This window comes from Coenobita brevimanus, chromosome 111 (assembly GCF_032717465.1).
Source record: "Coenobita brevimanus isolate Jiangsu-jjx chromosome 111, ASM3271746v2, whole genome shotgun sequence".
Taxonomy (NCBI): Eukaryota; Metazoa; Arthropoda; class Malacostraca; order Decapoda; family Coenobitidae; genus Coenobita; species Coenobita brevimanus.
In genome coordinates this window covers 10,229,721-10,301,809 of record NC_137064.1, presented here as the reverse complement: position 1 = coordinate 10,301,809, position 72,089 = coordinate 10,229,721, and the positions used below count along the sequence as shown (strand labels likewise).

Sequence of the window (72,089 nt, the reverse complement as noted above, 5' to 3'; positions counted from 1 at the left end):
TGAGAATAATATATTCTCGACCATCGATCTCCTAAACGGCTACTATCAGATTCCGGTATCTAAGGAGTCACGTAAATACACTGCCTTTTCAACAAACAGAGGCCATTATCAATATACAAGAATGCCAATGGGACTGAGGACAGCCCCAGGCACATTCCAGCGTCTTATGAATTACGTATTGTCCGGAATTTTAGGACAAGGAATATTTGTTTATCTTGACGATATTATAATCGCAACGAAGAATATTAAGGATCATCTCAGGAAATTAGACTTACTCTTACAAAAGCTTAGTGATGCTGGATTAAAAATTAAACTTTCTAAATGCAAATTTTGCTTTAAGGAAATAAATTTCTTAGGCCATAAATTAAGTTCTGATGGTATTCACACCACTGATGACAAAATACAGGCAGTGAGAGATTTTTCTGAACCCACTACGACTGACGAAGTTAGACAATTTTTAGGTCTGGCTGGGTACTATAGGTCATTCGTACCACAGTTCTCTCATATAGCCTTTCCTCTATTCCAACTACTCAAAAAAGATGCTGTATTCCAATGGGAAGAAGAACAAAAAAGGGCATTTAACAATCTAAAAATTAAACTAACAAATGCACCTTGTTTAGCATATCCGGATTACACAAAATCATTTCTTATTTGTACAGACGCATCAGTTAAAGGATTAGGGGCTGTACTGATGCAGGAAGATAAAAGAGGAAAGAATCAACCAATTGCATTTGCCAGCAGACAAACATGAGGTGCGGAGAAAAATTATTGCACTACAGACTTAGAGGCACTTGCAGTGGTTTTTGCATTACAAAAGTTTCGAGATTTGGTATATGGTTACGAAATCCACTTATTCACCGACCATAAACCACTGGTGGGTATGTTTAAAGAAAAACTCCTTTCTGGGAGGAGAGCAAGATGGAAGTGTACAGTTGAAAACTACAGTGTACAAATTCATTATATACAAGGTAAAATGAACATAGTAGCTGACGCATTATCTAGGAACCCGAACATAATTCAGGTCGCGGCGTTAGATCTCAAAGGAAATATTCCAAACCACGAGGATATCACAAAGGCACAAAGACTTGACCCAATATGATCTAAAGCAATATACAAGTTAGAAAGTGGAGATGACATACAATTACCCAAACTGCATGTCCCACTTGAACAATTCACAATGGTCAATAATACATTATACAAAATTAACTCTAAACAGAGAGATGGGGTGGAGAGGTATATGAGAGAGGGGGGTGTGAGTTGGGAGCAGGGGAGTGAAATGGCGGGGGACAGGGCGACTTGGAGGCGATTTGTTTGTGGCCACCCCAAACGGGATTGAGGCGTTTGGCAATAGATAGATAGATAGAACTCTAAACAACCAAAACGCCAAAGAAATACTAACCGGTTGGTAGTACCTAATGACATGATACCCCAAGTATTACGATTGATACACGACAGCCCACATGCAGGACATCCTGGAAAGGATAAGACATTCAACCAAGCCCAGCTATTATATTACTGGCCTTCATTACGAAAAGATATAAACAATCATATAGACAGATGCGAATCATGTGCGAAACACAAAGGATACCCAATCACACCTGCACCGATGGGTAATTACCCTGTACCACATCAACCATGGGACGTTGTCGCTGTTGATTTACTCAAGATGCCATTATCATACAATAATAACCTATACTTATTCGTAGCAACGGATCATTTTTCCCGTTATGTCATTTTAGCTCCAATTAAGGATAAGACAGCAGAGACAGTAGCAAAGGCAATAACAGATAATGTAATATGTCGCTTTACTACCCCAAAGGTACTAATAAGTGATAATTGAGGAGAATTTAATTCTGAGATCTTACAAGAAATATGTAAACAATACAACATCAAAAAGGTTAACGTTTTGGCCTATCACCCAGCATCGAATGGGTTGGTAGAGAGACAAAATAAAAAGGTATTAGATGTGCTACGACACATTCTCAGTGAAAATTATGCAAGCTGGGATGATTGGATTCCCAGAGTAGAGGCCTCAATTAATGGGTCTATAAATAAATCCATCGGTGACACACCACATTTCATTATATATGGCACAGATAAAAAATTACCATATGAGCTCCTAGAAGGTGACAGCATGCCTATATACAATTACGATGATTACTCTAAACTCCGTTTACGTGAATTCCAGGACATTCACAAAAGAGTCAAAAAACAATTAACGATGTCCAAGGAAGAAATGACGGAGGCATTTAACAAGAAGGCAAAAGATTCACCTATCAGCTTAGGAGACATTGTTTACGGTGTCATTCATACGAGAGACAATAAATTATCCCCAAAATTTGAGGGCCCATACAGAGTAATTAACATAAAAGCAAACAAAGTTTTAATTAAGTCACTTTCAAGTGGCGAGGAGAAACAAGTTCATATTGACCATTTAAAACGAGTTTCAAGGGAATTATCACATAATTATTCAGCCTCGGATACAACCGAACAGGTGAACGTACCTCAAGAAACCAAGCAAGAACACAACAATGATTACAAAAAGAAATTAAGGTCATATACCAAACAATCGAACATAGGTGCAACTGTTCCAATCAAATCTCCAGTACATCATTTACGAGAATTAAATATCGATTTAAACTCCTATAAATGAAATAACAATCAACCGTAACGCACATCATCACTATCATCGACCACAGCATTATAGGAAATTAATAGATTTTTTTTTTTTCGGTAGGTTACGATGAAGGGACTTATGGATTCTCCTCTACATAGCAAGAGGATATGCGCACTTAGACCCCAAACATATAGTACGACAAGGATGCCTCAGCTCCAACGGCCACGACTACAATCGTTAAGGATGTCATGAGTACTGAAATAAGTCTAGATTACTTGTATGACTTACCTACTTATCTAGACAGACTTGCGACGCCGATGCGAACTCTGGACTTCATGATAGGAAATTATGTTTCACAAGCACATAACACCAAGGAAGTGAATGAAATGGTAAAGTTAGCGAAATGGAAACTAGAACAGGCGAAGTCAACTATGCTTGTCATGATCCAAGATCTCCCATCTTATGGAACGGAGGTACTAAGCGACAGGAACAACATCACCCGTACTCGCCAAAAGCGCGGTTTGTTCGACCTGGGCGGCGCAGTTCTTGGGAACATCTTTGGATTGGCTACAGAGGATGACCTTAAAGAAATAAACAACAAATTAAATAAGATAGCTCAGGTACTAACATACCAAGATAAATTCATCACAGGACAGAACTCAGCAATGAAGACAATTGTGAAAAATCTGAAACAAGCAGAAAACGTAGCTCTCGAGAGTGTAGATAAAATAAATGAATTAGAGGGAAACGTTACTCTTTTCCAGCACTTCTCCATCATCACAGAACATATTGACACGATTCTACTACAATTAGAGAACACTAGAGATCGTTTCAGGGCACTTATGCAAGGAATTTCGAATGCTGGTGATGGCAAGATCACAATTGACTTACTCCCAGTTCATGAGCTACGTCAGATAGTTAGTCAAGGCATACATAAACATAAATTGAAGCCGTTGTTCCGCAGTAGGGAATTTATGCAATACTACCCGTATTTAGAAGCAACACTAACACCAACATCAGTGGTAGTTCATGTACCATTCATCACTGAAGACCTGTTCACAGTATACCAAATACACCCCTTCCCCTATAAAAATAACAACACTTTGGTCATCATCAACATCAACACAGACACCGAACTCATCATGGTATCCAAGAGACGGGACACTGTCACTTTCGCAAGTGAATCAACGATTGAACGAAAGTGCCGCACATCCTTACATGCTGTTCATCTTTGTCCTGCGTACATTTTCACGTTTCAGCCTACTGATACAGTCCCTTGTGAAATGGCTATCATCAGAAATGACAATATTCATCATCATTGCAACTTCACTTTTGCTCCAGATAAACTTGTACACCATCAACGCATTGGACACTCACAGTTTTTTTTATTTCCCTCATAACACATCAGTTTACATAGTCTGTCCAGATATACCACCATCTCATACATCAGCATCAGGATTATACATAGCACCAAACTACTGTGCGGTATTTACACCAGCCATGTCTACTTTATCCACCATCAATCACTACGCCATTCTCAATCATACACACAAACATTTCCACCCACTGCCTGATATGAACTTAAACATGAGCACAAGTATTAAGCTGACTTCACCTAAGTCTGAAACTATGCAGCTGATCAATGAAACAATGAAGCCCTGGGAAGATTTGAGTTTGAGTATGTTCAACCCATATTATGTGTATAGCCCAGCACCTACTGTCTTTATAATCGTCTGCATTGTAGTTGCAGTACTGCTGTTCGCAATGGACAGAATGCATGCAAGAATTGCTAATTTGGAGTCATTATTTAGTGGGGGGAGAGTTAACATCAAAGTTAACCACCCTGAATGAAGTGTATATATTTTGTATATAGTATTAATTTTATATATATTTATATATATATATATATATATATATATATATATATATATATATATATATATATATATATAATAAAGAAGAATGACCCATATATGGCAGACCAGTACCATTATCTTTAAATGAAATAATAACTCTTACCATAATCTTAATTTTAAACTTTTTTTTTTCTTGCATGTATGCATTTCACTATAATAACCCAAGTACATACTGTATTACAGTTAAATAATTTACTTTAATGCATTTATTCAAATATGTATACAACTTGTTTAAAATGTAATATTACTGAATAATCACTATTTACTATGAATATTATATGTATACAATATTCATACAATTATGTTACTTTTACAATATTATGTATTTCGCTTAATTAGCTTATAAGTTCATTATAATGTATATATAATGGGTATTAATATGTTAGAACTATTAACTGTCGATGGTATGCCATTTTCGCGTGACCGAGCAATGTATTGTAGTTCTATCTATCTATCTATTGCCAGATGCCTCAATCCAGTTTGGGGTGGCCACAAACAAATCGCCTCCAAGTCGCCCTGTCCCCCACCATTTCACAGCCCTGCTCCCAACTCACACCCCCCTCTCTCATATACCTCTCCACCCCATCCCTCCATCTCATCCTCGGCCTCCCCCTCCCTCTTCCCCCCTCCACCTCACTCACATACACTCTCTTCGTCAGTCTTTCGCCCTCCATCCTCTCCACATGGCCAAACCACCTCAGTGTGTTCCTCATAACGCTTCCTATCACATCCACATCCACACCACAACGCTCCTTTATATCCTCATTCGTCAGCCTGTCTCTCCACGTGACTCCACAGGCTCCTCTTAAATAACTCATTTCCACTGCTCTCACTCTTGACTTGTGTCCTTCCAACAATGTCCAAGCTTCACTTCCGTACGTTAGAGTTGGTATCACAATACTGTCATGTAGTAACTTTTTCACTTCCATGCTCACTTCCCTGCTTCTTATCACTGCTTTCAAGGAACCAGCAACCTTTCTTCCCTGCTGTATCCTTTCAAGCACTTCACCCTCCAAACCTCCATCCTTACTCATCACACTACCCAAATACTTAAACGTACTCACATTTTCCAATTCCTCACCATCTAACCTCGCTGTACATTCACTAACTTCACCTCTCTCAAAGACCATCACTTTACTCTTCCCTACATTCACCTTTAGGTTCCGTTTCTTACACACTCTCTCAAACTCATCCACCAAGCCTTGCAGCTCCCCTTCGTCTGCACTCAACAACACAGTATCATCTGCAAACAACAGTACAGGGAGTTTCCAAACACTATCCTCTCTCACCAGGGCCACTCCAACATCCACTGCCCTACCTTGTACCTCTTTTATTACCCCATCCATGTACAGATTGAACAACCATGGAGACATGACACATCCTTGTTTCAAACCAACTTTCAAATAGAAAAATTCACTTAGTTCACCATCCACACGCACTGCAGCCTTCGCACCATCGTACATACTCTTCACAGCATTCAACAACTTGCCATCTACTCCATATATTCTTAACACTTTCCACAATCCTTGTCTATCCACCCTGTCATATGCTTTCTCCAAATCCATGAAAGCTGCATACAACTTCTTTCCCTTCTCTAGAAACTTTTCCACTAAAGATCTAAGAATGAATATCTGATCTACACAACCTCTTCCCTTCCTAAAGCCTCCCTGTTCTTCTCCAACTAATTTCTCTGTTCTTTCTCTAACTCTGTCTATAAGTATCCTACCATACACTTTTCCTATTATACTAAGAAGACAAATGCCCCTATGATTACCACACACTTCTTTTTCCCCTTTTCCTTTGTACAAGGGAATAATTATACCTGACTTCCAATCCTCCGGGACTCTACCTTCCTCCCAGGCCAATCTGCACATCTTCCACATCCATTCTACTACTATCTCTCCCCCATGCTTCAGCATTTCACCACACACTCCATCAATTCCTGGGGCTTTCCCCGATTTAACTTTCTTCATTGCTTCCACAACTTCTATCCTACTGATTTCTTCCTGTCTTCTCACCTCCCTCCTTCTCCCAGCCATTCCCCAACCACTTATACTTGCATTACTTCCATCCTCTACGTTCAACAATTCCTTAAATTGTTCTCTCCATCTGCTCACTTTTTCTCCCTTCTCCACTAGTAATCTACCATTTTTATCTTTCACTCCCCTGCTAACTTCACTTAAACCCTGTCTTACTCTTTTCACCTCTTTCCAGAACATTTTCTTACAGTCCCTCCACTTTACACTCAAATTCCTTCCAAATTCCTCATCCACTCTCTTCTTACTCTCTCTTACTAATCTTTTCACCTCTCTCTTCCTTTCCACATATAACTCTCTCTTCCGCCTCTCAACTTCTTCCACGCCCCTATTTCTCACCCATTCATTGTATGCTTTCTTCTTTTGTGCCACAGCCTGTTTCACCTCTTCAGTCCACCACGCTGTTCCTTGTACCCCCCTCCGCCTTCTCTTCCTTCCACACACCACATCACATGCTGCACATATTTCTTCTGTAAATATCTTACACACACCTTCCACGTCTCCCATCTGGTCCAATTCATATTTGCCCAATCGTTCCTCCACTTCTCTCTTATACTCTGCCTTTTTCTCATCCTCTTGTAACCTTTCCACTCTCCTTGCAACTAGTCCTTCCTCTCGTCTTTCCCTTCTTCTATTCCTCCATCTCACTTGCATCCTAATTCTGGCCACCACCAAGTAGTGGTCAGAAAGTCCACTCCCCCAACCTCTATACACTCTTGCATCCTTTACATATCTTCGCATCCTTTCATCCACACACACATAATCAATCATTGCCTTCCTTTCATTCAGTTCACCACCCACCCTTCTCATCACTCGCCATGTATACCTGTGGATCATTTTATGCCTGAAGAGGGTATTGGCTATCACCAACCCCCTCCCAGCACAAATGTCCACTAACGCACTCCCATTCTCATCTATCTCGGCAGGCACACCCCACTCACCAACTATTCCATCCACCTTCACATTACCAACTTTACCATTCATATCACCAATCAAAAACACTCTCTCATTCCTTCCAAACTTTTCCATGCACATTTCCACATTTGTCCAGAACTCTTCTCTCACTCTTCTTACACGATCTTGCGTTGGCGCCGCATACACACACACAATCGCCCACATTTGTATTCCAACTTTCAACTTTACCCACACAATCCTTGACCCAACTGATCCATACTGTCTTATGCTCTTCTTCCATCTTTTACTCACAACTATACACACTCCTTCCTTTGCCCTCTCATTCTCATCTACTCCTGCACATATACCCCATCCATACTCCCATTCTCTCACACTTTCTCCTCTCCTTTTGTTTCAGTTATTCCACATACATCCACTTTCGCACCCTCAAGCACCTGGACAATCTCTCTCTCTTTCACCTCATCATTCGCTCCTCTTACATTCCATGTACTCATTACCAAGTCCTTTGTCCGGTCCTGGGTCGTCATCGTTTGGTCAGTCCTTGTCCGAGGCTTCTTGTTTGTTTTTTTAGTTAGTTGTTTTCCGGGGAGGGGCACTAACCCTCCGCCAACCCTTTTAGTCGCCTTTTACGACAAGCAGGGATACTGGGGGAGTATTCTTGAAAACCCCCCTATGCGAGCCTGGGAAAAGGAAATGAGCTTGCAAATTACACTGAGGAAAGCTGACGACAGTAGCCAGTAAGGAGATGATGCAGTTAGTTGTCAGCAGTCCAACCGTGAACAAAGCGCCTAGTGACCATACACACACATACACACATACTCACACACAGGCTGCTAGAACTTTCCACTCACAAGGAACACACGTGACACACCCCTGCTACACCAGAATTTAGGAAAGAGAGCTCAGAAGGAGACAAGCCATTCAAGAGGCAGGTCGCAGGGAGAAGGGCTTGGCAACTTGAGAGAGAGAGACAGAGAGAGTGAGACAGAGAGATAGCTAGCGGGACTGGACTCTATACTCCGCTCTGTGTGAGAGACTTGTTAATATTTCCAAGACAAATAAAAATAGTCCCATACTATTCTTTACCTCTCCTGTCACTACATGACAAATGGGAAAGAAGATTATCTACTACAAGCTACTCCAAGATATAAAAACCGCTCGTCCACAAGTCTTATATATATATAACTTCTCTACAAGTAACTACAAAGTCTTTTATGACACCAGTCTTCCAGGATATGCACACAGATTTGCATTCACGCCATCACCAGTTCACCATACCCCACCAGTTTCAAGAGGCAGAGGTTTAGTGGTATACAGTAGTGGTGAAGTACTGACCAAAAGTATGTAATATCAAACCCAGTCTGGGTCAGTGAGCGGATTGAGGATTTTGATTTTTTGCATTACGTTATTTATTACGATATAATTACAGTTTAAGTGGTCCCGTTTCCGTTCTTTGTTAGCTGTGAGACTTGGCATGGGACTGACTGTTAGATACAGGTGGAGTCATGGCACTGAGCTCATACGTCAGCATAAGTCAGATGGATGGATATATATATATATATATATATATATATATATATATATATATATATATATATATATATATATATATATATACTGTATATAAAATGAATAAATAAAGGAGGAGCGGGTCCTGAATATTTACACGAGTGAAATGAAAGAAAAGCAGTTTAAGCTAGAATACAAGAAATAAAATTAAATATGAATGTTGTATAGAAAGCTTGGATACAAAGTGCACCTCTTCATGGAAGAAAAAAAAAAAACTTATTTAAGAAATGATGGGTAGGCCTAAATGCAACACAAATATATGGAGAAGAAACAAGAAGCGGTGCTAAGGCACAGCAAAGCCATCCCTGGCAGTCATTTTAGTGCTGACCTATAAACACAACAGGATATCTAGTCAATGATGTCACATATCAAATTTGCAGTAAATCGGATAAGAATTTACAATTTTATGTCCATTTGGAATTTTAGGCCTTACCCACCTGACAATGAACCCCCTACCTCTAATTGGGAGGTGATCCCGTGATGTAATGAGGCATATTATAGGATGCAGGTTTGAAAGATGCACCTGTAGGTTTTGGTTTCATGTCGATATGACGAATTTGAAAGGAGTTATGGCGAAAAAAAAAAATCTTACTTTTTAATTTTTTTGGACCTACGGCCTGATCCTTGGCCCAATTTAGCCCACAATTTAATGAGGTGATCGACGGTCATAGGCCATCATCTCTTTAATTTTAGTCAAAATCGCACCAGTAGTTTTAGCGTAAAGTTGTTAACAGACAGACAGACAAACAGTGAAACAGACAGATAAACAAACAGACAAACCAAGTGAAAACAATGTCCCTCCCCGAGTCCCTCCTAGGCAGGGAAGGGTAATAAGAACACTAGGTACTCTAGGATGCAATAAAATATAAGAACAACTGGTCAACAAAAATGTTTTAAGATTTTATATTAAAGTATGTATTAAAGTATCAAATAATTAAATTATAATATGGAAAGGGAATTAATTGTACTAACATTCTTAAGAAAATAATATAGGTGGTAAGATAACAGAATAAGGGTAGTAAGGTAATGAAATTAAAAAAAAAAAAAAAAAAAAAAAGCTTTGCCAAGCAAACGTTCAGTAAATAATAAAAATTAATGATGCCAGATAGAACAACATAATTATGAAAGAGAAACTTGTATCATACAATTCCCGTATTACATAAGTCACCAAAGTTATATCAGAAATGAATAACCAGAGAGATGGCAAATAACATAACAAAAGAAAAGTCCCTCTCAAAGTATTACACTCGAAGAACACAATTATAGAGCGTAGAATAGCCACAATCAAGTAATAACTCAGAGTCGAGTAGCATCTCGGGTATATTACACATTCAGAAAATAAATATAATTATGGATAGATACATAGACAGTAAGACTGGTGTAATAAATGTCACAGTATCTGCATTAAAATATTAATTCACAAGATCAGGGGTAAAGTCCCGAATACTTTTCCAGTGCTGCGTCTCGTAGAACAATCCCTGTAGCCACACGAACTTCCTGCAGCCTGGCCTCAAAACGACGAACGCAGCACACACACACACACACACACACACACACACACACACACACACACACACACACACACACACACACACAAGCAAACAAACACACACACACACACACACACACACACACACACACACACACACACACACACACACACACACACACACACACACACACACACACACACACACACACACACACACACACACACACACACACCTGCCTGTATCATAATCACCACCAAGGAGTGCAGTCAGGCCCAGAAAAAGGACAGACCATTCAAAACATCCAGCATCCCTCAAAACTAATACAATTACAAAAAAAAAAGAACCTTTTCCACTATACTCCACAAATGTCAGAAAGTTTTTTTTACCCTCAAGCAGGCTGTACAACAGCATCCAGTGGTGGCATATCCATTTTGTACTCTGCCAACATCCCTGAAGACTAATACAATTACAAGAGAAAAAAAGAACCTTTAGCACTATACTCCACAGTGAAAAAAAAGAAAAAAAAAAAGGTTTTATTGCCCTCAGGCAGGCTGTACAACAGCATCCACTGGTGGCATATCCATTTTGTACTCTACCCTTTCGCATCTTCAGGAATGGAAGTGGACACTAGAGACAGAACAAGCAGAGGAAGGGAGCGCATTATTGTTTGTGTCAGTTATAGATTATCAATGCAGAGCACAACTATACAGAATGAAAGAAGATTGTCTCACTGTTTACACAGTCCAGTATTGTAGGTCATAAGTCATCGGGACTCAGTTCAAAGTAATTGCTGACCACCAGTCATTACAGTGGTTAGGACATTCCAAGGCCAATGACATTCCTAGTAAGATGGAGAAATACACTAGAAAGATAATTTACGAATATGATATCAAGCATCAGCCTCTGAGGTTATAAATCAGCTCTGACGACCTCTTCTGCGCACCCATGACCATTATCAAAATGAACGATAACATCTCCGGCTGCTAGACACCCTGGTTCAAAACTGTTTTTTACAGAAATCTCTATCTATCTATATACCTAGGCTGCTTCCCCCAAGGAAAGGGAAATGGCGTCCTAAATTCTTCCACGGCCTCCTAAACTAAAGCAGCAAAGACATGGCCACTGAAGGACAGGTAGTCCTTGGCCGACACTCAGGTAAGCAAAGTCTACATTACGTGCACAGCAAGAACAGTATTCACCTCGACAAGATGACACTCATTCTGACCCTCAAGACCATTTACTGGATGGTAGTCCACCTCACGAATGCCGAAGCCGTCATCACTACCTGGTGCATCTGTGTGCTGAGATAAGAACAGATCATGTCACCTGCCACATCACCTTTACGACAGGCAGTTTTTCATCTGTTGCTTCGTCCCGTGTTTTTTTTTTTTTTTTAATGTGAGGAAGAAGGAACCAAAGGCAATGAGCCCGCAAAACTGTTCCTTCCAAGAGAAAAACAAAATACAAGAGAGAGCCAAATTCAAGATCCATTCATTTCGAGATGCCTGGACACACTGCGTTTGAAAGACTAGAGATCATAGGAAGCAGGAAATACAGACAGAGGGAGACAGTTCCAGAGTTGACCTGTTGCATAAATGAAGGACTGGGAATAACGGTTAACTCTTGCATTAGAGAGTTGGACAGAAAAGGGGTGAGAGTTTGCTGCTAGACGGGTGCTACGCACCCGTCGTAGAAGTGGAGGAATGCATGCAGACAGTTCAGAGGAGCAGTGACCATTGAAGTAGCAGTGGAAAAGAGATAAAGATGCAACATTGCGGCGAAGAGACAGAGGTTGAAGGGAGTCAGTAAGAGGAGGAGAGTTAATGAGATGAAAAGCATTTGACCCTATTGAGAAGAGCTGTATGTGGGGAGCCTCCCCACACATGAGAGTTGTACTCCACACAGGGGCGGATAAAACCCCTGTATAGAGTCAACAATTGTGCAGGGGCAAAGAAGGAACGGAGTCGGCTTAGCACACCCAATCGCTTGGAAGCAGATTGTACAAGAGATGTAATATGATCTTTCCAAGACAAGTCCAGAACAAATGAAACCCCAAGCATGTTCAAGGATGATGCAGGATTAAGTTGAGTATTATCAAACATAAGTGGGTATACCTGTGGAAGATTTTGTTGGGTTGATAGGTGCAAAAACTGAGTCTTTGATGCATTAAAAACAACCAGATTATTTTTACCCCAGTCAGAGATACGAGCCAAGTCAGACATTAGGTGTGCCATAGACTCATCGCTTGCTTATTGAAGTAACTGCTGAGATGGACGTTGTGGGAATCGAATGGAAAGGTGAAGGGTGGAGTCATCAGCGTATGAGTGGATAGGGTTAGATGTACAGCTTTGAAAGTCATTGATGAATAAAAGGAAGAGAGTTGGTGATAGGACAGAGCCCTGAGGAACACCACTGTTAATAGATCTAGGAGAAGAACGATAGCCGTCTACAACAGCGGCTATAGAACGACCAGAAAGGAAGCTAAATATGAAGGCACAGAAAGAAGGATAGAAACCGTAAGAGGGCAGATTGGAAATTAAATATTTATGCCAGACTCGATCGAAAGCCTTTGAGATGTCAAGAGCAATGGCAAAGCTTTCGCCAAAGTCCCGAAAGGAGGATGACCAGGAGTCTGAAAGGTAGGTGAGAAGATCGCCTGTGGAGCGTCCCTGACGGAACCCATACTGACTATCAGAAAGAAGGTTGTGATAGGAAAGATGCTTTAAAATTTTTCTATTAAGAATAGACTCAAAAACTTTTGAGATACAGGATGTTAAAGCAATTGGACGATAGTTAGAGGGTTGGGAATGGTCACCCTTCTTTGGGACTGGCTGAATGAGAGCAAACTTCCAGCAAGAAGGAAAGGTACAAGTTGACAGACAAAGGCAAAAGAGTTTGCTTAGGCAGGGTGTAAGCACAGAAGCACAGTTCTTGAGAACAACAGTAAGGACTCCATCATGCCTCTATGCCTTATTAGTACTGAGGCCAGCAATGACAGAAAAATACATCAGCTGAAGAAATTTTAATGTAAGCCATGAGGAAGTCAGAGGGGGGAAGTGATGGAGGAACAGCACTGGAATCGTCTAAGGTGGAATTGGAGGAGAAAGTCTGAGCGAAGAGATCTGCTTTATCAGTAGAAGAAATAACTACAGAGCCATGAGAGTAGAAAATAGGAGGGAAGGATGATGAGGTAAAGTTGTTAGAAAGGTTTTGGCAAGGTGCCAGAAGGAGCGGAAAGAGTTCGAGTTAGAGAGTTGAGAGCATTTTGTACGGATGAAATTATTTTTAGCAGAGCGAAGAACAGACTTAGCACAATTCCGGGCAGAAATGTATGGAAGATGTGATTCAGGGGTGGGTTGGCTCCGGTACCTTTTATAGGCCCTCTCCTTCTTGCGGACAGCATTAGAACAAGAGTGATTAAACCAAGGTTTTCGTGCATTAGTCAAAGGATATGAGAAAGGAATGTATGCTTCCATGCCCGAGAGAATAACCTCCGTAATGCGCAAGGCACACCCAGATGGCTCCCAGCCATGGAAGCAATAATCATTCCAGGGAAAATCAAAGAAGTACTGCCTGAGAGCCTCCCAATCCGCAGCTCCAAAGTGCCAGAGACGACGTTTTTTTGGAGGGTCCACAGGCCACACCGGAGCGATAGGACAGGTTAAGGTGATAAGGTTGTGATCGGAGGAGCCCAACGGAGAGAAAAGATTAACAGTGTAAGCAGAAGGATTAGTTGTAAGGAAGAGATCAAGTATGTTGGAGCTCTCTCCAAGGCGGTCAGGGATATGGGTAGGGTGCTGTACAAGCTGCTCTAGGTCATTAAGGATAGAAAAGGTGTAGGCTTGTTCACCAGGTGGATCAGTGAAAGGAGAGGAGAGCCAAAGGTGGTGGTGAACATTGAAATCTCCAAGAATGGAAATTTCAGAGAAAGGGGAAATGGATGGAATGTGTTCCATCGCAGAAGTAAGATAGTCAAAGAATTTTTGATAGTCAGTAGAATTAGGAGATAAGTAAACAGCACAGATATATTTAGTCAGAGAATGACAGGAAAGCCGAAGCCAGAGTGTAGAGAATTCAGAAGAATCGAGTTCAGGAACACGAGAGCAAGATAAGTTGTTGCGTACATATACACAACAGCCACCTTTGGCTTTGAAATGAGTATAGAGAAAGTAGGAGGATACAGAAAAGGGTTTGCTGTCAGTTGCCTCAGACAGCTGAGTCTCAGTTAGGAAAAGAAGGTGAGGTTTAGAGAAGGTGAGGTGGTGCTCAACAGAGCGAAAGTTAGAGGAAAGGCCACGAATGTTCCCGAAATGAAGAAGAAGAGAGTCAGACAGTGGTTCCAGGCACCTTGAGTCGTCACCGGGAGAGGGACTGAAGGTGGGGGCATGTATGGTCACCCCCCCCCTGGGGACTCTGAGGCTGTTAATCGACGCCATTTTTTGAAAATTTTGAAAAGGAAGTGTGGTGTGTACTGTGCATGTAGTTTGGTGTTGATAGTTGGAGAAACTTGTATTGGAGAGCATGCTGGTCTACTCTCTGTGTTACTGAGACACTGAAAAAGTTCAGCAAAGGGGGATGTTCGGGACCTAGTCCCGAGGGCTGATGAAACGGGAGCTCCAGCTCTCCCTGTCATCAGCTTTCCGTCCACCTTGGGAGTACTGCTCTGCTCGACTGGTCCATCATATGACACCTCACATGCTTTGAGCCTGTTAGCTTTCCACATGATAAATACTTTGATGTCTACACCTTTCCTTAAAAATAAAACTGACCCTGTTCCCCCACCGTTTTCTTTTTCCTGGGAGAGAACAATCTTGCAGACTTTTATAACCTCTGGTCCCTTCTCTCTTGCATTAAAAAAAGAATTCTGTACAAGAGAAGGAATCAATAACCGAGCCTAAACCGTACCTGACGTACTACTTGAGCAAGAAGAGATTCCCAGGTGCTTGTTGCAACTCTCTGCCTTCAGACAGTATTACTACTTTTCCACAGTGGAAACATTTACACCCAGCAATCACTAGCCACATAACAAAGAAAACAATAAGCCTTGTCCGAAACTCTCGGCCACCCAACTCTGGAGGGAACAAGCCACTCACTGCTCTTGGTTTACGCAGTGCTCACAGGCGCCAAATGCTGAGGGAATAAATATCCCAGTGTTCCAACGAGCTTCATCCAAGTCTTCGTACTCGTCATTCTCATCCTAATCTTCCTTCTCTTAATCATCATCATCATCATCATCAACAACAACAACAGCAACAACAACAACAACAACAACAATATCACCAGCATCGACCTCGGATTCATCCTCGATGTCTGGGGAATCAGAAACTCATTTCTCTCCACCTTGAACCTCCAGGAAAGTCAGGGCACCTCCATATCGTAAAAGGAACCATATCACAGTCCATGGTGAAGGGGGGTGGGATTGCGTTGTTTTTGTCCAGTGAGGCAAACTTGGTGCGTTCTTGACGCTGCAACTACCGTGAAACAACAACTGTACTAGAAAGACATCCTCGGATTGCCCCAAGAACTTTACCCCTTACAGTAGGCCATCGTGTAGGTTAAGAAGCTTTTCTATTACGGAGTCTTTCCTCTGTAACTTACCTTTATTACTTTTGCTGATTACCACTTGCGTGTACGGTAGTTTTCGTCATCTTCGTTCAGTTACATGTAAAACCCTAATGCCCTTCAAGATCTAGTAACTCGCCAAAATTGCCACGAAGTAGAACATGTTTCTGTTCATTAGCTTATGCACACCTTCCTACCGTTTAATTTTGCCTTAACATCATCCATGGGTGCAGTACATAATTTCATGAGTTGTACGTTAAACATTCAACTGTATTCTTTGTTTTAGTTGAACAAATTTCTCTCTCTCTCTCTCTCTCTCTCTCTCTCTCTCTCTCTCTCTCTCTCTCTCTCTCTCTCTCTCTCTCTCTCTCTCTCTCTCTCTCTCTCTCTCTCTCTCTCTGCCTATCAGCCTGTCTGTCGCAAAATGGCAGAGTAAGTTTATAACAAGATGTTAAGGAAACTAAATCTCCACTGTGACATTTTATTTGTGAGTCCTAAGGATTAAAGCAGGATACCCTTTAACATACTGAGTTAACACTAAGTTGGGTAATATGAGTACGAAATTGTGAAGGACACAGTGGGGAAAAAGTGGCTTGTGGAATATTCTGATAAGTGATTAAGTGTGTTGAGGAAAAAGAAGTAAAGAGAAGATTGAGAAAGATGAAGTGAAGTATAGACAGAAGCCACAGGCATCAACAATGGGCTAAAACCAATCAGGCCAGAGAAAATTCAGACTTAGTTTGCTGCTTCTCTCTGGCGGAAGGGACAGCAAGGTGGACGATACTTTGTGCAGTTGTCCACCTCTGCGTCACGTGGTCTTCAGCTGCCTGGGGTGGTGAGTGCTTGAAGAGTCACAGATTCGGTCCTCCTGCAACGCTTGCCTCCGACTAGGTTGTTTGGATGATGTAGCTTGTAGTCCTTTGATCATCGACATTTTTTTTTTTTTTAGAATTGTTTATTAACCAACTTCAGCTGCAAGCGAGACTCTTGGACAATTTATTATCACAGTTTTTAACTTTTAATATGGGTGGTCTGTTACGACGTCATAGGCATAACGGGGCACTGAGACTTTTTTTTTTCTGTCAACTTATTTCTGTAGACGTCACTGATGGTATTTGCTGGATGAGATCACTGCAATGCTGCCATGATGAGGGGGGATTAGGGATTGGGTAGAGTGGAATATTGGTTACAGTTGATGAAGCTGGTGCTTTTTGGTTTTAAAGTGGGAAGAAGTAACTAACCAGTCATCATCTCCATGAACTCTGAAAACAAGAACGGGAATGCGGACTTGAGGAGAAGTGAGGAGAGCGCCTGAATGATCTGAGAGGCGTGTGGTGTGGTGAGTGGTGTTAGGAGGTGTGGCGGTGATGTCAGTGAACTACCAGAGTTAGACGGAGGCTGTACGGGTGAGACGGAGAGAAACATGGTAGTATATGTGAGAGAAATCAGGAAAGATACTTGGTAGTAGTGGGAAAAGGGCGAAGGATTGTGAGGCCAAAATTCAGGTAAATGGGCAAAAAGAGAAAGTATTAGATGAGTGAAGGTTATTAGCCCGCCATCATCGACATGAACTCTGAAATGAAGAGAAGACAGTAGAATAGTAATGTGTGAGTCAGAATCTATTCATAGGCACGCACACACAATAAGCACATTTGGAGAACACAGAAATTAGTGAGGCATCTTAACATGTATAGATACTGCACTAGATTCTCAAGTTATAATAGTGAAATCTCTACACAGCTTGGTGAGAAACCTAGCAAAGGCAGAGATTATTAATGACTTGTAATTAGAACAAATAAATTAGGTGCCATGATCGCTGCCAAAACACAGATCACATTTAATGCACAGAAGTGTACCCGCTGCGTGAGAATTATGTCACACTCTTGTAACAGTAACAGTATCCATTGATTTTTTCCATTCCCTCCTATCCATAATTAAAAGTATTTCATTTGTCTCTTTCTTTATGACGTGTTTACAGCTCACTGACCCCCTGCAAAGAATCTTGGGTACGCTCCTGTACGTACATAGCTGTAAGATGATAGCCGTATACATTGAAAAGATAAAACGTTAAGCACATTCAGAGCATACATAGATTAAGCCATACTGCTTTCGATAAATGCATAGAATGCAGTTTAAGACTTAAGACAAATTCTCCACGTTTACACTACTCCTCAGATACCCATATTCCGCTTAGCCAGAGTTGCAGGACCAGGCATGGAGTAATTGGGCGATGAAAAGGTTACTAGTTTTCCTCTTATTTCCTTGCTTGTGGTTGGAATAAGAGAGGGAATGTGGCTTGAGCAGGAGTGTTAGACAGTGAACATTGGGTGAGTGGAAGACAAGAAGGAATATAAGAGAAATAAATTGTTAAAAACAAGGACTGTATCAGTAGAAGGAAGAGGTCATGGAAGAGGAGGCGATGGGGAAAGGGAAAGAAAAAGATACAGAGAGACAGACAGTGGGAAAGGAGGGAGCAGTAAGCATGAGAAGGAAGGTGCGGGAAACTGGTTACCCCGCCATCATGGTCATGAACTCTGAAATAGAAAAGGAAAGAGAAGATCAGAGAGAAATGACAGCTGAGTTCACAAAGAGCTCTGACGATTTTACAATACTCGTACATCAACACTTACAAACTGTAAGAAGAGGACTTGCTGATGAAGTACACTTATGATCTACAGTTTGCCAAAGAGTTTGTTAAGCTGTACTAAATCTGACTTACGACACTGAAACGCATTCCTGGTGCGAGAACACCAGAAATGTGTTTGGGTGTGTTATGATGTGTCCCACGACATAAAGCCAGAACTAGCCTACATGCAGTATGTTTTGCTTTAAATGTACAACACGAGATCATGTGGTCATGTTCCACCTGTTAGTGACAAAGTACACCTAGACTAGTGAGGGAAAAGGAACATGCTTTTAAGGAGTCCCTGCCCCGCCACCGCCGCAGTGAGAGTGACCCTCCCCCCCCCCCGTAATGTCTTGCCAACACCCAGATCCTTTCATTACACCTCTACAATTTGATAACCCGGCATCTTATTATAGAAAATTCATCAACGATTCTCTGACAGTATAGAATACAATAACTATCTTGCATCAACATTCGTATATATTTTAGGTCGCGTTATCTGAAATAATGACCTTAACATTAGCGTCTATTAAATCCAATGTACTCCATGAAGCTTGTATTAACAGTAGCAGACAACGTTAATAATGTCCTTTACGATTCAGTACAGAATGAAACTGCAGATGCTGAGAGTATTATTGACCCTAAGTTGCAGGTGTGCACACATCAAAGCGTGTTCGAGTGAGCAAGTTTAGGCCTACTGATGTTGTTACTTTAGCCTTCTAACGATGTAGCTTTAATAATTTCCGAGCTTACCTAGTTTCAGTGCTCAGTTTGGCTCCTTTTGGTTTGTACCAGCAATATGGTGGCGATTTTTGAGGAAAGACAATTTTACTTTTCCAAAAGTTTCTCAGCGATGTGTATAGGTCCACTGTAGCTTTTTTTTTTTTTTTCCCACGAGATAACAGTTTTGATGCCAAATTCAGCTTTGTTCGGTGTTTTTCAGTGGTGTTGTGGCGAATTTTGAAAAATGCCACTTAAGTAATGCTTGCTACTTTTTCATAAGCTTTTTGACATTATCTGTGGTCCGCCATAAATTTAATTGTCTCCAAGGTAATTCAGTTTTAGTGTTGTGCATTATAGCCTCCTGTACAGAGGGTAACCCTCCAAGCCGGTTATTAACCACCATCTACATGTAGTCTAGCCTTCTTGCTCGCTTTGCTTGCTCGAACAAGAAAGTTAATACAGTGCGAGTGGTTGGTGTGAATCCTAGCAGACTGAAAGAGTAGTTTGTGCATAAACTCCGATGGCACACAGTTTTGTGAGCAAAAAAGATCACATTTCCAGGAAGTGATCCCAGGAACATTTGATAAGACAAGCCGCTCCCCCGTCACTGTGCTGTGTCACATGATGGATTAGGATTCGATTACAATGAGATATAACTGTGAAACAGCAGGCAGAGTTGTGAAGTTAGAGCTTTTTGCATTAGATTTTGAAATATTCGCATCGATGTAGCTCCAGATGTTATGATTAGATGTGTGGAATCTGAAGTCACTCTAAAGATCATAATTATCAATAGTTCAGCATTTTATATATCTTACAATATCATTTTCAAGCAAAAATATGAAGTCATTTTTTCCTAGCAATTATTTCGTTCTTTATGAAGGGTATATTTAGCAACTGAATCTAGAGTGCTCATTCTGAAAGCAGGGTGTGTGTGTGTGTGTGTGTGTGTGTGTGTGTGTGTGTGTGTGTGTGTGTGTGTGTGTGTGTGTGTGTGTGTGTGTGTGTGTGTGTGTCTTTGGCCGCCTGCACCGCATAAATCGTGTCATCGAGTCATTACAGTAGACTAGAGTCAGAACTGATTATTCCCCTTCACACAGAAGGAGTCAGGAGGAGTCAGGTTTATCAGTGTCCCACCAGAATTTAAACATTATAGACACATAATAACATGCAGAATTTTGTTCAGGATGTCTACTGGTAATATTGCTCTGCTCTGGATATAAATATGATGCTTAATAACTTAGTAAATGCATATGAAATATTTGCCTGTTGCTAAGTATTGGAATCATAGATAATTATCCTATCTTATGTTTTGGCTTGTCGAATCCAGTAGCAACGTCTTTCCATAGTACTGAGATCATGACATTGTCTTGGTGCCTCCCATCGCTAGTACCACACAAGGTTCAGCGTTCGGTAACAAGGTATGTTAACTCCTGAAACTGTATGGTGACGTTCTCAGCACAACCGACTATAACTCAAGAGAACACTAGTCTGGCAGCACTCGCCTCCACTGAACTGTGAGTGATTTGATTTGATTGTCTCCCATGGTCTGAACAGACTCTGTAGAATTATATACAAGTTAATAAGCACGAGAATGGCAAGTAATACAGAGTGAAAATTCTACTTTTGGTACGCCAGCAACCTTAGTGTGGCATTCCCATCATTCGTCACCCTTCCCCTCAACCTCTTGCCACTCTCACTGGGCCGGTCTGCGGGACAACCGTAAAAAGAGGACAAAACTGGACAGTCTTATTGTCAACAGTGGTCTCGACATTAGTGCAACTTGTTGATGTGTTGGTGGTGTCATTCATTTTTTATCCCTTCAGTCCAGTCACGTATTTTGTTCTTTTTTTAGACGATTAAGTTTGCAGCTTAGGAAGGATTTATAGTAGTGAAGGGGCTATATAACTAAGGCTATAGCTAACGTGTCTAGTTCAGAAGGTCTATCTTAATATGAGTAAGTATTTCGTAAGATAGCAAGAATAAACTTTTTAAAAGTCATCGGACTGAAGGGATTAACCTAGTTTGAAAATGTTTAAGACAGGAAGTGTCGGCAACAGGGCACATATGACTGTATTTTGTGTGGTGTATAAGTACGATGATAGATGAGAACAGTGAAGAACATAATTACTTTTCCATCGTTAGCAAGTTAAAATTACATAAGACAACGGTAGGCAAAGTAGCACTTGCAAGGACTTTTTTATTTAATATATTCTGGCATATGTTGGAGTAAACACAGTGATATATGATTTGGTATTGCTTGGAATTATATCTGTTACTCCTGTTCCGTTAAAACTAAATATTGCACACGAAAATGTTCTTCACTGCATTTTCTGTTTTTTTCTTTATGATATGACAATAAAAATGCACATTATAAAAATCTTAACATATAAAAAATATTTTTAAAAATCCCTTCAGAAGATCCGGGTATAGTGGTGGTAGTCCTTCAGACGTGCCTGGTGTGTGTGTGTGTGTGTGTGTGTGTGTGTGTGTGTGTGTGTGTGTGTGTGTTTTCACTGTAGCAATGCATCTATCTACATTAACATTCTTTGACTAATATAAATGCTGTAAACATGAATCATTCAAACTTTATTCAGATATTTAATTGTACTTAATCAAGGATGCAGTGTACGAGTATTCCTGTGTATAAGTAGCTATTTGCTATGCTAGCTTGACCAGGTTTTGATTGGCAGTGTTTACCTTGTTGGATGACCAATCTCGATTTCGATAATTCCCTCTTAAGCGCCCCATTCCTCACCGGTGTGGCCTTTCTGGTGAAGGGTCCCTTTGGCACCACTGGCTTTGATATCTGTTTCCGTAATGTTGTGGTCTATAGCACAACATAAATTATCATCTCCTTTGTGCCCGTCTTATTCTGCATCACATCCACTAAATATCGTCTATGTAGAGCCTTCCCATTGCCCCTGAACACTACTTAGAGATATGTCAGCTAAGAACCAACAAAATGAGCCTATGCTCGAAAAAAAAAAAAAAAAAAAAACTTGCACATGGCAGCAATAGGTTTCTTGCATTGTAGAGTCGTCTGCTAGCATTAAATGGCTGTCCCTCGCCTCTTCAGCGGTCCACTCCCTCCTAAAACTATTACCTATCACCGCCATGCAGGCTAGTACACCCTCCAGGCAAGCTACTCAGTAACAGGAGCCCGTTTCTTTCCTCCACTTCTATCCTCTTACCATCGAAGTCAAGGGTTCCGGAGCCGTCCTCGTCAACTTCCTCAATGATGCCGTCAAGATCCTGCTCGGTCAGTTTGTTGTCCAGTTCCCGTAGGATTTCCCTCAGGGTGCCCGTCGTGATGTACCCATTGCCTGCCGACGGAGGGAGGAAGTAACTATAAGTTCGTCTTGCTCCACTGTGAAAAACAGGTAGTATTTATCATTGCATCACTACTAATAATTTATGATTATGTTGTTTTAAGCATCTACAAAAATTAATAATCTCCATGTACATCAGCTTTCGAATCTACATGGATGTGTACGGACAAATGAGTGCTTTCTAGTTCACACTTGTTCAGATGACATTTTGCTGTTTGCCAAACAATACCGTTTGTTACCTATATACCGTACATATATACCGGTAGCATGATTCAGTTAACGAGAAAATGTAGCCCGAATCGACCTTCACCGCCATCGTTAGGATATATATATATATATATATATATATATATATATATATATATATATATATATATATATATATATATATATATATATATATATATATATAACGGACTCCTATTGACTGTCATGCAACGACTGTTATAAAGAAACTGAAACATTCATATTTTTAGTTCAAAATCTTGGCCTATTCAGCTTCCCTCTCACCTTGTTTGTCGTAAATACGGAACGCCTCTTTTAATTCTGCTTTCAGTGACTCCTCGTCCTCTTCAATAAGGAACTTAGCAGCCAAAGCACAGAACTCTTCGAACTCCAACTCTCCGGAGCCTATATGTGAAAGCGTGGGAATTAGCAAGCTAACAATGGTGAAAACATGCTTCAGATGCTCAGACAAAATTCTACAAACTTTGGGGATATAAATAATCATAATCGACGGGGAATAATATGCTGATAATTTAATGTTATAGAAATCTGTTGTAAATAATGGAACAAAATGGACAGATATACAAAGAAGCTTATACAGACTTATAATCCTCTATAAATAATAATAACTAAAAAGACATGAAATGCTAAAATTTAATATATACATATACGCGTACTTCACTAGGGAAAAACTTGTAAAAACATTTTAGGGAATTAGTTATTACGGCTCTTAAAACATGAGTCTCTGCTCAGAACCTCACCGTCCTCGTCGACCTCAGCGATGATCTCCTGCAGGTTCTTTTCAGACACTCTGACGCCCATCATCCTCAAGATTGTGGAGATGGTGTCGACGTTGATGGCGCCCTTCTTGTCAGTGTCGAATGCGTCAAATGCTTTGCGGAGGCCTGTGAAGGGAATGACGTGAGAGAAGTGGGTAAGACAGCGCTCAAGCTGCACACTTCGAGGTAGCCACTCATCCTGTGATGATCACACTTCTACTTCATGAAAATGCAGCCTCACACTCCTGAACTAGTACTGGACTCATTACTTTTAGTTCTCCCTAATTATATAACCATTTTAGGTATCCCTCGTCTAACAACACTAATGCTACATATCTGACAAGAATTACTAAGAGCCTTTCCTAACGCAAACAGGAACTTTACTAAATAATACAAGCAAAGGGTGTTGGTGAATGAAGTGATAATATCAGCGATGCCATGAACCTTATTGCTCGCATAAAATTACATAGCTACATTTCTGTTATGGGGCAATTATTAAAGTGTCATACAGCCGAAAAGTGTGATTTGATCCAACCATTCTGGTTGCTTGTATCATATCCAGCATGTGATGGTTGCCATCACTACAAGTGTGATTTTCCGATATTGTCCTGATCCTTGGGCAACACCACCACACTTGACACGTCACAGGGCAGGTGTTGGGTTGTGCGACTATAAGGTCTGATAGATCTGTTCAACTGGTAATCTGGCAAAGTAAACTTTGTTTCTATTACAAATCTTTGGTTATTCTGTGGTTAGAGGTAAATTTTCACTATGTAGTGTCAGTTTGGAAAGTTCAAAGTATCGAAAAAAGGCAGACATTTTTATGCGCATAGTTCTACACATGTATTTGCTAAAGTGTACACAAATAGCATGTATTTGCTTTAATCATTCACTCGGACACTACAGAACTAAATATAGGTTCATATGATGGAATCTAAGATATACTGTGTATTCATCCATCGAGATCTACCTACATGTTTTTAACTAGAACATTATTCCCTCTACAATACTGGCATGCAAGAGGAAATTAATTATGCAGGCATTGCTGTCTTTAAAGCGGTAAGAAAAGCTATACGCCTGACATACATCCTGGATTAGAAAACGATAACGTTAAGAAACAACAGTGTCACACAGGGGAATTTATATGATAAAAGATCCCAAGAGGAAAGTTGCAAAAATTGTGAACGTGGATGGTTTGTGGGCGAAGTTGGTGTGTGGGCGTGCAGGTGGTGTGTAGCTTCGTGTGTGCGCCCGTACCTTCGATCTGGGCCTTATCCAGTTCATCCTGCAACAGAAGAAATAGGCTGAGCAGGCGGACAACGTTAGCAAGAACAGCAAATGCAAGGACACTTGAGGCAACTCCAGGGATCACTGGTGAAGGATAAGACGAGGATTTTTTTTTTTTTTAATGCATCTGACTCCGCATACAGGCAACGCCGCATGTCTTCGAAATTTTATTTCGCTACCCACAGAGCAACAAGGTCTCCCCAGTCGCCCACCACCATTTCTGCTGTGATATGCTTGGAATACATTTCCACCATTTCTGCTGTGATATGCTTGGAATACATATTATGTAGAAGTGGTATGATTGTATTACCAACGCTGATGACATATCGATGAGATCTTATCGAAGTACAGTGAAAACTATTTTATTGAAAAGAGATCCTCCGTAATAGCAGCTATTTACCTTACTTCTGAACGGAGTTTAGTCTACTACATTCACTACTTTAAGCAGTCGACAACTTTCCCGATTTTTCTTCATGCAGACACACAACAGCTCCAAAGCCCGCATAATCGTTTCCACAAGTAACTGTGATAAGGAATGACATTAAAGGCGTAGATTTTCATAATTTTAAACCTTATGCTAAAGTTCGGTTCATTCTAGAAAAAATTGAGTTAATAACATTTTATCTGCTTGCCATTTTCTTGTCGGTACTCTTTCTGTTAGTCCCTCTGAAGTTGCCTCTAAGCGCCCATCTGTGACAAACAGCGGAAATGTTAACATGAAGAACTCCTGCCGCTCCTTTGCCATCAGGCCCCCACACAACACTCATTCAAAGCGTAGGCACTGATGATCTTGTACAGCGCAACAGCCTGTGAGCTCAAATGTCTTTTTTTTCTTTCATTATCATAGTATTTCTAACTCTATTTTCCATCAGTCTTTTTGGACGTGAGAAGATTACAAATATATCAAATCACTATTCTTGCCACATTTTATTTAAAGTGAATAAACCTTTATGTTCCTTTAAACAGTATCTTCTCATTCGCTCATGGTATAGAGTACATTCAAGCTCACTGGCTTTGGAGGCAGACTTAATAGACAAGAGCAGGCGAGGCAGCAGCAGCAGCAGCAGAAGCGTATTTGCTTTGTTGCGAGGCTGAGTGCTTGTGTTAGCCGGATACTCTCTGGTGCTCCTTCCCATGCGCTTACCATTGACCTGTTCTTTGTCGAGTCCTTCCTGCAACAAACAGATAAGGATATTAGAATCTTAAATGCAACTCTGTGTCATACTCATGTAATGCTCCTTAACGCTGTGTGTCAGATCTGTTCAGCGTAACTCTTGTAAACTCCAGTCAATTGACTTTTGGGTGAATTATGTGAAAAATGCTGTCCTCCTTATCAGACGTAACTCTACTGTACATCTTTCAGGAAATCCTAATGACTTTTAATTAGATTTCTGTACTCACCACGCAGGCACGTGTATACATACTATACATACATACATATAGAAATACACAAAGTATATACAATCAGATAAACGAGAGAGAGACAGAGGGAGAGAGTGTGTGTGTCCCGGGAGGAAAGGGCAAATTAGAGAGAGAGAGTGTGTGTGTGTGTAATTACCGGGTCGGTCAGGATCACTTGATGGTCGTGATCGTCAGCATTTTGCCCTCCCGGAAGGGAGCTGAGAGCTCATATAGTCCGATCAAAGGGCAAGGCTGTGACCTTCACACACCCACACACCCGTCCTCTTGCTCAAGGGGGACAGTAACCACCCACTTCGTCAGTGAAACTTTTCGCAACCTGAGCGAGGCTCGAACTCCCGTCTACCAGATGGCAAGCGAGAACGTTACCACTGCGCCAGCGAGCGGTGTGTGTGTGTGTGTGTGTGTGTGTGTGTCCCAGGAGGAAAGGGCATAATTTTGGGAAATGATAGATGAGGAAATTCTAAGCAAAAAATGTTATAAATTATGAACATTGATCCAAATATCAACCGTTCCGCAGCTACAGTTACTGATGACCTTATGGGGGAAAATGGTCTCCTTCATAGTTTGCCCATAAGGTCATCAGTAACTGTGGCTTCGTAATGGCTGAGATTTGGACACATGTTCATATAACATGTATTACTTAGAATTCCCTCATCTGTCAATTCCCAAAATTATGCCCATTCCTCCCGGGACACCCAGTATATATATATATATATATATATATATATATATATATATATATATATATATATATATATATCTTTTCTTTCTTTGTGACTCACCACACATCCTCCTCACCCCCAGCCAAACGTCGCACTGTGGACTCTCGTTTTATAGCTCAGTAAATAAACCGAACCTAGAATAGTCTGCACCGTCCCTCATCATGTCCACTTGATTTGTATACTGTATGTGACAGCTGATGACTGACATGAGTGAGGCTTTGTTAGTAACTGCCTTCAAACCCATCTTGCCTTGTCTAGATGTTCTACTCACTTCCTCCCTTTCCCTTCCAGTATGTTGTCACTCTCATAAAAAACTGCTTAAGTCATTTTTCGTTTATTTCTGGATTTTTGCCTAAATCAATTCTTCATTATGTGGCGCACCTATTGGTACAGCTGCCGTTATCAGGTCTAGGGTGTGAGTGGATAAAAATTGAATTAATATGAAAGTTAACATTTTTTTTTTTTTAGATTTTCCTAAAAGTAGCAAAAATGACTTAGGTAGTTTTTTTTTATGAAGGTGACGCTGTTCTGCCTCGTGCAACTCCTCTTTTATTTAGGGCTGTTCCTTCTATCTCACTCTTGTCCACTGCTTCCATACCAGAGCTTCACAATGTCCATTATAGTTTCCCCTTACCTGGATCCAACATCAAAGTATTTTCACATAAATCAAAGTTAGGATATTACTTTATGCACACGATTCAATTGTCTTAAAATTTTAAAAAATCATAATAAATTGTTTCCATTCCAGCCAAAGGCTTGTTTTTAGAAGGTTAAATAAACACACCTTATAACTTTTGAAAAAACTTATGGTGCTGGCTAGAGTGATGGACAACCGTCATAATATAAATGTAATGAAAATATGGAACGTACTCGTACTATAACTGAGCTGGTGTCCAAGCAGATATATTCCATTTTCCATCACCAGTTCCCACTTGTCCCGTCCAGTCCCCCACCCATTCCCACCATGACCCTGCCCATCCCTACCATAATACACTAACACCCCGGTCACACTGCAGGTACGACTTGTCGCAAACCTGAAAATTGTGAAACCAGTCCCCGACCACGGAGGTCTCCGAGCAGTCGTGCCACCGATCGGCTACCGGTGGTCGTCCAGTGTCTGTCCAGCGTCCGTCCAGAGGGCAGCCGAATGGCGACCATGGCCAGGTACACACAGGTCAAGACACCGACAAGTGGCCGGCCGGTCGTTGGCAGGCTCCCGACAAACGGCAGCCGGTCCACGTCCTGTCGCAGTTTAGACTGGGATGACTAGACTAACATCGGCCGTGGATTGGCCGGTGGCTGGTCTCGGTCCAGCCCACCACCTGTCGCTCGACCAATTGCCGGCTGGACGGCAGCTGGACTTCAACCACCACCCTGGACAGGAGGCTTGTGAACAGCGGCCGCCGCAGTCCAGTCGTCGCCTTGGAGTGCGGACGGCCACCGTACAAAGCGGGCGGCAACCAGCTTCCGTCTGGATGGCAACCACTGCTTAAAAATCACGTGTCGCCGACCAGTCGCAGTCTGTAAGCAGGCCAGATGCAGTCCAGCCGCCCACCGGGCAGCTTCCGTGCCACAACATTGGTGGTCACGGGGAGGTTTTTTGTGCAGCACGAAAAACCTCACGACGATTTTTTGGTCGCCATGGTGGCCTGCGGCTAGACCGAGACATATAAAGACCGGTCATAAACCTCACCAAAACCACCCACGACTTGCAGGTCACGGGTGGTTTGCGATACGTCGTACCTGCAGTGTGACTGGGGCCTAAACCATCCCCACCTCGACACCCCACCCATCTCTATCATGACACCCCACCAATACACCCCACCCATCTCTATCATGACACCCCACCAATACACCCCACCATGACACCCCACCCATCCCCACCATGACACCCCACTTATCTCCACTATGACACCCCACCAATACACCCCACCATGACACCCTACCCATCTCCACCATGACACCCCACCAATACACCCCACCATGACACCCCACCCATCCCCACCATGACCGCCCCACACAGCTCTAGCCTCTCTCCAGCCACCATTACACCCACCACATACACCCTCCCACCACAGTCTCGCCTACCCACTATATTTATCCTCCGCCACCAAACCATAAATAATCCAGATGGAACAGTTTTCCCCTTCACCTGCTGTGCTTCTCTCCTCTACTTGTTTTTCCATTTTTATTTCCGTATTTAGAACAGTATTCCTAGTGGCATGAGGTGATTAATAGGACCTCCTCCTTGGCGGTTTATTATGGCTGTTACATCCTAATATTCTCCCATATCTTTCTGGGGGGAAGCAGCCTAGGTATATAGATAGATAGATTGATTTTTTCGTTTTGATTTGGACTTAAAGGAGTAACTGGATTTCAGAAATCGTGAATAAGCTTGCAAGTGTGAAATGAAAAGTTAGAACATCACACACACACACACACACACACACACACACACGCGCGCACACACACACACACACACACACACACACACACACACACACACACACACACACACACACACACACACATTGGGGGAGGCAGTGGCTCAGTCGGTAGAGAGGTGGCCTGCAGTCCTAACGGACCCAGGTTCAGATCCCCGCAGGGGCAGGGAACAGTTTAAAGATTTGAATTTCATTAAATCAGGGTTTACTGATCTACCAGAAGATCCCCGACATGTCGTTAAAAATACCTCCGCTAATACCAATACACCAGTCCTGTATGAGACAGCCCTAGCATGTATTGAATATGGACGGTGGGTGTTAGCGCCGAAGTGGTGACATAGAGAGGTGTATGGTATGTAGGAGGACTGCTGGGCCTTGATAGCAGGCTGTGAAGCCTGTGCCCAGAGTCGGACACATAAACACACACACACACACACACACACACACACACACACACACACACACACACACATCTTTAAGCTCTTGCGTCATGGGCTGGTATTTTCATTGGCTTAGGATATTTTCTAGCACCATTTTCCCAGTTACTTTTCCTGAATATTATGTCACTCATTATCGTTTATGTTATTCGTATAGTATCAATACCGAAATCAGTTGCATTAGCAACGTGCAAGAGACTGTACCGCTTCATTCCGATTACATCTTTTTCCTTCTCCACAGACTGGGTGAGGCACAGTATTTCTCCAGGACAGATGAGGAAGAAGAGACGGTGGTTCTCAGATAATGCGTTTTCTGGTTTCCGGGAGTGTCTGGAAGCTCTGTCTATCTATCCATCTATAGGCCTATACCTAGGCTGCTGCTGCTGCTGCTGTGTGTGTGTGTGTGTGTGTGTGTGTGTGTGTGTGTGTGTGTGTGTGTGTGTGTGTGTGTGTGTGTGTGTGTGTGTGTGTGTGTGTGTGTGATATTCTAACTTTTCATTTCACACTTGCAAAGCTTATTCAAGATTAATGTCTGGAAGCGCCTAAGAAAAAGAAATTTTGCATAGTGGTAGACCCCCACCAGGACCACGTTGTAGGCAGAGTGGGATCCCATCCTACAGAGGGGCCCCCCACTGGGGTCCAGGTCAACGCTGATATGCACAGGTATAGTTTTTTTTACCTAGGAAAACAAAATTTAGTACATTGGTATACCACAAATAAGATAAGGTCATAAGCAGGGTGGGACTCCTCCCTCCCCCCTTCCCCACGACAATCTTTTATCTAAGAACACAGTATTTTGCACAGTAGTACATCTTCACACAGATAAGTTTTTAGGTAGAGTGCGACCCCCTGATGGCTGCTTCCAAGGTCTCGGTCTGAAGAGTGGGGTTTAACAGTTTTGCTGCACTTGTTAGTTTTATTACTACTACCAACTAACGTTCATACAGAGCCTTGGTTTGGGGAACTTTTCATACTGGAGGAGTATAATGGAGATCGTTCCCAGCCCCGTCACTGCGAAAGGTTTCTCAAAGTTAAATACAATCGACTGAAGATGGCAAAACTAAAACATAAAGCAATGTATGCCAGCGAACTGAATGGGTTAACGTGTCACATGCAAAAATCAGCAGGTAAGGAGATGCTAAGCTGACAGGAATAGGACGCAAGGTGGTGTCGGCGGTGTGTTATGCCATGTCAGGTGCGGGGGTGTGGGCGTGTTGGTGTGGGCGAGAGTGGCTGTCACGGCAGGTGGGAGGGAGTAAAGGGTGAGGAGAAGGCAGGTGAGCGGTTAGGGGCGAATGGAGGGGGTGAGGGCAAGGAAGGAAACTGGTTGAGAGGATGGTAGAAGAATGGAGAAAGGAGAGAGTGGGAGAAGGGAAAGGAGGAAACTGGGTGAAAGCACGGGGGACGCAATGTTTTGAATACTTGAAGTAAATCTCCTTGTAACCTCCGTTGTTAGGGTAAAGAGATTCGGTACTTCTAAACGTTCCTCACATGGTTTATTCTCAATCAAGGTATTCTCTCTGTCATCCATGGCTGTACTTTTTCGAGTTTCTCCATATCCTTTTTATAATACGGTGACCAAAACTAAACGCAATACTCCAAGTGCGGGCGTACTAAGAAATTATACAAAGTGAGGACGATATTATCATATTTATATTAAAATACTCTACCTAAGAATCCAATCAATTTATTGACTTCTTTCACAGCTTCTGTACATTGTTTTCTTGGTTTCAGATCGTTTGTTATTATAACTCCTTAGTCTGTTTCATGGTTTACCCTATCAAGTTGGACATTGTTCATGTTGCAGCTAACTCTTACATTTTTGCTATCAATGTTTAGCACTAGGAGAAGGAAAGGGATATGACTGAGGGCAGAGAAACGAGGAGACTGAGACAAGGGAAGGGAAAAGGTGGAGATGAGGAGTGAAGGCAGGGCTGATGGAGGAATGGCCAGGAAGAGAGGCGAATGGAGGGTTGAGAGATAATGTAGAATGAAAAGGGGAAAAGATACTGGGAAGGAATAAGACAGGGGAAGGCGTGATGAAAAGGAATGAGAAAAGATGAGGCAGTGTGAAGAAAGTGAGAATAATGAAACATTAGGCTATATATGAAGATGAGGGGGAGGCAGGGTTTGAGGAAAGAGGAGGGATGAGGCAGAGTGTGGGAATAAGAAGAGGGGATAAGGCAGGGTGTGAGGAAAGAAGAGGGAATTGGGCAGGGTGTGAGGAAAGAAGAGGGAACTGGGCAGGGTGTGAGGAAAGAAGAGGGAATTGGGCAGGGTGTGGGGAAAGAAGAGGGAATTGGGCAGGGTGTGAAGAAAGAAGAAAGAATGGGGCAGGGTGTGAGGAGAGAAGAGAGAATGGGCAGGGTTTGGGGGTACGAGGAGAGAAGAATGAGGCAGGGTGTGAGGATACGGATAAGGCAAGATAGGACGATGATGATGGGAAAGAGAAAGGAAGATTAGTCGGGAAAAAGGGATGAGAAGAAAGGAATGGGAATTGAGGGGTGAGGGGAAGAAAAAAGAAGGATGAAGCAGGGAAAAGAGATAGGATGGTGGGAAAGGAGGAAGAGATGGGAAAGGGGTTAAGAGTGAGATGAATGAATGAGCGCTGAGGGGTCTTGAGAATAATCCTCATCTAAACACTTCCGGAGCTGGAGATATTTTAGGGGACACAAACACCACCAGCACCCTCCCCCATCACCAGCCTTTCCTTCCTGATCACCTCCCTCACCCTCTTAATCAGGGGTTGTCTTTCAAGAATTCACCGACACGTCTCTTTACTCTGCTGTGCTAAAAAACAAAAATGTTCAAATGCACAGTCAGTATTAAAAGTTAATGTTTCTGAGTATCCTGGAAAAGAAAAACGGCGAAAACAATTGGCGTTTATGTATTGGTTGGGTCGGTATGTCTGACCAAAGTCAGTTACGAGATTCGTATACTGAATGGAGGTTATATTTATGTACTCGAAAATGATCTGGTATGAGCTGGATAGCTAAGCGCATATTTTATGGGCACATGACTCATGAACCTTATAATATTAATTATTATACTGTACCATACGTTGTTTTACACTAGTTTTACACTGATTTCCTAACTATATCATTATGCGACCAGAACAGCCCACACAGCGTCTGTTTCACCATACGAGTACACATGATGTATCAGAACCAGTTTTCTTTTTCTTATTAAGCAAGCACGTGTCTGCAGCACGAATCAGCAGTAGGCCTACAGTACTGTGACAATGATGTGTATAGACAGACAGACGGATAGGCAGGCTGATTAGAGACTGACTGAAACAGATATCTTTAGTGTACCAAGTTTATGTTGAGTTACATATATGTGGATGGTGCTATACGATAAGCTGAGACTAATATGTGAACTTATAAACACCAAGCAGTCACATATCTTCATTGATCATTAACGTATAAATTTGTCTCCGGCTAAACTCAGTCGGTGTAACACCAACCAACCTCATTACCAGAAGCCTGCTCCAGCAATGACAAATATTCCCTATAAACCTATTCTCTCCCTTGGACTTATTTTCCTCCATGGCCCTACTTACCGTGGACCTATTTTTGCTCAGGGAGATATTGTAAAAATGGACATACTTTCTCCCTGGACCTCTTCTTCCCCATCCTGTTCTTTGCTTGTCCACCCCAACCACCCATGCAACTACGCGCACCCGCTCAGTCACCTATCCACCCAGCCACCAACCCTCAGAAGTAGGATGACTTGTAAGCACATACACACACACACACACACACACACACACACACACACACACACACACACACACACACACACACACACACACACACACACACACACACACACACACACACACACACACACACACACACACACACACACACACACACACACACACACACACACACACACACACACACACACACACACACACACACACACACACACACACACACACACACACACACACACACACACACACACACACACACACACACACACACACACACACACACACACACACACACACACACACACACACACACACACACACACACACACACACACACACACACACACACACACACACACACACACACACACACACACACACACACACACACACACACACACACACACACACACACACACACACACACACACACACACACACACACACACACACACACACACACACACACACACACACACACACACACACACACACACACACACACACACACACACACACACACACACACACACACACACACACACACACACACACACACACACACACACACACACACACACACACACACACACACACACACACACACACACACACACACACACACACACACACACACACACACACACACACACACACACACACACACACACACACACACACACACACACACACACACACACACACACACACACACACACACACACACACACACACACACACACACACACACACACACACACACACACACACACACACACACACACACACACACACACACACACAGAGGTCACAACTGCATTTATACTACAGATAAGATATAATGACAGTTTTTTTGAATACGTACCTAGTCATTAACGAGTCATATTGTGTATATTACAGTGTGACCCAACATGTACGAAATTATCAAGAAATCGTATCATGGTAACACTGCCATGCAAATGAAGCAGATCTACTAGTAAATGTCGATAATTACAGGCATATACTGTATGTGTTAACGTTAACGCCACATGTTTCATAATGTATTGGCACCACAGTACGGGTGAGATGCTCTAATGCACAGTCTTAAAGCATTTTCAGAACCAATCTGTAAAAAGAGAGATATGTATGTAAAAGGACTACTAACTACCAGTCTCCGCCCCGGCGGGACTCAGGGACGGGTACTGTTTTCACTCGATTTCTCTCTTTGTTTGCCTGTCTGTCTGCCTGTTTGTTAGTCTGTCTGTTAACAACTTTACGCGAACACTTCTGGTGCGATTTTGACGAATTACAGGGATGGTTTTGGGCCAAATTGGGCCATGGCCCAGGCTGTAGGCCCAAAAAATCGTTAAAAAAAATGTTTTATTGCCATAACTCCTTTCAAATTAGTCATATCGACATGAAACCAAAACCCAAAGCTGCATCTTTCAAATCTGCATCTTCTAATATGCCTCATTACATCAGTGAGGTTACCCCCGAGTTAGTGGTGTGGGGATCAATGTCAGGTGGGTCGGGCCAAAAATTTCAAAGAAGCATAAAATCGCCAATTTTCACCCAATTTAGCCTACTCCAAACTTGTATGTGATATCTTTGACTAGATATCCTGTTGTGTTTATACGTCAGCACTGAAATGACTGCCGGGGACGTGTTTGCTGTGCCTTGGCACCGCTTCTTGTTGTGACTATACTTGCACATGTATTCGTGGAACTGACAATAATATACATTATCTTATGCACGACTCTACTCCTACTAAATTCTATGTGATCCCAGACGAGAGATTAAAGGGATGAGAAAACTGTAGCTCCCATCAGAGCGACTTATCAGGCCGTGTGAGTGTGTGCAAGTGCCGCCAAAACCGCCAAAAAAGCAGGCGTGGGCAAGAAGAGTGTCAAAGAAGGAGAGGTCGTTGCTCCCATTGCTAATAGATGGCGCATCGGACGCTTTGAGGAAGGAGTAATATTTAAATTGGTCACCATTTTGATTTCCCGAAAGAGCTTTTGGAAACATTTAGTTTTAATCGAGGACTGAAAACGAACACATTTCTTTAAGATCTTAATGAGTTTTCTTGCTTGTTTGCATAACCTACTGGGGATTTATGTTTTCACATTGTGAGATTCGGTTCTTTTACATTTCTTTCCGGAAATATGAACTGAATGACGCAGCCAAATTTATAGTATAGTTCGAATGTCAAACTGCATGAAAAATTTAACGATCTTGCCCCACCAGAAATAGTTTTTGTGAGGGAGGACGAATAAACCAAGACCCTTTCAGCTTCCCCGACACCAACCCTTCAGTCACTTGAAAGTTGTGTGAGGAAGTTCTGTGATATTCTCGGCAAGTCGGAATCAGCCAAGAGCAAATAAATGATTTTGAAGCCCCTCTCCTCGCCTGCTCTCTTCCTGGCCGCTGACTCACGCAACAAGGTGAGTCAGGCGGACTTACAGCGTCTGAGTTTACATCTGGGAAGGAAACTTGGGCGTAGTTGCATACATCCTGGGTATGCGTCAGACTGATCACCGTCCGCACCTGGCCTGTACGTTCGACTGACAGATGGCGCTGATGTAGATAACACTGACGCAACCACACCTCTTTCACCCTCTTATGTAAACAACTTTTATTCTAGCAGATCCAATAACGGGGAGAGTGAAGAGAGAAGAGGGATAAGAAAAGTGGGTCTAGGATACAAGCGCAAATGCTAGGAGAGTAGGATGGGAAGGTGGTGAGGGAAGGGAGCGGCAGATGGGAGGAAAAAGCGTTAGAGGCAGCTAAATGGTAAGAGAAAGAGAGGGAAGGCACGTGAAGGGGAAGAAAGATTAATGAATGGAAAGACGGTCAGTTTTAATAAGACCCATCCGCATCTGTGTCTTTACAGCAAGAATGTTCGCCCACACTTGTGTAAGGTCACAAGGCAGAAAGGAAGCATCACTTTTCTTTTGTTTTTACCTCACGTATGGTTAAAGAAGAAAAAAAAAAGAGTTCTTAATCACTGTAACCATAGACACCTTATATCCCTATGGTTGTATTTTTCTTCGGATATGGAGGGTGCCTTGCACCTCTTCCTTACTAATTTATTTCGGCATACGACATGTCTTTATTGTCTTGTATGCTATTTATGATATCTGTGGTGATATTACATGTAAAAAATAGCGTAATAGTTAACGCTGAGGTGAAATAAAAAAAATCAGCTGACAACAAGGAGGTGCCACAAGGTCTTCAAACCCCACAGAATACAGTCCCAGGTAAACAGAGGTAAGGTTGGTGGTAGTTACTGTAGTTGGTGTGGGTGTGTAGTCTAGCCTCCCACACGGCAGGAAGCAGCTACAATCCATTTCCTAACAACTTGGCTGCTCGCACGTACTCACACACCACGCCTACAGTTGTCCGGGAAAATGTTTTACAGTACACTGAGCTGTTTACCATCTAGTTCTATTCTCATTCTTGTGCTCTTTACTAACATTAATTGGTCTCAGCCTCAGTTCTCTCATACCTTCTGTTATCCCAGCTTATTTCCCATAATTACGGTGAATATATTAACAACTTTCTAACGCCATACTTCTATATCTTTAAAGTGTTAGTGGATGGGCACGAAGAGGTTTCGTGTGGCTATATGACCAATACAGTATGCAAAAAATGTTGGGTGTAATGACATGAGGCACATGTTATTAATTATAAAATAGCTGAAAAATAAGAACTGTCTCATGGTTGCGTCAGGCAGAGAAACCGGCGAAGAAACCATCCATTATCCTGTTTCTGCCGTTTTTTCCCCACATGTGCTATTTTTCTCTCACCAGTCACTGTGCTGGGGAGGCGCGAGGGAGGAAAAGGGTAGGAGAGGTTGGAATGGGGGACAGGGGGGCAGGCGAGGGAGACAAACAGAAAGTGGATAGTGAAGGGCGGAAAGGAGGGAGGGGAGGGGAGAGGTGTGACTCAGAGAAGGGGGTGGGAGGGACAGGCCTGGCTGGGTCTTGGCACGACCACACACACACACACACACACACACACACACACACACACACACACACACACACACACACACACACACACAATAAAAACAGATTGCACAGTGGTGTTACTATTAACGTTTTCTTCGGCTTCCCTAACTGACTGGGCTCCAACCTTTGCCAGTTCTACCCTGAGTGTGTGGCAATGAACACAAAAGAATTATGGTGGCATGTCTGATAAGAGGACTGCTAAGGAAGAGTGTGCGACTGAATTTTTGAAAAAAGGTATTATAGACAGATAGATAGATGGATAGGTAGATAGATAAATAGACAGACATATTGTTAGATAGGTAGATATACAGATAGATAGATATAGGTAGATATTGATAAGTAGATAGATAGCAATCATTTTCCCTCTTCCTTCCGCAGACATATAATACAGTATTATAGCTTCTCTGAGTAACTACATCATAACATAATTTTTATATGCAAGGTCATTTCATATGTTAAAGTAAGACGCAGTTACTACACAATTTACATATTCAGTACACAAGTTAAACCTTCAGTACTCCCTCCAATGCTCAGAAATTGAACATCTCTTAGCTGATCCTTTCACCTGCACTTTCCACATAATGAACATGTTTCACCACCACCTTTACGACACAGCCTGACATCCCTACAAAATAGGTGCCCTACAGTCGACCTCATCTTACCCGTGAATGGCTCAACTCCCACTCATATTTTGGTCTTGGCATCTCCGGCTACTGTCTCCAAACGTGACCTTCTTTAGTGTTCCCCTTCCTGTCTACCCACCCACAAGGCCCCACCTGTCAACCGACTAGTAGCCTGGGGTTGATGCTGAGGTCTCAGAGCACCCACGCTTTCCCACGAGTCCCATACTACCCCAGGGAGCCCTGAAACCCTTACCACTATTTAACTTTTCTCATACATCCTGAATGATGACATTGCTCTTACATCTCGTACTTCAGGGGGCAAAATCAGTGTCACTCTGAGTGCCTTTCTGTCAACTGTATGTTAATTTAGTCATTTTGGCAGTCTTATTAAGGTGCCCCCAAGAGCCCAAGACTTAGAAAATGGGGATCTTTGCCATCGACTTCCGCTTTATCTGATAAGAAATACGAGGCAAAGTGTCACGCCTGCACACATACATTAGAGCGAGTGAGTGTGGGAGCTGGTTTGGTGGAGAACTAAAACTGTGTCACAGCTTAATCTCTGCAAAGTTTTCTGGCTGCCTCAGCGCCAGTTCTGGCTTCCTTCATCATTTATGCCACTTACATACGCCAATATTAAATGATCACATGAGAATCTCCACCGCACTCCATCCCTTGATCCTTTAATAGGTACAATTAGAATTATACACACACTCATACATTCAAAGCACAACCAGCCCTCACACACGTCACCTTCATGTCAGGTTCCCCCCAGTACTACAGTACTGTACCTCCACAATTATTGTTTACCTGTTCATCTTGCAAAATGTGGTGGAGAGACAAGAGGGCATGAATATAAGCTGGGGAAAAGCAGATGTTTAAATGAGAATAGAAAAAATATATATAGTTTCCTAGATAGAAGCATAAATACTTGGAATAATTTGGAAGGGAAAGTGGTACAATCAAAGAATATTCGTGTGTTCAGTAATATATATTGGATAAATGTAGATATAGAGACAGGACAGTACAAATCCTGAACGTAACAACTAGGCAAACACAACTACACACACACACACACACACACACACACACACACACACACACACACACACACACACACACACACACACATACGAGGCCGCTCCCACTTCACCCCACCACCAGGAAGCGGTGTAAAACTCCGGGCCTCCCTGGCCAAACTTGCCCTCCGCGAAAGAGGCTATACAACCCCCGCCTCACACAGCCAACGCCAGCCATTCTCAGGTCTGGTTGCCTTGTTGCTCGCGCTAAAAGATCATTTTGGTCGCTTTACTGTGGATTACAAGAGCGGCGGCAGCAGCAGCAGCAGCAGCAGCGGCAGGTGTGACCCGCCAAGGAATGTTTTCATCGCCACGTTACCCCCCTGCACTGCCACGCCCCCGCCACCCTTCTCGTACTCTGTTACACTCCTATTTGCTCTCACATCCATTCATGTATTTTTGAAGACGCTTCACATCTATTATTTTTCATTACATAGAGCAATCATCGTACCGTCTGTATGATACACTCATTCCTTACAAGAACCTCTCCCTGTTTCATTCGCTTCTCACTCCTTTATTAACCGATGCTGGTTCTCACACAAAGCTGACAGTCCTCTCTCGTTGTGGTTTCCTTCAGCTAGGTAAAACAATGTGGTATTACATAAAATGAATTTTTAGTGTTTTCCTCAACCATGAAAAAGGTTAAGAAGTAAATATATAGATAGATAGATAGATAGATCCCATTGGAGGCCAGTATCCTCAATATAGGAAGGAACTAGGAATTTTCAGAGGATAGTAAAGTAGGGAACCCCGGGTAGGGACCTATGAACTTCGTGACTATGAGCCGATAGGCAGAGGGCGGTACGCTTAGTACCCTGCTAGCACAGTGTCTCGCCCAGGACCCGTGGGATCCAATGGAACATATATATATATATATATATATATATATATATAGATAGATAGATAGATAGATAGATAGATAGATAGATAGATAGATAGATAGATATAGATAGATAGATATATATACTATATTTTTTTTCAGTAGTCAGCCATTAATTCATTTTATACTATGACAATAAGTAATTGAAATATGTACTAAACACTAACTTTGCTGTAATTGTAATTGTAATTTGCAAATATTAAAAGTTAAGAAATGTAATTGTAATTAGCATTTGTTTTCGTCCTTGTAAATGTATTTGTAATTTAGTGACAGGACAAGTATTTATAACCGTAATTGTAATTGACCCAAACCAATGTAATTACTCCAAGCCTGATATGTATATATATATATATATATATATATATATATATATATATATATATATATATATATATATATATATATATATATATATATATACTGTATATGCAAGTAAATAGTTTGATAAAACGCTGTCCAGCATAGGATATCAATATATACATTTGAGGTGTGTGTGTGTGTGTGTGTGTGTGTGTTAACAATACCAAGCAAAGAATAGCCACTGGTTATTCTCGACTTCAAAGGTTGGACTAAAAAGCCCAACTCTGGCCTACGTATGCAGTTTATATGAATGTCCTGTTGCGACGGGGTAGAAATGACAATTTTTACATCTAAAATTTGCATATAATTATGAGCTGACAAAATAATTATTATACTTCGAGCATTCTGGCATCAATATGCAAATGTATTATCTCTACTGGTTTTATGAATGTCTGTAATTGCTGAAGCCTGAAAGTAAAAGTGAATCAGAGTATAGTGATGACTGATAGCAGATGAGTTGTGTGGTGTAATGATCAGCAGAGCGAAACAGAGATTGGTATTAGTTTTAAGCATTTCAGTCCAGTGATCTAAATCATAAGTAATTATGCAACGGAATAGGGGGTACTGATAATCCAGGAAGAAAAGCGACCGGTTCTTTGAAACCTTTTGAAACAAAGCAGTTGAGAATCGAGGGTGAAATAGAACCACATGAAGGTGTGCTACTGAGTTCATAATAGCACATGGTTGCCAAACCTTGTGTGGCATAAAAAAGAAGTTTACGGGAGAGACAAAGGAACAAGGACGAGCGAGACAACACCAGCAGAGTAAATCAATATTTGCGTTGGCCTGAGGATACATCACTGGACCCGGAGCACCGCCTTAAGAAACGCCGCCACCCACACCACGTGTGAGGGGCAGGGGTACTGTACATGTATCATCCCCATGCCTTGCCTTGTCCCTCCCCTTTCACCTAACCCTTCCCTTACACCTGTCCCTCCACTAAACCTGCCCTGCTCTTATGTCTGTCATTGCCCTCCCCTACATTTACCTTACCACAACACCTGCCCTACTCTCACCTACCCTGCACCTGCACCTGCTCCGCCTGTCCAACATTCCATTCCTCCTTTTATATCAACCGTCTCTCTTTCCCAGACAGTATTATTTTTTACACTCTAATCTCTCCATATGTTCTACCTCCAACTCCTCTTTCCCATCTCTCCCTCCACCCACATAATTATACCCTCTCCTTCTCCCTCCACCCACATAATTATACCCTCTCCTTCTCCCTCCACCCACATAATTATACCCTCTCCTTCTCCCTCCACCCACATATACCAGTACCCTCTCCTTCACCCTCCACCCACATATACCCTCTCCTTCACCCTCCACTCACATAAACCCTGTCTTTCTCCCTCCACTCACATGTAACCTCCGACCCTCTCTCCGTCTCTCCCTCCCTCCAGATACAACCTCTTTTCCTCCCTCCACATGAAGTCTCTCTCTCCCTCCTCCCACATACAACCATCCACCTCCACCCACATAAAGTCACCCTCATCCCCTCCACTCTCATACATCCTCCTTCCCTCCACCCTATGGAGCTTCCCTCTTTTCCACCACCCACATATAGTAATTCTTCCACAGTGTTACCTCTGTCTACTTACCCATCTATCTCTCTATATCTATCTGCCTGTCAGTGTCTGTCTATCTATTCCTTTAACTGTTTGTCTGTCTACCTATCTCTTTATCTGTGTGTCTGTTCGTCTGTCCGCCTTTTTCTATCTTCATCTGCATCTATCTATCTGTCTAGCTACCTCTACCTACCTATCTACCTACCTAACCTAGCGGTCTATCTTTAGCTGTCTGTTTATCCCTCCTTCCCACCATTGCCTCTTGGTCTAGTCTCAGTAAAGTTCATAATTCCCTTTTGCAATACTGAGTCATCTTTTGATTCACTTACCAGGCTTTCTCTCTTCCTTAACTATATACGTGGTGGTCCGTAAACAGCGCTACTCTAGAAACTCACTTGGCGGTAGCTTACGTGTTGCGGGAACAGCTCAGTCTGTTGGTTCCAGCGTTTGTGCCACAGTGGGAGTAGGAAATGAATAGAGGATGCAGGCCCGACAAATATCTCTGGCTGAGCCGTCCCTGCAACACATGAGAAACCGCCCAGAGGAATGGAAGAAGAGCGTTATATATGGACCACTATATTTTGCATGCTACAACCAACTGTTCTCTTGTGTCTTGTTTGCTCTATTCTGGTATCAAAGTATATTACATAAGTAACATACAAGAATCTAATAACTCTGCGTATGTAATACTAAAGTAGCCTTTTTCCTTTCACTCTAGCTTGACCTAGACTCGCCATCTCTCTCTTTTGAATGCTGAGTTGTAATAATTTATTAATAACAGAATATGATGTTAGTCATGAAGTGCTTTGGAAAAGATGTAGAGCCACAGTATCGTCTTTCTCTAAACACTCACCTACTTGAAGTAAATCGCTGAAGTTAATGTGAAAAGAGTATAGTGAGGGAGGGGTGTTGCGGAGCCTCTAAACAATTACAAAACGACAAGTGTCAGGCTGTCAGGCACTACACCACCTTCCTGTTCCTTCAGTCCCGCCATTAATTAATCCCCTTCTCAACATCCCCGCATTCTCCAACTCTAATTCATTAGCTGTAATTATAAGTTCCAAGGTTCTGGAGACGGATTCCTTTATGCAGTGACACCAGTATACTTGGGCGGCTTGTCTTTCTGTTCCTCAATAGGTCAGTGCTACAACCATGTCAGGACTCCATATTATAATTACAAATCATAATAGATAAATAGATAGATAGACAGAGCTCCTGGCAAGCCTGGGAAAGGGAAATGATCTTGCAAGTTAACTGAGAAAATGTTGACAATACACAGGAAGTAGCAAGTCAGGGGATGATATAGGTAGTGTGTCAGCGAGATAGCATACGAACAAAGCCTCGTGACCATACACACACATACACACATATTCACACACAGGTTTCTAGAACTTTCCAACCACAGTGTAACACACGTGACACGACCCCTGCTACACCAGAATTTAGGAAGCAGAGCTCAGAAGGAGGCTAGCCATAGAACTGGCAGGTAGTAGGGAGAAGGAGCCTAGCAACATGGGCGAGCGAGCGAGCGAGCGAGAGAGAGAGAAAGAGAGAGAGAGAGAAGGAAGAGGTGTATTTGGTATACTGTCAACATTTCCTCAGTTAACTTGCAAGATCATTTCCCTTTCCCAGGCTTGCCTGGAGCTCTGTCTATCTATCTATTTATCTATTTATCTATTATGATTTGTAATTATAATATGAAGTCCTGACAAGTGGACTGCAGGAGATGGCCAGCTTCGACCTACAATCCAACGAGTTCACGATCAGATGAGCATAGGGCAATAACAACAACAACAAAATGCGCTTCCTGCAGGTCTCACTCATGATGAGCGTGAGTGTGCATGGCATTATAGTTCTAGGTGGTTTTGTTAATGAGCATTTGTGTGTGTGTGTGTGTGTGTGTAATTCACCGGATTGTTCAGGATCACGTGATGGTTGTGATCATCAGCATTTTACCCTCTCGGAAGAGAGCTGAGAGCTCATGTAGTCCGATCTAAGGGCAAAGCCTTGACCTTCACACACGCACACACCTATCAACTTGCTCAAGGAGGACAGTGACCACCCGTTTCGTCAGTGAAACTTTTTGCATCCCGAGCAAGGCACAAACCCCCGTCTTAGCTGATGCTAGGCGAGAGCGTTACCACTGAGCCGGCGAGTCGATGCTGGTCGATAATGTTTTTCATAGGTTTCTATTTGATTGTTTTTGCTGGAAATTCATGCCTGCTAATTATGCATTCACTGACGTCTTTCTAGTACGTGGGCTTAAACTTAAAGACACACACACACACACACACACACACACACACACACACACACACATATATATATATATATATATATATATATATATATATATATATATATATATATATATATATATATATCAATCATCCATCATCCAATCCTACATTGCCCCATGAGGAGCGTAGGAGCTCGGGGCTAGGCAGTTGGTCCCGACATTTAAGATGAGAGTGACCAGCCTCACTCATCCCTGAGTGGCATTACAAGAGCAATCAACCCCAACCATCCCTTGGATATAAACCTTCACCGGCTCAATCCGATTGGAGCACAATAATTACCCACTAAACCACCAGGCGCCAAAATTTGGTTATATGGTTACCACCCAGCGTAGTAAATGGTTTCCTGGTGCACAGGAAACCAGTTGGCTTGTCACTCAGTGTAGAGCCACCCACAGGCCGAAGGAAGTGGAAAGAATGAAGGAAAGAAAGACAGAAGAGGGAGTGTAAAGTCACCCGCACACAGAAGGACAAGGAAAGAATGAAGGAAAGAAAGACAGAAGAGAATGGAAGGAAAGAAGGATGGAGAGGAAAAAGCCAACACCCGAGAGCAGCACTACATCGAGTGAGTGGATGGTGAGCGTCCCCACCTACTACAAATAGAGAGAGAGAGAGAGAGAGAGAGAGAGATGAACAATGATAAGGCTAAGGATATCACTGATTTTGTCACTGATACTGTGTTTACATACTTTACTGAAAAGGTCGGTAAGAATTCATATCTATTATTAATGAAGAAAATAGGTGAGTGTGGTGTTAATGAAGAAGAAAGATGACTAAGGTGAAGAATTTAATCATATTAATTTGTTTCTGGGCGTGCTGGGTTGGCACGATGCTTGGTAGACTTGAGTGATTAAGCACTGCTCTAAGTGAGGGTGATGACGCGGCGGGAGAGGTGAGTTGCAGTACAGGCCTTACTCTTGTAAGTTTAGGGGTATTTCTGGCATCTCTTGCGTATCAGTATTATTCAAATTGTGCACTTAATACTCTCTTGTATATTTATTAAATATTTTAACGCAGTAACGTACTGCATGAATAAGATGCACGAGATAAAGCCGTCTCATATGCAGTAATTAACTAGTAAAGAATGTGTGGTCCACAGCCTCCTAAGCTGACCAGCATCCGGGCCTCAGAAAGGGATGGCGACGGTAAAGACGAGTAGTGTATTGGCAGGTGGTAGGGGGTACTGTGGCACAAACATATATATATATATATATATATATATATATATATATATATATATATATATATATATATATATATATATATATATATATATATATATATATGCAGTATAAAACAAAAGGCCTAGAAAGAAAACGACGGTAGTAGAGAGAGTGGTATGACGTCACTTGGCATATATATATATATATATATATATATATATATATATATATATATATATATATATATATATATATATATATATATATATATATATTATTAGTTATGCGTCATAGAAACATACGGTAATTTCTTTTCAGGTTATGGATACAGGTAACCAGTGATTAAATTCACATTCAGTAAACCTTTGTGGGGTATGACGTCCCTTAGGTATTGCTCTGGCAACCGTCGGATAGTTTTAATCAACTGAGGGAAATCCCGGTCCGGCAAAGGCTTAAACAAGAATCTGTTTTGTTATTCTGCCTTCTCCTCCTCACCTTCCCCTGCACTCGTTTTTCTCTTCCCTCTCCATGTTCCCATTTTACTCCGTCTTAAGTTGAGAGTGCCTCCCTCCCCGCCCCGCATGGTGCCACGACAGTGCCTGGTGTGGGTGAGAGACATCACCTCACCTCTGGAGTATCGCCCTGCCTGTCAATACCACTACATTGATAACAGCCACGGTGTCACTCGTGGTGTCGGGCTTGTCTGGCTTCCCCAGTTTTTGTCCATAAGATGAACCGCCTCCTGTCAGAGTTACAGCTGTTGCACCCACACCATGCCAGCACCTCTCGTCTCTTATAGCTACCCACACTGTTACACCATATAATTCTGATTGAGCTTGAAATTATTAATGAGAGCAGCTTGAGTAACGCAGCAGTGACTCCTTGGAATATATGTAGAGACATTATAGTTATAAAGAATGATATCCGCCTCAACGGGACACCTGCACTCCTACTAAATTAAAAATGTAGCAGTAACTCTGGGTCGAGGCTCACTTGAGGTAAAATAAATATAATGTGGTCCGTTCCCACCCGCCTCACTGCCACACCATAAACTCAACTACCGAGAAGTCGTACTATTTCTAAACATGATTTAACATTCCCAACACCTGCTTATTTCACTCCTTTTCCTCTTACAGCAGTTTCTTTACTTCAGTGCCTCTTCTTTCATCTACACTTTAAATTCAATAATAAATCGGTACTCGTTTATCTACTTAAGAAAATATCAGAGCTCTAGATATGACTGCTCACATACGAGTAATGTCTATCCCTTCAATACAATGATGTCCATTATATTTTCTTTTATTTTCTTTTTGTTACCGCCAGACGACTGTATTCATTTAGGTTATGAAAGACGCCTCATAATGAAGAGGCTGAATATATTAATTTTCATCACATATGTGTGTACGCAATTTTTTTTATTTTTGTGTGTGAATTGATAGATGAACCCGTGCAAAACTTCACAAACACACACACACACACACACACACACACACACACACACACACACACACACACACACACACACACACACACACACACACACACACACACACACAGCTGCATGAGGCTTGAAACACTGGCTACAATTTACTCTTCCGCATATTCTTGTTTTTACGTTCCCCACAACCCACTTAAGGTCACTGTGTTGCGACTCCTGGCACACCCATCCTCGCCGACCACCCACCCACCCACCCACATACTCTCTCTCTCTCTCTCTCTCTCTCTCTCTCTCTCTCTCTCTCTCTCTCTCTCTCTCCCTCCCACACGTACCACCTCTTATACACACTCACCCACCCACCTACGCCCCGACACATCAATAAAACTTCCATTCACACACAGCTTTATTCATCAGCTCCCGTCCACACACCTTACAAATTTCAGTTTCTGTCCACACCCTCCAGCCCAGTCTCTGTCTGACAAAGTCTTATCCATATTCTTTTAACTCATCAGCGTTACATTATTATTATTATTATTATTATTATTATTATTATTATTATTATTATTATTAAGTTCCATTCTTTTTCTTCTCTATGAAGAGCGTAGGGGCCCTGGCATAGGCTCGCAGTCCCGATATTTGAGACAAGGGTGGCCAGCTTCACTCTTCCCTGAGTGGCATTATGTAAGCATTTAAACCCAGCCATTCCTTGAATGTAAACCCTTACTGGCTCCATCCGGGTGGAGTATCTTGGCCTACTAGACCATTATGGGCCATATGATTATGTGGTTACCACCCAACGTAGTAAATGGTTTCGTGGGTCGCAGGAAACCATTTAGCTTGTCACTCACTGCAGTCACCTGAAGGCACCAGAAAGCGGGGTGAGTGGCTGGTGGCCACCTCCATCTACCCTAACAATGATAATACCGTACCTTTATTCCTTAGCATTTTACAGATGGAATTCATATGATCAAAATTACAACATCACATGAAAATACATGTACAGCAAATATTCAGAAAATAAATTAAAAGAAAGTACATCTAAAGTCTTGTGGTGATTGCTAAGCATTTTCTGCAATGTACATTTGAAAATGCTGATAGTAGAACTGGTCCTACATTCGGCGCCAGCTAAATTTTCCGTAAAGCCACACCCTTAGAGACCACCCGAGACTCATAAAGTGTCAGTGTAAAAATTTACGAATAAATTAAACATACCGTTGACACAGATAACCATTTCATCAGTAGGTAGAAATCGCCTTAACCAGTTAGGGTGACTGCTATTGGGGGAAGGTGTATTTCTACGGAGGATAAATTAGCGGCAAGGAATATAGTTAAGCAGGGAGGCTTGTTTGCACCACATCTGTCCATATGAGGCTACTGATCTGCATCCTATGGCTGAGTTTTTCTTTGGAAGATATTTGTCTGGTATCTCTTCTGTGTATGGTCTTTGCTGGCTCTGACTGTGCAAGACTGTTTTAAATAGGTAGTATATTATATGTTAGGAAGCAGATATCGTACGCTCTCATACTTGAGACATTGAACTGATTATGCTTGATAATGCTCTCACCATTAATTCTTTTATGGCCGATAATACCCTAGCATTGTTTCAGCAAACGCCGGAGGATTTTGTTCAGTTAAGAATGAGTCATAGGAGCCGGGGGTTATTAAGAATCGGTAGAGAGGCGGCTTGCAGTCCTAATGGACCCAGGATCGAATCCCGGCTGGAGCAGGAAACAGTTTAAGGATTTGAATTTCCTAAAAAGCAGACTTTCCTGATACCAGATGACCCGCCGACATGTCGTAAAAGTACCCCCGCTAATACCAGTACACCAGTCCTGTATGAGACTGACCTAGCATGTATTCAATATGGACGGTGGGTGTTAGCGCCGAAGTGGTGACATGTGGAGGTGTAGGAGGACTACTGGGCCTTGGGATAGGCCACTGCCCCCAAGAAATAGGCCTTGAGCCTTTGCCAAGAGTCGGACACGTAAAAAAAAAAAAAAAAAGAAAAAAGATTTGCAAAATCACGCTTTTTGCCATGACCGACGTAAACCATTGCAGTATATTATTTTTTAAAACCATCCTGTGTCCTTCATGCTTGCATAACTTTTCCTCCCCTACAGTGCAGAGCAAAACCAGTAGAACATGCACAGCACCTCTCAGTATTTTTGACATTTCTGGTTCTGAACTAATGAATAAAAACTCCCAATCCATTATAACACTGGCAGTCAACACTGAACAGGATCTCATTAGTTCCTGACACGGTTCTGAAACGGTGTAAAGAAACTACTACCACTGCACACATTCCATCACCCAGTCTTCACTGAAAATAATCTTCACTGACTCCTTCAATCTTACTACCGCCAGACAGTTTTATTTAGCGCAAACGGCATTCACCACCGTTAATGCATCTGCTTTCACCATCTCCTGGCGCACTTCATCAACTTTTCATCAACTGTCAGCACAACCACCCTCTCACCACCGACATATCACTATCACGGTAGCACCATTATGCTACCACATACCACCATCAACACACCACCACCACCGCCACCACCACTGTCATAACGATACACAACACCATAGCCATAAATATATAAATTAATTAATTAATTAACAAATAAATAAATAAATAAAAAATATCACCACCACACAACCAGCATGTCATTAACACTTCACCATCAAAGCGGCATCATCCTACCACAAACCACCATCCTCAACCCACCCTGCCGTATCCACAATCACTTGCCCATCCATCAACCACCACCACCCAGTACATTCACCTAATTCTCTCCACCCACACACACTTCGCCACCCTCCACCCATCTCCAGCTGTCAACTCACCACCCTATTTTCCGCCTACACAACATTCTCCTAGCCTACTTCTTTCATCCCCTCAAACATTCGCCATTGCCATGCCACCCACCCACACTCCCCCACCTCCCACAACCCCACCCATCTCCGTGTTCAAACCTATCATCCAGCATACTTGTCACCCATATGCTCCCACTCTCCCACCACCCACACACCCACTCACCACTTCCCATACATTTGCCCACACCCTCCCAGTCCCAACATCCACCTATTCAAGCCCTTCACAACTCACCCGCCCCACCGTCCAACCCATGCATCGCCTTCCTATCCAACATCTCTCATTTTCTAACCAACCTAGGGTATCCACAACCTATTCACCCTTCTACTCACTCAATACCTTCCCACCCTCCCAGCTCCTTCCTACCCACTTAACCCCTTCTCACCCACCTACTCCCTTCCCACCTACCCAAGCCCCTCTTCCCCACCCAGCTATCACCACCCACCAGCACCTCCACACCCTCATCTTTCAACCCCATCATGATTTGCAGCCACAATCTCCCTAATGGAGGGAGAGGAGGGCCATGCTTGCCGAACCTCTACAGTCGCTTTCTTGGCTACATCGCTGCCTTACTTATGTCTTGGTTTACTGTTTAATTTATGGTGTGTGTGTGTGTGTGTGTGTGTGTGTGTGTGTGTGTGTGTGTGTGTGTGTGTGTGTGTGTGTGTGTGTGTGTGTGTTTGAGAGAGAGAGAGTGAGAAAGAGAGTTAATAACTGTCTCTAGTAACTACGAGCAAGCGAAGCAATGTTTACGTTCAGCTGAGAAATGAGCGGCCCAACACGACCCGGCCTGGCCCGACTCGACACGGCCCGACCGCAGTGGTTGTCAGAGGCTAATAACTTTTATACTATGTGAGACAGAGAAAAGATTCTTTCAGCAGGTAAAAGATACGTTCAATAAATTTTGCTCTTAGTTATATGCTAACTCATGAGACCAAAGAAACCCCCTGGAGTCCCAGCTTTCCAAGGGAATGTACAGAGGGCTTCAATGGACATACGGCATTATGACATTAAATTTAAAAAGATTTCCTGTTGTAACACTATATTTCCTTGCATGAACTCTAACGATTAAATCTAGGATATTACGCTCATAATTTTACATGAACGTTTATTCTACGTTTAGGGGGTGAAATCAGCAAGGGTAATCACCCAAATTCTGGGTTTTATCATTCGATCAATAGCCAAGCGTTTACCAACGCAGTTCGTTGGCACGGTAAGTCGGGAGCAGAGAACCGAACATGGCGAGCGTGGCAAATGCATGGCGCCTTGCTATATGTATATCCAGAGAGAAAATGTGAGAAACTAAGTATTTTAGCTCAATTATTCTTCTGTTATTTTTCAACAGCCTCACCAGAAATGTTGAAAGTTTACACCAAGATGAAATTATGATGATGGGCGTATGTACAAACGCTCCCTCGATCGTCACTCGCACACAAATCACACTTTACTGTACTGACGTATGGTAGCAGCAGCTGTGTGACGATAGTTGGCAGTAAGGGACGGGTGTGGATTGTGTGGGATAAATTCGTCCATTTAAGCAAAAATATTCAAAAACTGTTTAGGCCTAAGACGATTATTACTTCTTTTGTGTTCCTTTTTTGATGCTGAAGTATTCTATTGCCTAGCTGAATTCTCTCTCTCTCTCTCTCTCTCTCTCTCTCTCTCTCTCTCTCTCTCTCTCTCTCTCTCTCTCTCTCTCTCTCAATAAATATAAATAAAACAACATAAAAAAAAAATTGTTTTCACCTGCCTCTGTGGCGATATCAGTCAAGAGTTCCATAAAGAGGATGTGTATCTGCCTGTCAGATATATCCTTCTATTGACTATGTCCTCTGATCATTGGGTTTCCTTCAGTTTTGTCAGCCAGTACCGTTTTGTTTCGTTTCGTTTATAAAGGCTTCAACACGCATGCATGCGTCGGCCTTGGTCACCTAATGGTGGCTGTTCATGCTGCTCGATCTCTAGCAGTCTCCCAGTTCAGTCCCTTATCCCTGAGGTCAAATTAATAACATTATCTCGAGCTAAGAAATTGAACAATAAAGCGGATTACATTCTTCAGTATCTTTCTCTCACTTTCATTGCAAAACCGTACAAACTGAGCAAGTACTGGTATAGTTCTTATGCATTGTTCACCCTTTTTTTTATGCACTGTTTCCTAAACCAGGCAATATCAGTAGGGGAGTATATGAATTCTAGATATATACATCCTCTGATATGTTTGCATTAGCTAGTAACCAGACATTGCGCCCAGTTCTTTTCACACAGGTGTAACTTAATCCAGCCCTGAACATTAGCTCGTTCCCCTCAGTGGATCTGATATGCGTCGCAATAACCAAACCACAGAGTATAGAGGAGGCATTACTCGCCCATCTCTCACCGTTTGATCTCGAGCCTGACAAGTGACACGCATGATTATTGGCTCATCATCAAAGTGGGACTTTAAATAAAAGGTGTAAGATTTTATACCAGAGCATTTTATAACTGCCGAATTAGGAAGGATTACAGAACGTTTCCGAGCATCAATGACATCCAGAAATAAGTACACTGTGATCTATCACAGTATGCTTTCATCGCGCCTTTCAGTGATCACAATGCTGTAAATCAAGCTTCTGCACATTATGATAACAGTCCTTCGATTCTTTGGTCAAATTTATATATGTGTTTTGCCCTTGTGTAACTTCTCTGATTGCAGAAGAAACAGTGTGGACTGTGAGAACTTGAAGCAGAAACTCCGTTGGTAGAGGCAGTACCCAGGATTTATTCGGCATTTTGCTTGTGACGGTTTTCTTAGAATTAACAGACAGCGATTTTTATGTTTTGTTGATATCGACAACGAGCCCGAAGTCCTGTGTCAGTAAGCCAATTTTTTGTACTGTTTTATATATATACAGTATATATATATATATATATATATATATATATATATATATATATATATATACTGAAAAAAGAAACTAATTTAAGATCCTAACACTGATAAACCTACCTTCCTAATCGCTATCCTTCATCAAAGCCTACAGATACAAATAACTAAACCTAATTACATAGCTATATGCAAACAGTGAATATAATGAGCGGCTTAAATGGCCCAGGCATGAGATTGGCAAGATCGTTTATATCTCATAATACACTAAATAGGTGTTCCGCTAGTTAGAATGTTTGCTAATGGTTGACTAACACAAAAGAGCCGATATGTTGGCTAAATTTTTCGCATGATACAACAAACAGCCTCAAAACAGCTGCACATATTTACATTGTTATCATACCTTATTAAATTCGATTCCTTTGATTATTAGTTTCCCATCTACAGTATGTTTTACAGTACCAATTGTTTAGGTTCAGTCTTATCATTTCATATTGTTCAGTGATCTCTTTACCCTGAAATATCTCACCAAATATAACCCTTTATTACAATCTGTGCAAGGAACACAGTACACCCCTGCACTCTAACTCCTTACTGCTTTCCAGTCTTTCCGACCAAAGTCCATTATTGTGACTGTCCCTGTTTTAACAACTTCAATTCCTAGTTCATGCTTATATTGGCAAATATTATCAGAAACTGGTATATTACTGATACCGTTCTCTCATTTAGCCGGATTTTTCCCTCTGTGCGGTGGTGAATGCACAGAGCAGAGTGTAAAAGACGAAAGGATGGATTATCTTGGTATACTATTAGACAGAATAGGAAAGTTTAATGTTTAAAATTTTTAGAAAATCAACCAACAAAAACGACTTTGTGTGTGTGTATGTGTGTGTTTTTTTTTTAGCTACGGAGAGAAGAAGAGAAGAACAGAAGAACAAAGCAAGACAAAAGAACAAAGTTACGAATTATCCAAAGCCATTTAGAGTACATTGTACCTCTCTCTCTCTCTCTCTCTCTCTCTCTCTCTCTCTCTCTCTCTCTCTCTCTCTCTCTCTCTCTCTCTCTCTCTCTCTCTCTCTCTCTCTCTCTCTCTCTCTCTCATAATTACATGACTCTTAACCACCTACTCCTGGCGACGGGTCTGGTCGTTACGTCATGTTATTTCACATCTCACACCATCCATCACTTTTTTAATCTCTTTCCCAGCTACTTCACCACACTACCACTCCTTCACACCATACACTTCACCACACTACCACTCCTTCACACCATACACTTCACCACACCACCATTCCTTCACACCATACACTTCACCACACCACCACTTCTTCACACCATACACTTTACCTCACTACCGCTCCTTCACACCATACACATCACCACACCTCCACTTCTTCACACCATACACTTCCACATCGCTCTGTCACACATTTTTCCACACACTGCAGGCTATCCCACACACACTCGTCCACACCGCGCTCACTCAACTTGCACCATAAGCACTGGATCGCACTCAATATGTTTCTACACCACATTATAACTCCCATCACACACACACACACACACACACACACACACACAAACACACACACACACACACACCGCTCGCTGGCTCAGTGGTAACGTTCTCGCTCGCCATCTGTTGGACGGGAGTTCGCGCCTCGCTCAGGTTGCGAAAGTTTCACTGACGAAGTGGGTGGTTACTATCCCCCTTGAGCAAGAGGACGGGTGTGTGCGTGTGTGAAGGTCACAGCCTTGCCCTTAGATCGGACTATATGAGCTCTCAGCTCCCTTCCGGGAGGGTAAAAGCTGACGATCACGACCATCAAGTGATCATGACTGACCCGGTGAATTACACACACACACACACACACACACACACACACACACACACACACACACACACACACACACACGCCACCCTCACATACACGTCCACCCACCTTTCACCCATCACATATAAATCCACCTTATCTACCTTACAACCACATATACATCCACGCACACCACCCATCACATAAATCCACCCACCCTCCACATATACATCCATCCTCACTCCAACCTTCTCATTTGTACCCACTTGCACTCATCCCTTCAGAAATATTACTGTCCCACACTCACCTCTAATTCACCCACCTACGCATCACCTTTCTCATAAACACTCACTAATACCCATCCTATAGAAAAACACTCACTCACACTCCACCCATCACTCCACCCACCTCCACTCCACCCTTCCCAAATAAACCCTCCCACATTTCATCCTCGCCACAAACACCCACACATATCTCGCCCCCTCCTCACAAACACACCCACTCATGACACACCCGCCAAAGAAACATCCTGTCCTCACACACACACACACACACACACACACACACACGCTAGCGCGCGCGCAGCTCTTCCTTCTCCCCGTCATCCTCCTCTTCCTTCCTGCTTACATTTCAGGGCACCATCTCCACATGCGCGGTTCTCCTCGGCCAAGTTTGGTCTCATATCCACTGTTTTCTCCAAACTTCAACACATCTCTCTCTCTCTCTCTCTCTCTCTCTCTCTCTCTCTCTCTCTCTCTCTCTCTCTCTCTCTCTCTCTCTCTCTCACCTCAGGAGCGCTCTTCCAAACTTATTAAAATCCCTTGAATACGGAAAGAACAACACACAAATTGAGACACCGGATTCAAGCGGCTATCCCCTTCACATCTATGAAGCAATTTTCAATTTTTCTTAAAACCTGAAGATGATTTCATTCAGTCTAGAGGATACTTTTGGCTGTGGAAGAGTTAAGTTTGGCTGATGGCGAAGAAGGGAGTGACATGAAGGCAATTCTGTTGCCACTCCTTCCGGGATTATGGCGTCTTTCTGTAACCTTTCGTTCCAGCTTTCGTAATTCCTAACCTACCGTCTAAGTTCTTAATATTTCCTCTGAGTTTCGTCCTCTAATATTCCAATCTGCTGTATAAGATTTGTATTTCGCTGACACTGGAGACAACACAGCACCACTTCCTTGGCGATGATATCATGCATGCTACGCATTAATTTTCCATCATCATCATCATCATCATCATCCGGACCTCCTTTCCCACCCTAGGGCAGGGTGAGGGGTAGCAATGACCAGACAGCCCAAATTTGCCCAATCCTATGGGTCAAGCTTCGATTCACTCATCATTCAAGCTCCCTGACTCCTGGCTCTATTTGACACTCCAAAAACGTTCACCATGATCTGTTGCTTCAAATAAGCGTATCCGATTGAGTCAATCCGGACGCTGCCACGTTAAAAAAGGGTTCCAAATCCCTGATCATGCACTTCATCTCACAACATTCATCCAGCCAGCTCGATCTCTCGTCAGGTCCCTAGCCTCACCGACTTCCAAACCTCTCATCCTCATACACTCATCCACCATATCTCTCCACCTTCTCCTTGGCCTACCTCGCCTCCTCTCTCCTTCAAATTCGCTCAGATATACCTTTTTCACCACTCTGCTGTTATCCATTCTCTCCACATGACCATACCATCTCAGTACACTTTCTTCGATTCTGGTGTCCACCGACTTCCTCACTCCACATCTTTCACGAATCACATTATTTCAATTCCTATCCACCCTCTGTACTCCACATACTTTCCTCAGCAGTCCCACCTCCACTGCTCTTACTCTTGACTTTTCATTTTCATGCCACACCATAGTCTCACATCCATATGTTAAAGTTGGCACTAACACTCCTTCATGTAAGCCTCTGTGCAGCTGCAACACTCAAGCCTCTGTTTCTTATCAACGCCTTCATTGCACCAGCTCCTTTTCTTCCTTGTGTCACACTACTTTCAACTTCTTTTGCGCATTTTCCTCTCTTTTCTATCACTGTACCCAGGTATTCGAACTCTCTCACCAATTCCAGACTCTCTCCATTCACTGTAACATCGCACTGGGAGTCACCTTCTCTCTCAATAACCATCACTTTACTCTTTTCTACATTAACTCTCAAGGCACGACGCACACAGACATCAGCAAAACTCTGCACTAGCCTACCAAGTTCTTGTCCTATACTTGCAAGCAGTACTGCATCATCAGCATACAACAAATTTGAGATATTCCATGCATCACCATTCATTATAAAAGCCATCCCTCTCTCCATTAATCGTGTTTTTATTTCTCTCACCACCCCATCCATATATATATTGAACAACCATGGGGACATCACACAACCTTGTCGCACTCCCACACCGATCGTGAAGCATTCACTTAGATGCCCATTAACCCTTACACATGCTTCACAACCATCATAAAAACTCTTGACAGCACCTATCAGCTTACCGTCTACACTGTACATGCTCAAAACTTTCCACAATCCTTCTCTGTCCACTTTGTCGTATGCTTTTTCCAGATCCATGAATGCCATAAACACCTTATGGTCTTTCTCACAAGCCTTCTCTGCTATCTGCCTCACTGCATATATTTGATCCACACATGCTCTGCCACTCCTAAAGCCACCCTGTTCATCACTCCCCAGGACTTACTTTCTCTATAATAATTCTTCCATATACCTTCCCTACCACACTCAATAAACTTATGCCACGATAATTCTTGCACTCACTTCGCTAACCTTTATTTTTATTTTATATAAAATTAATTTTCTTTGCCATGTTATTTATTCTTTCTTTTTTTAATATCGTCATAACTTGCATTGGTAATACACAAGAGGATATATTAGGTGTAAAACGCAAAATACATGGCCGAGGAAGAGGCGTTACGAAATCAAAGCTAACATGAGCAAAGCCCCAGGGACGGAATTCTCTTGAGTGAAGATTGTCCAGCATCTCTTCCCTATTGATTTACTTTATACAGTACATTCAGCAACAAAGTTCATGTTGCCTCTCCTCTCTCTCTCTCTCTCTCTCTCTTTCAAATATATATATATATATATATATATATATATATATATATATATATATATATATATATGGGCTTTGAAAACCAGTCTCGCGACTCTACAACTGACGTTGATAACTTTATTTGGCGACTGATCAGTGTCTTATGTTTCATTTGCTTTGGATTTATGAAACTACTTTCAGAAAAAAAAGACAGAAAAAAGCAGGACAGATGACAGGATTTTAGTTGGCGATAGCACATCACGCCTTAATACTGTACTGTGTTATGCGTGTATTTTTCATTGCCGACAGAGAGTACATGTACAGTATATCACATGACAGTGCTGATGTGCTGTGGGCAGAAATAAACTGGTGTGGAAGGGGTGCTGTGGCACCTCCTTTACGGGCAAGAATACGTCCCCATGTACTAAACATTTCCTGTAATTATGATGACGTCACTTGGCATACGTAGGTGTCTTGCCGCCCTCCCGCCCACATATTTATAAGATGTGATGGCCCCATTCTTGTCCCCCCACCCACCCACCCACCACCACACTGCCCCGCCAATATAAATAAACACACGTCCCTTGGAAATCCCTGGGTGCCACTGCGTCATTAACCCTTTGACTGCCAGGATTTCTCTCAGTTGAACTAGACCGTCTCGTGTTAGCAAACGCCTTCAGCCTGATGATTTTTTTTTTTTTTTTGTTACCTCCAAATGAATGTTCTTCAGGTTTGGGAGGACTACAAACGGCAGGGAGTTAGATGTAGACTTAATCAACCTCGTCGCTTCTACAGATCTTCACATATATAGCAAAACTCTTCGGTGGAAGTCTAATTAAAAAGATAAAACACATTGCATTGAGAAACAATAAAATTAACTACTGCTTGGAGTTCCTTCAGCTGAACAAAGCAGCCTTGTCTTCGTCTGAGATAAATAATTAACTGCGTCCCCAGTGGCACACTGAAACAGGAAAAAAAAAAAAAACTATGTCGTTAGCTGGAACGGAATACGAGAGTTGTTCCAATTACGAGAGGGTTGCTGGTGACTGTACAAACTCTCTCAGGCTTCCATGACGCACTCTCAGAGGAATGAAATCACTTGGTGTTTATTGGATAGAATGCTAGCTCATAACCGAACAAGTAGGCTCGTCACTGGGGAAATGCAAGCAGTTTGCCTTGTAAATGCCCGAAGGTGCCCTGATTTCCATGTAATTCCTACTAATTATGCATAGTACACAAATAAATGAGTTCATATAAAATTAACTGGAGTAAGTAATTTAATATGCTTAGTCTCATTCAAATTTGAATTCACATGAAAACTGATAATGATTAACGAATATGTATGAGAACAAACCGAAAACGGTTGAATCAGTTTACTCTCACACATTAATTCATTCTTCATACTGTAATTTAATGGCTATAACCATGATTACTTTTAAAGGCACGAGTACACCATCATAAGGAACTGCCCTGAAAATCAGCTTTTGCCCTGAAAAAGACACATTCTCCAAGTCGACCCCCTCCCCCCAGACCCCCCGCCTCGTATGCCTATGTGCTACAGTTGTTTAGATCATAATGAGATTAATTAGATACTTTTCTTCCTTTCTTTTGCTCTTTCTTCTCGGTACTGGAGAGGGACTGATATAACCGGGCGGCTCCGCTACTTGGTTATGCAAACGTCCCTCAATACCCTCCCAGTCCCCCGAATGGAGGATGGTAGACTGCAGCAGACGGATAGTTTCAGCCTACAGCCTATTAGGTTCACGTTCAAACGAACCTGGGGTCAGAACAACAACGGTAAGCCCTTTCAACCATCTTGCCTTCCTGCACATGTTTTCCTTCCACCAGTACCTTCCCTTCCCCTTCATTCGTCCCAACCACGTATATGTTTTATTTTCTCTCTTAGTTTTTAAAATATATTCCGGCTAAGTATTATATAATTTTCTCTTCCTCGGATTTATTTATTCGTCTTCTACTTAACTGATGTGTTTGTTCATGTTATGCTTTTTTTTTCTCTCTCTCTCTCCATCGTTTCTTTAATATCTTTCCTCCAAACATTTCCCATCACTATTTTTTCCATATTCTATGTCCAGTGTATTTTTTTTTTTTAGATTTTTCTTATAATTTTCCACCAGCACGTTCCATCATCTACTCTTTCACAAGTCCCCATTATTATTTTTCCAACAATTCCCACGTCCATACTTTGATTCTATAAAAGCTTTTTCCTTCACTTCCTTGTCAAAGCGTTAACATGTTGGCATACAACAGTTAATTCTTCCCATCTTGCCTGTGACAGAAATATATATATATATATATATATATATATATATATATATATATATATATATATATATATAAGTATTTTGCCAAGGTTCGTTCCATGAACTGCGTTAGAACTTAACCCTCAAACCTCCAGGGGACGACTTGTCTATAGTTCTCTGGGTTTCGACAAACCATTATACTCGCCACTGGGAAACCTCTCGAGATCTGGGGGTTAAGCATTTAAATAAAGATTTATTCCCCTGCCATGTGAATCATACTTATATATGAGGCTTACGTCATTAGATATGGATATTCTCTACATTTATAAGCTACTGGCACGTGTTTTGTGTTCGCCATAGAACTGTAGGCAACACAAGTGTTATTGAGAGATCTTACTGTATAGAACCTCAAAATACTGATTATCCCACGTTCTTGCCTCCAAGCATCTCATTCGTGCAAATATCTAGTGTCTCAAGGTATTGTACATCTCAGTTATCATACTATAAATTGAAATTAGAATAAAGAATATGTGGTAAGACTCTTCCTAATCGCACAGAAGAGAACACGCTTGCGTCTGATAATCACTACTTGCGTGTTGAAGAGGAGCCTAGGAAAGAATCAGTAGGTACTCACGATGATGCTCTCATTCATGGTGGCGGTGGGTTAAGTTGTGCGGTGGTGGTGGCAGAGTAGTGGAGAGAGACGGAGGGATCACCAGCCTCGAGGGGCTCCGGAAGACGTCTGCGCTACACAGGCAGCTGGGAGGCACCCGCTCCAATCTTCCTTCTGACAGCTCACGTCACTACTGAAATAATCACTAGGTTCTCCCACTTTAAAAGCAGCTGCAACCTCGCCTTGCACCCAAGACGACCAAATGTGATCCTTGGGGTCACGGGAAAAATTATCGTGCACTAGCAACCCATTATTCTTTGATCGCTACTCTTCCAAGCATTTTGCAAATAGCTTACAGCAGTCGGTACAAGTGGCAGTAACCACAGACTTTGTGTAAGTATGTGTGTGTGCGTGTGTGTATGAGTGTGTGTGCAATCGTACTATACATGCTCGGAACTAAGGGAACATCGTACACAGACAGGCTGAGAGCATCCTTGCTGTATTCCAGTTTGAATCACTTTCTGCCTGTGCCCTGTGATTGGGTAGGTACTGTAAACCAGTTCTGAATTAATTGGCAAGGGTGGGCGGGGCCCCCACAGAGCCCCATCCCAGTAATATTTCGTGCAACACTTTCTGGTGCTATTTTGGTGGTTATCGCGGGCATATTAGTGGGGCAGGTGGCGAAGGGTGGCCTTCCTCACACCCGCCCCGCGCCGCCCAACTCGCGCAACCAAGCGTAACACCCACTGCTACAATCATCTTCCTTAAACACAGATTTTAAGGAACAGCAAAGCGGAAGTTAACCAGTTTTGAAAATGTCATACTGTCAGGTGCAAGTTTTGTGTGTGTGTGTGTGTGTGTGTGTGTGTGTGTGTGTGTGTGTGTGTGTGTGTGTGTGTGTGCCTCTTTTAAACAGTAGGTGTGTAAGACTACCAGCTGGTAGTGGAAAAGAGCTACAGGTGTGTATAGGCTATACAATAATAGATTTCCATTTACAGATATTTCCTTTACTGCATTCCCATAGAAATGCAGCAGTTTCGTTCAGTGCACCATATAAGTTGATGTTGTTTAATGTCTCCCTAATTACTTTTGACGGTCTGCATCAGTCACCTGTCACAAAATGAATTTCACAAGCTTCTGGGTCTCTCTATGTCCCGTAGGGTCACGTAAGTGCTTTGGAGATTTCATAATAGATTTTGTGAGCGATATATCCTATACATTATATCTCGGTATCCTTTTGCATGTTACTGGTGCAAACTGTGCCGATATGATAATAAACATGTAAGAAAATGTTGAGAAATAATGTACAAAATAAATCGCCAAGAAAAGGGTATTATGGGGTCTCTTACCCCACTTACAGTACAGACCAAAACTGTTGGAAGAGGGTAAGCTGGACAAAAGATAGTGTACAGTAATTATCACTTAGCCTCATCACAAGCATCGGTGTACATCACGCGGTGATAAGAAACTATGAAATACAACTCGCTGATACCTGCCGGGTTGTATGATAACAATGCGGAAGGAGAGGAGGGAAGCTTGTTCTCGCTTTATTCGCACCAGCTTTGTATTATTCACACACTTTTTTTTTCTCTCAAATTAAAGCAATTTTCCTACTGTTTTCCAGAACCTTAAGTGGGTCTGCATACAGTAAAATATACAGACCAGTGTAAGTTGGGGCGAGGTTTACTTACACCAAAATGGCCTCATCGTAGAGGGCAAAGTTTGTGTTTGATTAAACTTACTACTTTTACTGAAGACGAATGAAGAATGAGAGGCGAAGTAGATCATATTATGAATAGTTGAAGTTATCCCCTTCAGTCCGATGACGTATTCTTTATTTCATCCCTGTTGCATCCAAACTTTTTGTTTAACTTCGAAATACTTTACGAAGTGGAAGCTTGCACATGTTGTTCATTCGCCCCTTCAGAAGATGTGATTCCTTAGGTGAATAAAACTGTCTGGTGATAGCAAGATTAAGTTATAAATTACGTCATCGGACTGAAGGAACTGATAGCCATGATGCATAAAGCGGTACAGTTAATTTACACTGAGTAAGGATTCGTAGACAGCATTTCACACAGTTATAACTGATCTGAAACCTCATTCAGGTAATCCTTGGCAGTGCAGCTATATTCCTCATTTTAACTGATTTGGGTGTCAGCGTGTCCCTCTAACATTGGCAATAAACCCACCTTCCTTTACGAACCTAAAGCACTATACTTATTCTATCATTCAAGGAGACGACTTTAGCGTTTTCTAACAATATTCCTCGAATCCTTGAGTCGTTCGGTGTGTGAAACAGGTCTGGGAAAGTGATACGCTGGATGGGAAGGAAAAGACAGGAAAATGGAAAGTGGTTAAGTTCTTTATTTCTCTGACGTTTGGAGCTACACATGGCCCATCATCAAGAAGAATGAACGATGCATCTCTTTTAGGACGAGCTCTGCGTCGTCTGAAACGTTAAAGAAATAAAAGCATAATCTCTTCCTTTTGCTTTCCTTCCCACTCATTTTCTTCGCTGGTCATTCTTGAACCAGTAACTCGAGACTCGGAAGCTTGTAGCCACTGCACACCAATGACATGTTTTTCTTGTTATTCTTGGTACCTTCAAACGATTTTATTCAGCACAGGAGAAGCCTTATGAAATGAAGGGGTCGGAGATGTTTCGTTAAACCTTTCCTTACAAGACGTTTTCCCCAAGTTGAATACAACTGTTTGGAAATAGCAAGAATAAGCGAGTTAAAGACGTAGCCTGAATCACATGCATTAGTTCTGTGTGCAGGCGGTAAGTGCGTACTCTCTACATATGGATATCACATGCAGAATGTTCTTCATGAGGGAAGTCCCCATTAAAGTGTTAGATTATAACAGAAGCACTGGAACAAAGTTTGAACAATATAAGCTGCATAATTTTGATAATTAAAATCAGAGACTTTAAGCACTGGAACCGTTAGTCAGCTATGTTCTTGCAACTGACTCCATTTGCCACTCATTTTCATGCTACTGACGCCATTTGTCATTTCATGCCACTGACGCCATTCGTCAGCCATTTTCATGCCACCGAGCGTGCACACTGAGTGCAAACGCAAATCGATTGTGGATATGATAGTTGTAAATAAAATCATGAACACCGTAATTAGTCAGATGTACACTTTTGATCTACCTTTTTCGACTTTGTAAAGATGATTCGTAATGAAAGATAAGGCATCCCGCTATCTTTCTACCACCCATAATCAATGTCCTTATGTGCTGAACTGCATTATTTTGGACATTACAACCAGAAACTTTTAACATGTAAGTCCATGTTCGATTAATTTTCAGGCTACTGATGCATGCGCTCGTCAAATAATGCATGCACAATGAGGTCAAGTGCTAGTAGCCTCCAGCACTTATCACCCACTGCATATGGCACTGGTCTGACGGGGCTAAGCACGGCACTTGGAAAGTCATTATTGGAGGCGGTAACGCGTTTGAAATATTATTCAAAAAATGAAATAAAATACTCTGTTGGCGTGGTGAGCCGCATCTATCGAGATGCACCACCATCAACTCCGTCTTACTCCTTCAGGGTAGCCATCACACCTACAAGCAAGTATATCACACCCACCAGCTGCCTCGACACCACATCACTACACCACTCGACCATCTCTCACCGCCACACTTATCCACACCAGCACATCACATCGTTCCAGGCATCACCTCCACCATGCCGGCAATGTTCCTTGGGAGGCACCAAGTTTGTGCTGTTGCAGCCTCTGATTCATCTGTCTTGCGTCTAAAATGAAACAATACCTATTTAAATTCACATCACTTTACTGCATCATCATCATCATCATCATCATCATCATCATCATCAGCCTAAGGCACTCCACTGCAAGACGAAGACCTCCCCGAGTTTTCTCCTCTCTGACCAAATCGTTGTTATAGTGTTCCACCCTAATCCCAGTAAATCTGTGACTTTCATTATTCCACAACGCTCCGTATTCTCTCTCTCTCTCTCTCTCTCTCTCTCTCTCTCTCTCTCTCTCTCTCTCTCTCTCTCTCTCTACCTACCTACCTACCTATCTATCTATCTGTTGCCACTTCGTTAATTTGGTTATCTATCTGTTATCTGTTGTGGTGATTATATTCTTTGCTTTGGTCTGTTCCTCTAACCAAGAACCTCTCTTCTTATCCATCCATAGGATACCTAACATAGTGCTTTCCATTCCTCCCTGATCACTCATTAGTCTGTGTTCCAGGCTTTGGGAATTTTGCTGCATCCCATGTTTGCGATCCGTAAGTTGCAAGAGGAATTACATACTGATGATGCACCTTTCTTTTGGGGGGCAGTTTCTATTCCATCGTGATGTTGCTTTGTTTACCAAAAGGCCAAACCCTCTATTCCATATCAGATCTTAGTCTGATATCATTGTCATGAGCAGGATAAACTAGTACTGTCTGCACCGCCTGTCATAATTACACATTTTGCAACACATTCTACCTCTCTGTCTCCTGTGTTTACTCATATTCAAGCCTTCTTTCAGACTTTATTTAAATTTATTACAATTTATTGTACTCCGTCTCTTGATTCGTTGAAAAGAATTATGTCATCAGCAAATCTCACTGTTCATTCACACATCATTTAATTATTTTTCCATCCCAGAACTGACTGATCATCACCCATTGATAAGTGTAAGTGTGCAATATTAAGAGGCATTGGGCATTTCCAGTTGATGGTGTTCTGTTGGGCGAGGCATTTCACTTTTTGTACATCAGTAAATGTTTTGCATCTATTAAAGTTTTCTCAACTGGCCGACAGTTGACGTGTAAAGTCACCTACAGACTCAGTCCGGTTGGAGAACCTTAATCCAAGAAACCACAAGTTATTATTTGGCTATATGGGTCCCACCTAACACAGTAAACTGTTTCCTGGTTTACAGGAAACTGCATCAGAGGAACGGATGGTAGGCACTCCAACCTACCACAATGCATTTTGAAAAAAAATAATAATAATAATAATGTGTTTTTGGATGATCATCCACAGTGAACTGAATTAATACCATGCGAAAAGGATTGTGACAGTGAGTGTAAAGACGAGAGGAAAAGTGATAGGCCAATACGGTGGACAGGTAATTAGTGTGTACGGGCTCGTTTACACGATCATCGTGTTGGCATGATTTTCAAGTATGGTGACGATGCCGTGCTGGTGAAGTAATCGTGTAGACAGCAACCCCGATCGCCTGCAGTTTACACGATCACTTTCCGAGCACGGCATCGTCACCATGCTTGGAAAACCCGCTCCGACACTGAACATGTCAAGGAGTTATACATAAGAATTTCACGAGCAATCGAAAAGGAAGGATGATGTATTATATGAAGTAATATGTGGCGAATTTGACACCCGAACGTCATTTTAGCAGTCGATGAAATTTCTCTTTCCCCGAAGTGTATATGAAGTGCATCTTTGAATGAAAATGAAAATAGGATATATTTACAGATGGTTTTGCTTGTGAGATATGGACAGGATATTGAAGGTATAGATCACTGTTTCTCCAACTGGGAGCCATGGCCCACAAGGGGGCCACGGCAGGATTTTAGAGGGGTCATTGTGGGCTAGTGTAAGTAGTAAATCAGTGTGTCTGCCGTGCACTCGGGTGACGGGGGCCCTCTTGTTTAAGCTTGTCGCCTTGCTCCCTCTCACTCCAGTATATACTTGCAACGTTTCGACACTGCTGGACCTCTTGCCATTTTCCACAACATATGAATGTGAATCTGGTTTCTCCATCCTTCTACACATAAAAAGTAAAAGCCAAAACTTTAGATGTGGACCCAGATATGAGATGTTCGCTATCAGTGACTCAACCTCGAATCAGTCGACTGACTGAAAGCATACAGTGTCACCCAAACCATTGATATGTAACAAAATATCCATTCTGATTGACAGTTATAAGCATTAAATAAATGATGAGTACCAAAACAATTTTTCCATCATTATTTGTGAGGAGCTTGAGAGAAAACTGAAGTGGGGCCACGGGGATGTTCATTCCCACAAGTAGGAAATGAAGTGAAAAAGTTTGAGAAACGCTGGTATGGACAGTCTGTCATATTCTGTATGACCAATTTAAGTGTGAATATAATTCAGTATTTCTTCTGATTTTGTGCTTTCTCATCGTTTGTTCCTTGAGTCTATCACACCCCAATATTTTTATGGAATTAAGGATGGTAAGCTACAGCTCCTGATAATGATGACAGTGTTGAATTTGGTTTCTTCTGTTGTCATGCATACATCAGTTACTACTGTATATTTTACATTTTTAAACCCGGCGAGAGCGGATATTACGTTTTACTGTGTGTGTGTGTGTGTGTGTGTGTGTGTGTGTGTGTGTGTGTGTGTGTGTGTGTGTGTGTGTGTGCTACTGAACAAAAATCTCAAAACGTTTTTACCCGACTTTAACAAACTTGGTGGAAGTGTTGAAGGCAAGCCCACGAACAAACCCATTGTTTTTTAAAACGATTGGTCAAAGGTCAAGGTCACATGGCCAGGTCAAATTTTTGTCTAGAGAAATCAGCTTTAAAAATTTAAATCCAATATAAACCAACCTTGAGGAAACGGTTGAGGTTAAGGCAAAAACAAAGTAACATTCAGTCATATGTCAGTGATGAAGACCAAGGCCAAAGTTCTACTAGTGTGTCTGTGTTTGAACAAAATAACTAAAGCATTTTTTATCTGATATGGACCAAACATCTTGAAGGGTTGAGGGTCAACGAAGAAGTTTACTATAGTTTTTGAAAAAGGTGAAGGTCAAAGTTCAGGGTCATATGACATGACCAACTTAATAATTTTTTTTTCTGATTTAGACCAAACTTTGTGGAAGGGTTCAGGTAAGGTGAGAGTAATGGAATTTGATTATTAAAACGGCTAATTAAATGTCAAGGTCACAGGGAAAAGTCAAAAGTCAAGATCACTTGTAAAAGTCAACTTAAACAGTTTCCATCTGATTTAAAGTCATAAGGCAGAGTCAAATGTTCAGTCCTGAGTTCAGTGGTGGGCATGAGGATATTGCATTCTTTGAGTGCTGCATTTTCTTACATGTTAATTCATTTGCCAAATTGCTGATAAGTCACCAAATGTGACTGGGACTCTCTGGAGCTTGTTTCCATCGTCTACTAAACATCATTCCCCTTTTTATCGTCAGTAAAGTTACTTAGACCGTTATTGATTCCAGACTCAACATGATTAACGGAGCCATGGCATACTTACTAGTTTCCAGTACCCGTTTGCCTTTATTTCACTTATACCACCTCCATGCTTTCTTTCAACTACATCACCTCATCACATTACATCACAACTCCATCACACTTCACCCAAATTGTACCACATCACCACCACCACTTCCGACATCACAATACCTCATCCCCGCCATCTTAAGACCACCACACCATCTTATCACAGCCATCTCACAGCATTACTGTATTCCAGGTGCCGGACTGATTGTATAACTGAGGCCGTAAACACTGTTACAGAGGGTGCAGCTAATGAAAGTCTCAAAGTCATTCACACAAAAACCAACGATGGTATGTGAACCCAGTCCGAAGAGCGAACAAGTTGATAATCCGGTGATACAAGAAAAAGACTAATAACATTCTCACTTCAGATGTTTTCCCCAGGACTCCTGCAAGCTACGTCTTCTACAGTAAGGCTTTTAGCTTGAATAATAGTGTCAAATAATTTTGTTTATAGGAGGGTATTGAGTTCGTTGACACCTGGAATCACTTCTATAAGTAGCGGGCTCTGTTTACACTTGATGGTCTCCACTTGAACTAGGTTGGCTCATCTCAGCCGTCTCTTGGATGATGCTGTAAGATCTTCTGGCAATAAAATACTCACCATACAAGGCCTACAGATGTCTCAACGTAGATATCATAAATCGAGAACAGACTAGCAGAGGCAAGGACATTCAGGCTCTCCTCATGAATATGTATACTTTGCAGAATCAATTTTCTGATTTAAAAGCTTATGCTCTTGCTGAAGATTGTAATTATTGTAACAGGCAAAACAGAATCTTGGCTCAACACTGAACAATAATTTTCTTTTTATTTTAGCAGAATATAACATACCAGGTTTCAACATTTTCAATAATGAGAAAAATAATAGTGCAGGCCGTGTGCTGATGTACATTAAAGTAGGACTTGATCCAGTCATAATTCCTAAGCCTTCTATCAATAACATTGACAGCATTTATCTCCAGCATAGAAGTAAATCCCATAGCAAAATAATACTTGGGTTAACTTATCGTCTTCCAGCACAGTGCAGTAAGTAACACTGGCAGCGAAATTTACAACAAAACTGCTAAATATGCAGCGCCCAAAACACTGTTATCTTTGGTGATTTTAATTTACTGGTTCCCATATGGGGAGAGTCCCTATCTTCACACACAGGGTTGAACCTATACATCAACTTGCAAGATAGTTCATTGTATCAGCCCGTTGACTGTACAACACGAGGAGGCAGCAAATTATATCTGATTTTGGCCACAGTAGAAAACTTAATAAGTAATGTTAGTGTTGGAAAAGAGTTTAGCATTACTGACCATCATATGGTCACATTCGTCCTTAAATTCAGTGACAACATTGTCAGGGCTAGTTAAGAGAAATGGCCCAACTACAAGAGTGTGGATTTTCAAAAATTAAAGGAAATTATTGATTCTACTGATTAGACCCCCACTGTCTGAACAGTAGAAAGTAATGAAGCATGGAAAATATTCACAAATATTCTCAGTAAAGCAATTAAGTTATGTATTCCCATCTGCAACAGACGGCCTGCTAAAAATATTAAACCCAAATGGTGTAATATGGACATTAAGCATTGCCTATCAGCAAAAAAAAAAAAAATCATTCAAAAATTATTTTTTCACAAAGAATCAAACTGATGAATATAAAAATGACCTTCGTTGTGCAGCAAAATTATTTATAAAGCAAAGCAATATAACCTTTCTGGCTCGTGGTGCATGTATCAGTAAAGCCAACACTTAAGAATTTTTCAGCCACAACAGAAACAAGAACGTAATAGCACCAACAATTGGCCCACTAATTACAGATAATCAAGAGCATACCAACGATGAAATGGAGATGGCTAACATAATTAGTGACATTCCTGTTAGTCAGACTGATGTACGACTTGACACTAGTAAACTTAAAATGAAAAAACACCGAGGCCAGATAAAATATCTCCACTCAGTCTGAAGGAAGCAATGAATGAAATATCTAAGTCTTTGGCGGAGCTATTCAGTGAATCACTAAGAAATACTAAGGTGCCTCATGAGTGGAAACTGACAAATGGAACTCAAATGTATTAAAAAGGCAACAAATCGCAACCAGTGGTGTTCAAGTTGTTAGAAACTATTATCACAGAAAGTTTGTTAAGCACTTAGAAATAAATACTCTCATCACAACAGGGTTTGGGGAATAAAGGTTCTTGTTTTACAAATCTTTTTGATTACTTCTACCATATATTCAGTGTACACGATGAGACCAGATCCATTGACATTGTCTATCTCGATTTTCAAAAAAAAGTTGATAAAATTCCCCACGAAAGACTGCTTGAAAAATTGCAGGCACATGGGTGCAGAGGCAATGTGCTTGGGGGGATCGATAAACAGCTCACAGGACGTAAATAGATCGTCATAATAAACGTTATAGACTCAGACTGGAAAGATGTTACAAGTGGAATGCCATAAGGCTCAGTATTGAACCCATTTCTATTTTTCACATACAAATGATATTGATGATGGTTTATTTTGTAATATATCCAAGATTGCTGATGATACTTAAGTTGGAAACAGAACAGACACATCTTTACAGAGGCAGGCAATTCAGAGTGACCTTGATCAACTGTTTAATTGGGCCCAGACATGGTGAATGAATTTTCATATTAGTACAGTAAATGCAAAGTGTTAAACACTGGAAAGAGAAAAGAAAAAGCCAATTACAATATGAACAATATTCAACCAGATATTATCAGTCATGAAAAAGACTTGTGAATTAGGGTAACAGTGTACAGAGGCTGTCAAGAAAGCTAACAGATTATAAGATTCACTTGAAGAGGATTCGAATATAAATCAGAAAAAAATCATCCTCACCTTGTATGATTCTCTAGTACGACCACACTTAAAGTATTGGGTCTACTTCTGGTTGCCTTATTACAAACGATATAGAAAGAAACTTGAGAGAATACAGTGAAGTGTGACAAAGATGATACCTAGATTGAGAAGTAAACCACTAGAAGAACTTTTATAAGTCCTAAGTCTCTGAATCCTTTAGCTAAGCGCAGGTTATGAGGAGTCTTAATTCAAGTATTCAAAATATTCAAAGGGCAACTTCACAGTTGATCGCTCAAATTATACTGGAAGTACTAGGCATAAAATTATCGGAAAAAGATTTCAGTCACATGAAGCTAAGCATTTCTTCTTTAACAGAGTTGTAAATACATGGAACAAACTGCCCTCCAGTGAAGTAAATTGTGATACAGTTATAACCTTTAAAAATCGTCTTGATAAGTATCTGTCTTCTTACCCCCAGCTGTGTGTTCACGCCAGAACAATACAGTTCTGCAGTATATATACATAACTTTTATTTCCTGAAACCTGGAGGGTACAGCCACTGATCAACGCTGATATATACTGCTGACTTAATGTTACTTTCCTTTTTAGATAGATAGTGTAAAATAAGATCCTTTTCTTCTCTCCTAGGAAATTTCCATGACAGCTTTCCTATGTAACATGGTGGTCCTTCTCACTATGTCCTGCCGGTTTTGGGTGGAGGGTTTTGTGGATGGGAAAGAACCTTCGTGCTTTTCAGTTCTTAACTTTAACTGATAGACTAGTTTTTTGTTAGTTATCACTTTCCCTATACCAAACAGCCGCAAAAGGACCAACAAATCTGTTACTGTTTGCCTTCCTCTGTACTCCTTTGTACCATCTAACCACAATTGCCTCACCACCTCACATTACCATCTCACCACAATCACCTCACGACCTCACTTTACCACTTCACCACAGCCATCTCACTACCTCACCTTACCATCTCACCACATCTGTCCCACTACCTCGCCTTGCCGTCCTACCACAATCACTTCACTTCCTCACCTTACCATCTCACCACAACCACCTCACTACCTCTCCTACCACCTCATCACAAACACCTCACCACAACCACATCGCCACAATCACCTAACCTTACTATCTCACCACAACCACATCACTACCTCACCTACCACCTCATCACAAACACCTCACCACAATTACCTCACCACAACCACCTCACCTTACCATCTCAGCACAACCATCCAACTCGCCACAGCAACCTCGCCACAACCACCTCACCTCACCACCTCACCATCTCACTTCCACGCCAACGTAAACA

The 72,089-nt window shown here is 41.9% G+C and overlaps 1 protein-coding gene across 2 annotated transcripts; it reads right to left on the bottom strand.

Annotated features, from left to right (window-relative positions):
* Positions 1 to 16,575: 16,575 nt before the first annotated feature.
* LOC145417726 (troponin C, isotype gamma-like) lies at positions 16,576 to 60,884 on the bottom strand. Of its 2 annotated transcripts, none has more exons than XM_080286326.1 (6): positions 60,708 to 60,884; positions 26,222 to 26,249; positions 23,773 to 23,916; positions 23,297 to 23,416; positions 22,649 to 22,780; positions 16,576 to 17,681 (listed from the first exon to the last, which is right to left on the bottom strand). In XM_080286326.1, the coding sequence occupies exons 1-6, from the start codon at positions 60,723 to 60,725 to the stop codon at positions 17,656 to 17,658; spliced, it is 468 nt and encodes a 155-aa protein (XP_080142452.1). In that variant the 5' UTR covers positions 60,726 to 60,884; the 3' UTR covers positions 16,576 to 17,655. The 2 variants fall into 2 exon arrangements, with proteins under 2 accessions (XP_080142452.1, XP_080142450.1); XM_080286324.1 differs by having other exon boundaries at positions 16,576 to 18,642; positions 60,708 to 60,883.
* Positions 60,885 to 72,089: the final 11,205 nt, after the last annotated feature.

What these genes read in the sequence shown, in the direction of transcription:
- LOC145417726 (XM_080286326.1), bottom strand. An exon ending in CGACAAAGAACAGGTCAATG is followed by an intron (nt 23,917 to 26,221) that starts GTAAGCGCATGG and finishes TTCCCTTCACAG; the next exon opens with GCCTCCGCAAAGCATTTGAC. An exon ending in CCGTATTTACGACAAACAAG is followed by an intron (nt 22,781 to 23,296) that starts GTGAGAGGGAAG and finishes CTCCGTCGGCAG; the next exon opens with GCAATGGGTACATCACGACG.